At 45.4% G+C, this 72,089-nt stretch overlaps 1 protein-coding gene across 1 annotated transcript; it reads left to right on the top strand.

Moving 5' to 3' along the window:
* The first annotated feature begins 25,048 nt into the window (after positions 1–25,048).
* Positions 25,049–69,400, top strand: IL22RA1 (interleukin 22 receptor subunit alpha 1). The gene is made up of 7 exons (XM_088460572.1): positions 25,049–25,202; positions 32,400–32,529; positions 33,307–33,500; positions 36,233–36,414; positions 38,427–38,565; positions 43,316–43,437; positions 66,909–69,400. Exons 1-7 carry the CDS (start codon positions 25,160–25,162, stop codon positions 67,698–67,700), a joined length of 1,602 nt encoding a protein of 533 aa, XP_088316698.1. The 5' UTR covers positions 25,049–25,159; the 3' UTR covers positions 67,701–69,400.
* Positions 69,401–72,089: the final 2,689 nt, after the last annotated feature.

Genomic DNA, 72,089 nt, shown 5'->3' with positions numbered 1-72,089 from the left:
TGCGGGGGAGGCTTGCTGGGACTTGCAGTTCTACTGTAAAGATAATGTCTTTAATTTATTTTTTTACACTACACCTACACTATCAACCTACCGCCCAGGGGTGGTGGGGATAGCCACGGGCTATCAGCTTAGGCTAGGGGTGCCCTGGGAGGGGGATCCCTTTATTGGAGGGGTCCCTAACTCCCCAGGGATCCCTGGCCTGGGCTGACTAGCGGTCAGGGCTGATGCTGCGACGGGGAGGCTCGGTGATAGGGCTCCCCTGGCTGTGGCATCAGAAAGGGTCCGGTGCTGGTTCTGGAGATTACAGGGGGACCCTACGCAATTTTTGTCCCCTGTAATTCCAGAACCAGGACTGGATCAGAGCCCAGTGCTGGTTGTTCTAAGTACAGTGGAACCCTACGCAATTTTTCCCCTATACTTAGACAACCAGGACTGGCAATGAAAAGTCTGGGGCTGGTTCTGTTTTAAGGGGGTACCCCATGTCATTTTTTTATCTAAATTTAACTGTTTCGAAGCTTTTTATAGTTAGATACATGCAGGCATCTCACTGATGTATGTATGTATCTGTGTCAATCCAACCTGCTCATGCTCAAATCAAAAGCATGAAGCATGTCTATTCATTTGGGGATTTGAAGTTCGATTTGAAAGTCGATTTTGTGTTCAATTTCAAATTGAATAATAGTAAATAAGGGATTTGTGTGTTGGTCTATGTAAAAGTACCAATGCTTTTCCGATGTTCGATTTGAGTGCGATTTGAGTCAAATTTTAAGTTTGATTTTACATTCGATTTGGCCTTTAGTAAATACCCAAATGCAAAATTGAATGAAAATGGAATGCAAATCGAATGCCAAATCACTCAAAAATCTAATTTGAACTTTAGTAAATTTACCCCTATATGTATATTCATCTTTTTCGGCTTATTTGAATTGTTTGCTATCTGTAACTGAATAAATAAACACATCTTTTATTTATAAAAGCTTAATTAAATCTGGAAGTTATATATTGGTCCTAGCTGATAAATCTTCATAACTTTCTGTATGCCACTTAAATCTACTCCGCCAGCCGTGTCTGGCAAGCATTACGGAGGCTGCTGATCCCTGCTTTAAAGCCGCGTACACATTACACGATGTGTGTAACCAACCAAACCACAATGCGATGAACGACATATAGTGCAGTCTTTTGACACTGCACGATCTGGTCGTTCACCAGCTGCATCAACAAGCATGGGGTCGTTCGTCAAATTCACAGATTAAGCAGCATGTATGTCAATGCGATGAACGACCCGGCAGGAGTTGCTCATAGTGGGCAGAAACTTGCTGATGTGGATAATATGTCAGCCCAATCCACCGGATCGGACGACATATCGTCTAGTGTGTACCCACCATAAGGCATTCTTTCAGTGCTAGCCATACATTTCAAACAGATAATGATTCACAATTGACAGCCGTATATTGCACAGAGAATGCACATTGCCAGCCATATATTGCCCAGGGTACACTCATTGCCAGCAACAGACTGCACAGAGGTTCACATCACCAGCTATAGATTACACAGAACTACTACCATTGCTTACTGACAATAACAATCTAGTGTATTACCACATTCATCCACTAGAGGGCCTCAATTAAATTAAACATAAAAGACAGTCAGCTCACCTTATTGCAGTGTTTTTTCCATGCCCCTGGAGTATTATTTACTAGTTTCATAAAAATACAAGAAAAATTATATATAAAGGTGTTTCCTGAACTGAAGCACATAACTAAAGATTCATATACATCATACTTTACCTCAAAATAAAAGATTACAAACCTAAAACAGTTTGTGACGGACATTTGCAATGATTAGCCCATAGGCTACAGTGGCTACCGGAGCTAAGCTCCAGAATGATTTGCATTCTGGAGCTTGCTAAATTCATTACTGAAGTGGCTCCCGTAGAAATCTATGGGGGCTGCTTTTGCAAACAAAAATTAGGGATCGCAGCAGATAGCTATGATATCTGCTACAGTCCCTTGTAGATACATTCAGAAGATACTTATTACTTGCTGGTACCCACAGAAATGTTGTGTTTTTGGAGGACTTCCCACAAATATGATCTGACAAGTTGGCCCATTATGCTGTACAGACCTAACACAATCTCTACATTCTAATATAGCCAAATAGCACTTAATTGGCCTGTAACAGTAAATATAGAGAATTAATTTTGCCTCCAGTCCGGAGTGTGAGCGGCTGTGATGGAGGGGGCTGTAATGGAGGGGGATGTGATGGAGGGGGCTGTAATGGAGGGGGATGAAAATGGCTGTGAAGAGAGGGATAAGGGGGCTGTGATGAGGAGGGCTGTTATGAGGGGGATCAGGAGGGCTGTGATGAGAGGGATAAGAGGGGCTGTGATGAGAGGGATGAGAGGAGTTGTGGTAATGGGGATGAGAGTGGCTGTGATAAGAGGGACTGTAATGAGGGGGATCAGGAGGGCTGTGATGAGAGGGATGAGAGGGGCTGTGATAACGGGGATGAGAGTGGCTGTGATAAGAGGGACTGTAATGAGGGAGATCAGGAGGGCTGTGATGAGGGGGCTGTGATGAGAGGGATAAGAGGGTCTCTGATGAGAGGGTGAGGGGCCTGTGATGATGGGGACCAAAGGGCTGTGATAAGAGGGACTGTGATGGGGATGAGGGGGGCTGTGATGAGGGGGATGAGGGGGGCTGTGATGAGAGGGATGAGAGGGGTTGTGATGAGAGTGATGAGGGGGGCTGTGATGAGAGGGATGAGGGGGGCTGTGATGAGAGGGATGAGGGGGGCTGTGATGATGGAGATGAGAGGGGCTGTGATAAGAGGGACTGTGATGAGGGAGATGAGGAGGGCTGTGATGAGGGGGATGAGAGGGGCTGCGATGAGAGGGATGAGGGAGGCTGTGATGAGGGGGATGAAAGTGGCTGTGATGGGGAGATGAGAGAGGCTGTGATGAGGGGGATGAAAGGGGCTGTGATGGGGAGATGAGAGAGGCTGTGATGAGGGAGGCTGTGATGAGGGGGATGAAAGGGGCTGTGATAAGGGGGATGAGGGGGACTGTGATGGGGGAGATGAGAGGGGCTGTGATGAGGGAGGCTGTGATGAGGGGGATGAAAGGGGCTGTGATAAGGGGGATGAGGGGGACTGTGATGGGGGAGATGAGAGGGGCTGTGATGAGGGAGGCTGTGATGAGGGGGATGAAAGGGTCTGTGATAAGGGGGATGAGGGGGACTGTGATGGGGGAGATGAGAGGGGCTGTGATGAGAGGGGCTGTGATGAGAGGGATGAGGGGCTGTGATGCGGGGGATGAGAGGGGCTGTGATGAGAGGGATGAGGGGCTGTGATGAAGGGGATGAGGGGGACTGTGATGGGGAGATGAGAGGGGCTGTGATGAGGGAGGCTGTGATGAGAAGGATGAGAGGTGCTGTGATGGGATTGAGAGTGACTGTGATGAGTGGGATGAGAGGGGCTGTAATGAGGGGCTGTGATGAGGGGGGTGAGAGGGGCTGTGATCAGCAGGGGAAAGGGGCTGTGATGAGGGGGGTAAGAGGGGCTGTGATAAGGGGAATGAAAGAGCTTGTGATTAGGATGAGAGGGGCTGTGATGAGGAGAACTATGAGGGGTATGATGAGGTGGATGGGAGGGGCTGTGATGAGGGGGATGAGAGTGGCTGTGATGAGGGGTCTGTGATGAGGGGGATGAGAGTGGCTGTGATGAGGGGGGCTAGGCAGTGAGGGGCTTCATGGGGGGGAATGAGTGAGTTGAGAAGGAGGTCTACTAAGAGGAGCCAAAATCTATATCTGCTTACAAAAAAATTTGGCTCGGGCCGTGCATATATATATAGGATTTAGCTCTGATTCGTCGTCTGGCTGTGGATTTGGACTTCCCAAACCTGCCGTGACTGTTTTGGATTTGGATTTGGATTTTTTACAAAAATTGCCAAAAAAGCTAAAATAACATAATTTGGGAATTTTTTTGTTCCTAGAGTATTATTAACCTCAATAACATTACTTTCCAGTCATTTACAGTCAATTTAGACCACTTCACAGCTTACAATATTGTTTTCACCATTATTGGCCAAAGGCTGCAGTGAGCTGGCTGGTTACTAAGCGACAGAGCAACGGCACAGACACCACAGTTTAAAGCACATTTATGAAACATTGCCACACAGCAGTGGCAGAAATGAAAAGTAGTACAAGATGGAATTGTCCTTTTGCTCTCCCACCCATATGTTGGATATTTAAAAGGACATACACACTTTAACAAAGCATGCATTTCAGCGACAGGGACTTCCACTGTTGTGGCTAAAGTGCTTGGTTTGTTTGGGCACCCACAAAACAAGCTACCAATCGGCTTAAGGCAACAGCTCTACAGTGGAAAGATGTCACCGTCATTGCCATCCTCACCCTCATCAGTGTGTATATCATCCTCACACAATATTAATGCCTCCCTGCTGGAATCCATCTTAACAGAAGACTCTGTACTGTGACGTAGTTGCCAGGAAAGGTCTTCCTCATGGAATTTCCAGTTCATTTTGATGAACATCATCTTTTTCACATTTTGAGGAAGTAGCCTCCTATGCCATTTGCTCACAAGGTTCCCGGCATGCTGAAAATTCTCTACGAGTACACACTGGAGGGTGGGCAGCTTAAGTAATGCAAAGTCAGTTCATACACGGCCTCAAAATTGCCTTTTCTTCCTTCCAGTACTCGAAGGGACTCTGTGAAGGTGTCATGTAAATAATCCTCCACCATTCTTTGGATGGTGATCTATCAGATGGAGTTACGGTAGAGGTGTCATTAATGTTGGGCAATTCTTTTAGGTCAGACCAGATGTCAAAATGTTGGGTTGACTTATCTGCAAGCCCACTGGGTCTTTTGGGAAAGTCGTTCTTTTTTCTGGCTGCTGCTGAAGAAATTGAAGGAGGAGACATTGTAGTGCTTGTGATACTTGCCAACTTGCTCACCAGTAGCTCTTTGCATCTTTTAAGATCTGGGTCAGGTGGAAAGAAAGACACAGCATACAACTTAAACCTGGGATCAAGCATGGTTGCTAAAATGTAGTGAACAGATTTCAAAGATCATGGCCACCTGTGGATCCCAGCGAAGCGAATAAAGGACTTGATCTACAAGTCCAGCATACTTTGCAGATTTGTTTTGTTTAATCTCCTCCTTCAATTTCTCCAGCAGATTTTCTAAAAGCCTAATTAGGGGAATCACCTTAAGGCCCCCATACATCTGCAATCGATTGTGTATAAAAATCTTTTCCTTTCTCAATCGATTGTGGCATCTCTGCAATCTGCAATCGATTGAAAAAGGGAAAGATCTTTATACACAATCGATTGCAGATTGCATGATTGCTGCAATCAATTGCTGATGTATGGGGGCCTTTACTCAAGCTAGCAGTGTCAACACTCACTTCACATGTGGCTACATCAAATTGGTTTGAGCACCTTACACAAGACAGAAAGTACTCTCCACTGTGTTGGACTAAGGTACATTCCCCCTCCTCTCCCAATGTCATGGCTTGTTGTATAGCTATGGATGGCTTTTTGTTGTTCCTCCATATAAAGGGTGGAGTTCCACCTTGTTACCACCTCTTGCTTCAGTTGATGGCAGGGCAAATGAAACTGCTGTTGCAGGTGCTGCAATCTCCTGCACGCTGTTGCTAAATGTCGAAAATGTCCCAAAATTTTTCGGGCCACAGACGGCATCTCCTGCACACCCCTGTCATTTAAAATAAAAAATCCTGCACCACTATGTTGATCGCGTGAGCAAAACAGGGATTGTGTTGAAATTCACCCAGCTGTAATGCTTTTACAATATTTGTGGCGTTATCAGAAATCAAAAATCCTAAGGAGAGTCCAAGTGGGGTAAGCCATGTTTCTTTGACATCTCTTTTCTAAGAGGTTGTCAGCAGTATGCCTCTTATTAAATCCAGTAATACACAGAGTAGCCTGCCTCTGAATGAGCTGGCGTTGTTTATTAGATCCTGCTTCTGCTGCTGCTGAAGGCGATTCACCCACCCAGTGGCCTGTCACAGTCATGTAATCTTTAGTTTGCCCACTACCGCTTGTCCAAATATCTGTGGACATTTGTTACAATTGCATTTTGTAGGTCAATAAATAGGTTCTTTTTAATGTCCTGATACAGCCAAGGAATGGCTTTTTGAGTAAAATGAAACAGATGGAATTTGGCACCGGGGACACAGGACCTCAATTAACTTTGTAAAACCCACTGCATTAATTGCAGATATTGGACACAAATCTAATACCGGCATAGCTGTCATGGCATCAGTGATCCGCTGTGCGACTGAGTGAGAGCTGTCATACTTGCTTCCCCTTGCAAGAAATTCTTTAACAGTCAATTGTTTTGTTAAACTACTACTAGTAGTCTTCTTGATCCACATCTAGGATGTAGATCCACCCCCAGCAGCAGCAGGCCTAGCACTCAAGGATTCTTCTGAGGAATCCTGGAAAGGAGATGAGTCACCTAGCAAATTGGATGCCGGACTACCTCTGATCATTACTGAGGATATTGAGGATGAAGGTGTTGGCGGTGGAGATTGCAGATGCTGGGATTTAGTAGAGAGAAGGGAGCTAGCTGATGCTGGACTGCCTGTTGTTATTTTTTAAGCACCAGTTTCTGATGTTATAAAATACTTGTCATGAGTTTGCTGCAGATGACGTAATAGCGTGGAGGTTCCTAGATGCTTAAAGTCCCTTCCTCTAGTTACTGTAGTTCCACAACGGCTACATATGACTTGACAAATGTCAGGATTTGGGTAAAAATAATTCCAGACATAATGTCCTTCTTCTTATCATGGCCAAGAGCTGCTTCCACCAGTGCCTGACTTACATAAACAACATCCTCATCCTCAATATCCTCATTTTTTTACACTTCTTGTATAGTCTGAGTGAAAAGGTCTTTCAATGTCATGAGAGGCAGAAGATGCCTCACTGACAGCTGCAGAACCACAACTAATAAATAAAGACCAGGGCCAAAGCCTTTCCTTGCCACTGCGTGTGGTGAATGGTATGTTGCCAATATTAGGTTTTTCTGCACTAACCATTTGTCTTTAGCCCAGTGAAAAAAATCTCGATTATTTGAATTTAGATACCATAATTATTTAAAGCCTCTACGCCCTTGAACATCAGCTTTAGAGATAGTGAATGACTAGTATCGTCATCATGACTTGTTCCAGCAGTTGCACTGCTAGCATTTTCGTGCTGCTTCTGCTCTACACTCGGTTGGTTGTCATGATCCATATTGATGAAAAAACACTCAAGTTGTACAAAACTGCTAAGTTACTATGTATTTATGTACTAATCAACACGCACTGCGAGTCACAGTACTTGTGTGTTATGGAGTCACGGTGCTTATACACACAGATGGTTACTGCCCATGGAGTCATGGTGCTTGTATACACAGAGGGCTACTGCTCAAGGAATTACAGTGCTTGTATACACAGAGAGCTACTGCCGAAGGAGTCACAGTGCTTACACACAGAGCGGGCTATTGCCCAAGAAGTTACAGTGCTTGTATACACAGAGGGCTACTGCCCAAGGAGTCACATTGCTTGTATACACAAAGGGCTACTGCCCAAGGAGTCACAGTGCTTGTATACACAGAGGGCTACTGCCCAAGGAGTCACAGTGCTTGTATACAGAGAGGGCTACTGCCCAAGGAGTCACAGTGCTTGTATACACAGAGGGCTACTGCCCAAGGAGTCACAGTGCTTGTATACACAGAGGGCTAGTGCCCAAGGAGTCACGGTGCATACACAGAGGGCTATTTCCTAAGGAGTCACAGTGCTTGTATACACGGAGGGCTATTGCCCAAGGAGTCACAGTGCTTGTATACACAGATGGCTATTGCCCAAGGAGTCACAGTGCTTATATACACAGAGGGCTATTGCCCAAGGAGTCACAGTGCTTGTATACACGGAGGGCTATTGCTCAAGGAGTCACAGTGCTTGTATACATAGAGGGCTATTGCCCAAGGAGTCATGGTGTATACACAGACGGCTATTGCCTAAGAAGTCACAGTGCTTGTATACACGGAGGGCTTTTGCTCAAGGAGTCACAGTGCTTGTATACACAGATGGCTATTGCCCAAGGAGTCACAGTGTTTATATACACAGATGGCTACTGCCCAAGGAGTCACAGTGCTTGAGTTCACAGAGGGCTATTGCCCAAGGAGTCACAGTGCTTGTATACACAGAGGGCTATTGCCCAAGGAGTCACAGTGCTTGTATACACAGAGGGTTATTGCCCAAGGAGTCACAGTGCTTGTATACACAGAGGGCTATTGCCCAAGGAGTAACAGTGCTTGTATACACAGAGGGCTATTGCCCAAGGAGTTACAGTGCTTGTATACACAAAGGGCTACTGCCCAAGGAGTCACAGTGCTTGTATAAACAGAGGGCTATTGCCCAAGGAGTCACAGTGCCTGTATACACAAAGGGATACTGCCCAAGGAGTCACAGTGCCTGTATACACAGAGGGCTATAGCCCAAGGAGTCACAGTGCTTTTGTACACAGAGGGCTACTGCCCAAGGAACACAGTGCTTGTATACACAGAGGGCTATTGCCCAAGGAGTCACAGTGCTTGTATACACAGAGGGCTAGTGCCCATGGAGTCACGGTGTATACATAGAGGGCTATTGCCTAAGGAGTCACAGTGCTTGTATACACAGAGGGCTATTGCCCAAGGAGTCACAGTGCTTGTATACACAGATGGCTATTGCCCATGGAGTCACAGTGCTTATATACACAGATGACTACTGCCCAAGGAGTCACAGTGCTTGTATTCACAGAGGGCTATTGCCGAAGGAGTCACAGTGCTTGAATACACAGAGGGCTATTGCCCAAGGAGTCACAGTGCTTGTATACACAGATGGCTACTGCTGAAGGAGTCTCAGTGCTTGTATACACAGACGGCTACTGCCCAAGGAGTCACAGTGCTTGTATACACAGAGGGTTATTGCCCAAGGAGTCTCAGTGCTTGTATACACAGAGGGCTATTGCCCAAGGAGTCATGGTGTATACACAGAGGGCTATTGCCTAAGGAGTCACAGTGCTTGTATACACGGAGGGCTATTGCTCAAGGAGTCACAGTGCTTGTATACACAGATGGCTATTGCCCAAGGAGTCACAGTGCTTATATACACAGATGGCTACTGCCCAAGGAGTCACAGTGCTAGTATTCACAGAGGGCTATTGCCCAAGTAGTCACAGTGCTTGTATACACAGAGGGCTATTGCCCAAGGAGTCACAGTGCTTGTATACACAAAGGACTACTGCCCAAGGAGTCACAGTGCTTGTATACACAGAGGGCTATTGCCCAAGGAGTCACAGTGCCTGTATACACAAATGGCTACTGCCCAAGGAGTCACAGTGCCTGTATACAGAGAGGGATATTGCCCAAGGAGTCACGGTGCTTGTATACACAGAGGGCTATTGCCCAAAGAGTCACAGTGCTTTTGTACACAGAGTGCTATGGCCCAAGGAATAACAGTGTTTGTATACACAGAGGGCTATTGCCCAAGGAGTCACATTGCTTTTGTACACAGAGGGCTATTACCCAAGGTGTCACATTGCTTGTATACACAGAGGGCTATTGCCCAAGGAGTCACAGTGCTTGTATACACAGGGGGCTACTGCCCAAGGAGTCACAGTGCTTGTAAACACAGTTGGCTACTGCCCATGGAGTCACAGTGCTTGTATACACAGAGGGCTATTGCCCAAGGAGTCACAGTGCTTGTATACACAGAGGGTTATTGCCCAAGGAGTCACAGTGCTTGTATACACAGAGGGCTATTGACCAAGGAGTTACAATGCTTGTATACACAGATGGCTATTGCCCAAGGAGTCACAGTGCTTGTATAAACAGAGGGTTATTGCCCAAGGAGTCACAGTGCTTGTATACACAGGGGGCTATTGCCCAAGGAGTCACAGTGCTTGTATACACAGTTGGCTACTGCCCATGGAGTCACAGTGCTTGTATACACAGAGGGCTATTGCCCAAGGAGTCACAGTGCCTGTATACACAAATGGCTACTGCCCAAGGAGTCACAGTGCCTGTATACAGAGAGGGCTATTGCCCAAGGAGTCACAGTGCTTGTATACACAGAGGGCTATTGCCCAAAGAGTCACAGTGCTTTTGTACACAGAGTGCTATGGCCCAAGGAATAACAGTGTTTGTATACACAGAGGGCTATTGCCCAAGGAGTCACATTGCTTTTGTACACAGAGGGCTATTGCCCAATGAGTCACAGTGCTTGTATACACAACGGGCTATTGCCCAAGGAGTCACAGTGCTTGTATACACAGTTGGCTACTGCCCAAGGAGTCACATTGCTTGTATACACAGAGGGCTATTGCCCAAGGAGTCACAGTGCTTGTATACACAGAGGGCTATTGCCCAAGGAGTCACAGTGCTTGTATACACAGATGGCTACTGCCCAAGGAGTCACAATGCTTGTATACACAGAGGGCTATTGCCCAAGGAGTCACAGTGCTTCTATACACAGATGGCTACTACCCAAGGAGTCACAGTGCTTGTATACACAGACGGCTATTGCCCAAGGAGTCACAGTGCTTGTATACACAGAGGGTTATTGCCCAAGCAGTCACAGTGCTTGTATACACAGAGGGTTATTGCCCAATGAGTCACATTGCTTGGATACACAGAGGGCTATTGCCCAAGGAGTCACAGTGCTTGTATAAACAGAGGGCTATTGCCCAAGGAGTCACAGTGCCTGTATACACAAAGGGCTACTGCCCAAGGAGTCACAGTGCCTGTATACACAGAGGGCTATTGCCCAAGGAGTCACAGTGCTTTTGTACACAGAGGGCTACTGCCCAAGGAACACAGTGCTTGTATACACAGAGGGCTATTGCCCAAGGAGTCACAGTGCTTGTATACACAGAGGGCTAGTGCCCAAGGAGTCACGGTGTATACACAGAGGGCTATTGCCTAAGGAGTCACAGTGCTTGTATACACAGAGGGCTATTGCCCAAGGAGTCACAGTGCTTGTATACACAGATGGCTATTGCCCAAGGAGTCACAGTGCTTATATACACAGATGACTACTGCCCAAGGAGTCACAGTGCTTGTATTCACAGAGGGCTATTGCCCAAGGAGTCACAGTGCTTGAATACACAGAGGGCTATTGCCCAAGGAGTCACAGTGCTTGTATACACAGATGGCTACTGCCGAAGGAGTCTCAGTGCTTGTATACACAGACGGCTACTGCCCGAGGAGTCACAGTGCTTGTATACACAGAGGGTTATTGCCCAAGGAGTCTCAGTGCTTGTATACACAGAGGGCTATTGCCCAAGGAGTCATGGTGTATACACAGAGGGCTATTGCCTAAGGAGTCACAGTGCTTGTATACACGGAGGGCTATTGCTCAAGGAGTCACAGTGCTTGTATACACAGATGGCTATTGCCCAAGGAGTCACAGTGCTTATATACACAGATGGCTACTGCCCAAGGAGTCACAGTGCTTGTATTCACAGAGGGCTATTGCCCAAGTAGTCACAGTGCTTGTATACACAGAGGGCTATTGCCCAAGGAGTCACAGTGCTTGTATACACAAAGGACTACTGCCCAAGGAGTCACAGTGCTTGTATACACAGAGGGCTATTGCCCAAGGAGTCACAGTGCCTGTATACACAAATGGCTACTGCCCAAGGAGTCACAGTGCCTGTATACAGAGAGGGCTATTGCCCAAGGAGTCACAGTGCTTGTATACACAGAGGGCTATTGCCCAAAGAGTCACAGTGCTTTTGTACACAGAGTGCTATGGCCCAAGGAATAACAGTGTTTGTATACACAGAGGGCTATTGCCCAAGGAGTCACATTGCTTTTGTACACAGAGGGCTATTGCCCAATGAGTCACAGTGCTTGTATACACAACGGGCTATTGCCCAAGGAGTCACAGTGCTTGTATACACAGTTGGCTACTGCCCATGGAGTCACAGTGCTTATATACACAGAGGGCTATTGCCCAAGGAGTCACAGTGCTTGTATACACAGAGGGTTATTGCCCAAGGAGTCACAGTGCTTGTATACACAGAGGGCTATTGACCAAGGAGTTACAATGCTTGTATACACAGATGGCTATTGCCCAAGGAGTCACAGTGCTTGTATAAACAGAGGGTTATTGCCCAAGGAGTCACAGTGCTTGTATACACAGAGGGCTATTGACCAAGGAGTCACAGTGCTTGTATACACAGAGGGCTATTGCCCAAGGAGTCACAGTGCTTGTATACACAGATGGCTACTGCCCAAGGAGTCACAGTGCTTGTATACACAGACGGCTATTGCCCAAGGAGTCACAGTGCTTGTATACACAGAGGGTTATTGCCCAAGCAGTCACAGTGCTTGTATACACAGAGGGTTATTGCCCAAGGAGTCACATTGCTTGTATACACAGAGGGCTATTGCCCAAGGAGTCACAGTGCTTGTATACACAGAGGGCTATTGCCCAAGGAGTCACAGTGCTTGTATACACAGATGGCTACTGCCCAAGGAGTCACAATGCTTGTATACACAGAGGGCTATTGCCCAAGGAGTCACAGTGCTTCTATACACAGATGGCTACTACCCAAGGAGTCACAGTGCTTGTATACACAGACGTCTATTGCCCAAGGAGTCACAGTGCTTGTATACACAGAGGGTTATTGCCCAAGGAGTCACAGTGCTTGTATACCCAGAGAGCTATTGACCAAGGAGTTACAGTGCTTGTATACACAGAGGGCTATTGCCCAAGGAGTCACATTGCTTGTATACACAGAGGGCTATTGCCCAAGGAGTCACAGTGCTTGTATACACAGAGGGCTAGCGCCCAAGGAGTCACAGTGCTTGTATACACAGAGGGCTATTGCCCAAGGAGTCACAGTGCTTGTATTCACAGAGGGCTATTGCCCAAGTAGTCACAGTGCTTGTATACACAGAGGGCTATTGCCCAAGGAGTCACAGTGCTTGTATACACAAAGGACTACTGCCCAAGGAGTCACAGTGCTTGTATACACAGAGGGCTATTGCCCAAGGAGTCACAGTGCCTGTATACACAAATGGCTACTGCCCAAGGAGTCACAGTGCCTGTATACAGAGAGGGCTATTGCCCAAGGAGTCACAGTGCTTGTATACACAGAGGGCTATTGCCCAAAGAGTCACAGTGCTTTTGTACACAGAGTGCTATGGCCCAAGGAATAACAGTGTTTGTATACACAGAGGGCTATTGCCCAAGGAGTCACATTGCTTTTGTACACAGAGGGCTATTGCCCATTGCCCAAGGAGTCACAGTGCTTGTATACACAGTTGGCTACTGCCCATGGAGTCACAGTGCTTATATACACAGAGGGCTATTGCCCAAGGAGTCACAGTGCTTGTATACACAGAGGGTTATTGCCCAAGGAGTCACAGTGCTTGTATACACAGAGGGCTATTGACCAAGGAGTTACAATGCTTGTATACACAGATGGCTATTGCCCAAGGAGTCACAGTGCTTGTATAAACAGAGGGTTATTGCCCAAGGAGTCACAGTGCTTGTATACACAGAGGGCTATTGACCAAGGAGTCACAGTGCTTGTATACACAGAGGGCTATTGCCCAAGGAGTCACAGTGCTTGTATACACAGATGGCTACTGCCCAAGGAGTCACAGTGCTTGTATACACAGACGGCTATTGCCCAAGGAGTCACAGTGCTTGTATACACAGAGGGTTATTGCCCAAGCAGTCACAGTGCTTGTATACACAGAGGGTTATTGCCCAAGGAGTCACATTGCTTGTATACACAGAGGGCTATTGCCCAAGGAGTCACAGTGCTTGTATACACAGAGGGCTATTGCCCAAGGAGTCACAGTGCTTGTATACACAGATGGCTACTGCCCAAGGAGTCACAATGCTTGTATACACAGAGGGCTATTGCCCAAGGATTCACAGTGCTTCTATACACAGATGGCTACTGCCCAAGGAGTCACAGTGCTTGTATACACAGACGTCTATTGCCCAAGGAGTCACAGTGCTTGTATACACAGAGGGTTATTGCCCAAGGAGTCACAGTGCTTGTATACCCAGAGAGCTATTGACCAAGGAGTTACAGTGCTTGTATACACAGAGGGCTATTGCCCAAGGAGTCACATTGCTTGTATACACAGAGGGCTATTGCCCAAGGAGTCACAGTGCTTGTATACACAGAGGGCTAGCGCCCAAGGAGTCACAGTGCTTGTATACACAGAGGGCTATTGCCCAAGGAGTCACAGTGCTGGTATACACAGATGGCTATTGCCCAAGGAGTCACAGTGCTTATATACACAGACGGCTACTGCCCAAGGAGTCACAGTACCTGTATACACAGAGGGTTATAGCCCAAGGAGTCACAGTACTTGTATACACAGAGGGCTATTGCCCAAGGAGTGACAGTGCTTATATACACCGATGGCTATTGCCGAAGGAGTCACAGTGCTTGTATACACAGACGGCTACTGCCCAAGGAATCACAGTGCTTGTATACACAGAGGGTTATTGCCCAAGGAGTCACAGTGCTTGTATACACAGAGGGCTATTGCCCAAGGAGTCACGGTGTATACACACAGGGCTATTGCCTAAGGAGTCACAGTGCTTGTATACACGGAGGGCTATTGCTCAAGGAGTCACATTGCTTGTATACACAGACGGCTATTACCCAAGGAGTCACAGTGCTTACATACACAGATGGGTACTGCCGAAGGAGTCACAGTGCTTGTATTCACAGAGGGCTATTGCCCAAGGAGTCACAGTGCTTGTATACACAGAGGCTTATTGCCCAAGGAGTCACAGTGCTTGTATACACCGAGGGCTACTGCCCAAGGAGTCACAGTGCTTGTATACACAGAGGGCTATTGCCCAAGGAGTTACAGTGCTTGTATACACAAAGGGCTACTGCCCAAGGAGTCACAGTGCTTGTATACACAGAGGGCTATTGCCCAAGGAGTCACAGTGCCTGTATACACAAAGGGCTACTGCCCAAGGAGTCACAGTGCCTGTATACACAGAGGGCTATTGCCCAAGGAATCACAGTGCTTGTATACACAGAGGGCTATTGCCCAAGGAGTCACAGTGCTTTTGTACACAGAGGGCTATTGCCCAAGGAATAACAGTGCTTGTATACACAGAGGGCTATTGCCCAAGGAGTCACATTGCTTGTATACACAGAGGGCTATTGCCCAAGGAGTCACATTGCTTGTATACACAGAGGGCTATTGCCCAAGGAGTCACAGTGCTTGTATACCCAGAGGGCTAGTGCCCAAAGAGTCACTGTGTATACACAGAGGGCTATTGCCTAAGGAGTCACAGTGCTTGTATACACAGAGGGCTATTGCCCAAGGAGTCACAGTGCTTGTATACACAGATGGCTATTGCCCAAGGAGTCACAGTGCTTATATACACAGATGTCTACTGCCCAAGGAGTCACAGTGCTTGTATTCACAGAAGTCTATTGCCGAAGGAGTCACAGTGCTTGTGTACACAGAGGGCTATTGCCCAAGGAGTCACAGTACTTGTATACACAGATGGCTACTGCCCAAGGAGTCACAGTGCTTGTACACACAAAGGGCTACTGCCCAAGGACTCACAGTACCTGTATACACAGAGGGTTATAGCCCAAGGAGTCACAGTGCTTGTATACACAGAGGGCTATTGCCCAAGGAGTCATAGTGCTTTTGTACACAGAGGGCTATTGCCCAAGGAATAACAGTGCTTGTGTACACAGAAGGCTATTGCCCAAGGAGCCACATTGCTTGTATACACAGAGATCTATTGCCCAAGGAGTCACAGTGCTTGTATACACAGAGGGCTAGTGCCCAAGGAGTCACGGTGTATACACTGAGGACTATTGCCCAAGGAGTCACAGAGCTTGTATACACAGAGGGCTACTGCATTACTTATGGAGTCACTTTAATTAGCAGAGTAGCGCAGCAACAGCGTGCAGTATGCCCCCCCTACAGTCACTTAACAGCACAGCCAGTAGCCACTAGTCTGGAGTCTGGACACAGCCAATTTTCTTGCAGAGCCTTGCGCAACATGTGTGCGGAGTGAGTCTGACTAACAAATGCGGCAGAGTCCTGGCCATGCGGCACCTTATATAGAGGTCGAACGTCATCCAAGTCTTGCGAGAATCTGACGTCGAGAGGATGACATTCGGCCTTGAATTGGGATCCGAGTCAGACGGGAACACCCTGCTTGAGTAGACTCGGATCCCCGGCGTTCAGAGCGGTTCGTATTCCACAGAACCGCTCATCTCTAATTAATATATATATATATATATTTAAATTAGACAATCCTTACCTAAAGTGCACAACGCACGCCCCGTCTCTTACTGTGCATTATTACTGTGGGGAGTCTTTTAGGTGGCAATGCCACCTAAAAGACCACCACTCCTTGGCTTCTCACCACATCCACCTCCTAAACGCCCATTGCTAGGTGAAAAACCTGGTTTTCTCCCAACCCCGGCTCTTTCTACAAACGCGACTTCACACCTCTGGTTGGCTAAACCAAAACCTTTGCTGAAATAAGGACAGGAGTGCCCCTACTGCCAGTGTCTATTGTATACCCAATCGTACTGGTATTTCAGTATTAGAGCAGTGCCACAGAGTCGTGATATTTGTAAAGTCCCCCACATACCAACAGGATCTGCTCCACGTGAGGTTTCTGTCCTCCCTGAGCTCGCCTTAGGACACCTCCGTTTCGGTTTGACAGGTGTACAGCCCCAGTCAAACTATTACTATTACTGTGGGGAGTTTGACTGGGGCGGTACACCTTTCTTCATGTGCTGTGCACATGAAGAAGTTTAGAGAGCTGCTCAGCAGAGAGCGGATAAAGAGCAGGCGGGGAAGGGGCGGCTAAGGTTGACCCAGCAGATGACAGATGTATTTTTAAATATATATATATATATATATATATATATATATATATATATTTATTACACACATGTATGTATGCTACATTCACCAAATATTATAATAGACAACTAGCTTAAAAAACATAAAAAATGGCATAATATACACAACCAAAACCAACAGTGGCTGCAATATGGCACTTAAAGTCTGCAGGGTATATTTACTAAGTGACAGTTTTGTGATGGGTTTGCTTGTGTCTAAAAAAATGTGTATTTGCTCTCCGTCGGTTTTCAGTGTCAATTGAAATCAGATGGATATGTCGATCGGTTTTGTTGTTGGATTTGACATTTCTAAGGAAAATAGAAGACAAAACCGACTGAAAATAGACCACCGACTGAAAATAGACCACAAATAGTCCAACACTTCCTGGAGGTTTTCTATAGGGTAAAACCAGGCCCGGCTCATGACACGTTCTGCCAGTGCGACCGCACAGGGGCACCTGGTCTGTCGGAAGAAAATCCCCGTCCCTAAACCACCCACCTGCTGCAGGTAAAATTATATGGTCAGGGGGAAAGTGCAGGGAAGGAGAGGGTGAAGGGCAGGGCTGTCTTAACAGCAGTGTGGGCCCTGGGCAAAGCAATGCACTGGGGCCCCTATCCACCCATTGTGCCCCCAGTAGTAAGTCCCTTATATAGTGCCCCAGTAGTAGTCCCCCCTATGCAGTGCCCCCAGTAGTGGTACCCCCTATGCAGTGCCCCTTATATAGTGCCCCCAGTAGCTCTCCCATTCAGTGTCCCCAATAGTGGTACCCTTGATGCAGTACCCTTTAAATAATGGCCCCAGTTGTAGTCCCCCCCCCTATACAGTACACCCAGTATTGCCCTTTATATAGAGCTCACAGTAGTGGTCCCCCAGTGGTAGTCCCCCCATGCAGTGCCCCTAGTAGTAGTCCCCTCCCCTTGTAGTTCCCCTAGTAGTAGTCCCCCCCTTTCAGTGCCCCTAGTAGTAGTCTTCCCTTGTAGTGCCCCCAGTAGTAGTCCCCCCCTTGTAGTGCCCCTAGTAATAGTCCCCCTTGTAGTGCCCCCAGTAGTGGTCCCCCGATGCAGTGCCCCCAGTGGTAGTCCCCCCATATGCAGTGCCCCTAGTACTAGTCCCCTCCCCTTGTAGTGCCCCCTACTAGTAGTCTCCCCCTTGTAGTGCCCCTAGTAGTAGTTCCCCCTTGTAGTGCTCCCAGTAGTAGTTCCCCCCTCGTAGTGCCCCCAGTAGTAGTCCACCCCCAGTAGACACACACGTAATAAAAAAACCCCGAAAAACACTTACCTGAATCCCCGCTCCGGCTTCTGCTCCCGTCGCCATCCGCTCCTCCGTCCATCCTCCCGGGCTGGCCTGCTCTGCATTATGGGAGAGACATCATGACGTCTCTCCCATTACCCACTGCGGGAGTCGGAAATGGAGCTCATGAGTGAGTTCCAGCCCGGCTATGGCTGTGGGGCCCAGCAGCAGCCAATGAGAGTCTGACAGGCTCTCATTGGCTGCTAATTAAAACAAACACACTCCTGCCGATGCCGGCGGCTGTGTGTTTGTCACTGTGTAATGCTGACCGAACTCAGCCCAGTCAGCACTACACGCGCAGCCCGCATGGTCGAAGCTGAGGTTCCCTCCACTATGTGGCGCCCTACTCGGCTGCATACCAGGGGAAGGGGGGGGGGGCTGGCGGATCAGACACAGTGCTTTACAAATATATATATATATATATATACACTAACTGGCCGCGACTGCAGGGGGCTGGAGGGCCCCTTGAAGCTTCGGGCCCTTGGGCAACTGCCCTAAAAGCCCAATGGAAGAGATGGCGCTGGCGGAGAGGAAGCACGGGATGGTGCTGGGTGCAGAGACACCTAGCGCCGGCCCTAGGTAGAACATACCACATGAAGAGAAGTTTGGGGAGTTTTACTGTGATTTCTGAAAGTTCTGTAGTTATTTTCTGTGTAGTCTTGTCTGAGTTTAAAGTTTTTTGTAATTTTTATTTTCCATCTTGTCAGTGTTAGTTTGTGTGTGACTGTGGTGTGTTTGTGAGGATTGTAGTGTTCATGTAGGTTTTATTTTCCTGTGTTTGTTTATCTTCTCTGTCTTCTTTGTGTTGTTTCTTATTCGTTAAGATGGAGTTCGAGCAGATAAGACCCTCACACACAACCCTAAAGACCTATCTCCAGCCATTTTGGGTACGGGATGCCGGCACTCAGGATCCCGGCACTGAGAATCTCAACACCGGCATCCCGACTGAATTAAAGTACACCTGCCGGTAAGTGCCCTAACCCTACCCCTACCCCTAAACCTCCCTCCCAGCAGCTTAAACCTAACCCCTCCCCCCAGCAACCTAAACCTAGCCCTCCTCCTGCAGCCTAAACCTAACCATCCTTGCCGCAGCCTAAACCTAGCCCTCCCTCCTGTAGTATAACCCTAACCCCAATTCTTACCATCAGGATCCCAGTGGTCGGGATGCTGGCGCCGGGATTCTGACTGGTGTCGGGATTCTGGTGCTGGCATTCTGAGCACCGGCATCCTGTCCACTGGGATGCCAACTACATCCCCTCCAGCCTCACTTTCTAAAAGGAAATGATAATATCCAATTATTTGCTGACATTAAGTTTACATTTCAGCATACTTACCGTGCCATTAAAATATTTATTTGTTTATTTATTTATTGGTTCTGGGAAAAAATTGGTATACCAAATATGGTATACTGGTTTTGTGCAATGTTGCACATAATGTTTTAATAGGCAGAGTTTTGACAAAGCATTCAATTGTATCTTTTTAAAAAAAAATTGCCGGTGTACAGTATATATCCAGCAAAGACCTATCCTATATGAGGTAACATTACTGTATTTTTAGTTTTACAATAACAAAACACAAAAGAAACTCAAGATGCCTGTCAGTTGGTAGTCTATTATTTGGGTGGGTTGACCATCGGTTTGTAGTTCATTTTGCTTGGTTCACAATAAATCTGTGGTTTGTATACTTGTCTATGTAAAAAATTCAATAGTTGGTCCGATGTTCTAAAGTGTTCTAAATTTGGTCATTTGGACTGTTTTCTATCGGTTTTGCCTTTAGTGAATGGGCTGATCGCAAAACCCATGGAAAATCACCTAAAAAACCAAAACCGATGATTAGTAAATTTACCCTTGAATAACTAATAAAGTCCATGGATTGCCTGAGAGTAATGGTATTCTTATTACCTAAGGTTTTTTCTTATACAAACCTGTAAATATAATGAAATCGGTATGTAATTCCGGTGGCTGAATAGCCGCTGGATCAAATACCGACAGCGAAAGTCAGACGGTTTGAAATCCCGACGGGGGGTGGTAAGTGCCCTAACCCTCCCCTCTCCCTACCCTAACCCTCCTTTAGTGGTGCCTAACCCTAACCTTCCCCCTTAGTGCCTAAACCTAGCCTCCCCCCATTTTGTGCCTAAACCTAACCCCCCATTCCTGCACCCTAACCCTAACGTTCCCGTGGGGGTGTCTAACTCTAACCTCCCCCCCTGGGTGTGCCTAACCCTAACCCCCCCTTCCCATAGCCTATTCATAACCCTCCCAGGGGGGTACCTAACCCTAAGTTACCCCAGTGGTTCCTAAAGCTAACCCTCCCCCCCCTCCCCCGCTGCTAGAACATAAGACACCCGGTTTAACTTCGTTCGTCGTGGGGCTAATGATGGGCGTCGGGATTTCGAAGCCTATTTTTAGTCCCATGTCGGGCTTTTCGTGTCAGGATTTCGGCTGCTGGGATAGCGGCCGCCGGTATCCTGACTACATACCAAATATAATATCTTTCCTGCAAAAGTGATTTTAGGAAATATTACACTAAGCAAAGTCTCTACCCATCCAAGAATACTGTACTTCCCAATCCTGGAACAAATTTTGAATACAGATGATTCCAAAATGTCTTTATTGACATCATAACATCCAGACTCACAACTTTGGAAGCAAATAGAGAGAAAACCAAGATCCTGCATTATAATCTCCAAGAAACTGTAAAAACCAAGACACGTTAGTATTAAAATGCATCCAGTTCTGGATGGATCACTTGGATAAGAGAGATAGGGGAAACAACTTATGGATTGGAGTACTACCTAAGGACATACAACATCAAACATTATTGACATCCACAACAAAACATTACAGCATGACTATGATAGGTAAATTATACTGTACATTATAGAGAACAGAGTCCTGCACCTCGAAGTTCCATACCTGATAATGCCTGAGATTTCATTTGCAGGTTACATTGGGGGAGACGTATCAAACCTTTTAGAGAGCGGAGAAGTTGTCCATAGCAAATAGTCAGCCTCTACCTATCATTTTAAGGAATGTACTTGATACTGTAAATGCTAGCTAGCTTTTGGTTGCTATGGGTAACTTCTCTTTAGAAAAGTTGATACACTTCCCTTATTGATAGAAGTTGTCCATAGCAACCAATCAGCCTCTACCTACCATTTTAAGGGATGTACTTGATAAATGCTAGCTAGCTTTTGGTTGCTATGGGTAACTTCTCCACTCTTTTGAAAAGTTGATACATTTACCTTATTATTGGAAGTTGTCCTTAGCAACCAATTAGCCTCTACCTATCATTTTAAGGAATGTACTTGATAAATGCTAGCTAACTTTTGGTTGCTATGGGTACTTCTCCACTCTTTAGAAAAGTTGATACATTTCCCTTATTATTAGAAGTTGTCAATAGCAACCAATCAGCCTCCACCTATCATTTTAAGGAAAGTACTTGATAAATGCTAGCTAGGTTTTGGTTGCTATGGGTAACTTCTCCACTCTTTAGAAAAGTTGATACATTTCCCTTATTATTAGAAGTTGTCTATAGCAATCAATTAGCCTTTACCTATCATTTTAAGGAAAGTACTTGATAAATCTAGCTAGATTTTGGTTGCTATGGGTAACTTCTCCACTCTTTAGAAAAGTTGATACATTTACCTTATTATTACTCAGTTAATGAAAAAAAAGTCCCCAAAAGTAAGGCATTTACATTATAATGTTTCAACTTTAATGGCCACAAAGTACAGTTCGTAAAGCACTTACATACATATTAAACCTGTGGTTGAATAACCAAAAAAGAAAACAATACATACTAGCTGGGATACCCAGTGTTCCAGTGTTGCCCGGGTTGAAGACTGGACCCTGAAGTACACCTGCAGCCTTTATTTGTTTACATTTTCCTCATCTACAACCCCATTCCATTGATCCTGAAAAGGACCCCACTGTTTGCTAACATCCATGCAAACAGTGGAGTAAATACCGTGGGTGCAATTGGTGCGGCTGCTATGGTTTCCGAGCTGCCCCTGTGGCCCTGCCGCTCCTCTTACACCCAATCATGCGCACAAGGTGGGCCATTTCAGTCAGGGGCGCCAAGGGTGGCCCAGGTGTCAGCGATGTTGATTTGGTGCAAGCCCGCAGCTAATTGCAGCTGGTGCACCGGTAGGCGGGCATGGAAAGACAGTACGCCAGACACAAGGCAATCAGAGATCGCGGACCAGCAGCCAATCAGCAATAGCGGCTCCTGATTGGCTGCCAGTCTGCGAGCTCCAATAGGCTCACGACCAGGGCCAGATTTAAATTTCACCGGCGCCATCTGTCCATGTCTGCCACTGCCTGTCAGTGTGCCAGTTGTAATTAGCTGGTGGCCTGGTACCAAATCCACACCTGCTAGCTGTTGATGACACACATGGGAGGCGAGAGGCTGAAGAAGTGAGACATGCTGGGGTGCATAATGTGTAAGGGGCATTACTGTGTTGCATAATGTTATAAGGGGCATTACTGTGTGGCATAATGTGTAAGGGGCACAATGCGTTATATGGGGCACTACTACTATTTGGCATGATCTTTAATAGGCATTACTGTGTGGTATAATGTGTAAGGGGCATTACAGTGTAGTGTAAGGAGTATTATTGTGTGGCATAATGTATAAGGGGCACTACTACTGTGTGGTATAATGTGTCTAAGAGGTACTAATGTGTGGCATAAGCTGAATGGGCTCTGTGTGGCATTACATAAATGGGCTCTGTTTGGGTGCATATTTATCTGGGTTCTTTTCACCTCTGGGGGGGCCTTTTAAGATCTTGTTATGTGGCCCACAAAGTTCAAGTTACGCATGCGAACAGTGGGCTGACTAATATATATGGTTACTTTACAAAGGACTAATGCTGGCCAAATACCTTCACGATTTTGGCCCGTTTGCCCGTTTTTCGACGCGTTGTACAGTGAATCGTGTAAAAATTGTGTATTTTTTAAGTAGGATACGATCCATTGCACACTCCCGTAGCTCCTAAAATGGATTGTATGATCAGATGTGGAACCCATATGGTTCATCGTATCATGTGCAGATCGTACCGTGTATTTTGTGCATGCGATGCATCGTGCGTACATTCATGTCATTTCAACCACTTTTTCCTGATGACCACATGAGGCACACAATCGATCATATGACAGATCGTGTGCAAAGAAAAACAACAAATCGTGCAGTCGAGACTGCCAGGGAGCTTCGGGGAGTAGTGAGGGGAATCTTGTCTATTGCTGATCGTGCAGGTGTATGGCCAGCATAACTGTGGATTTAATATGAACTTGCATGAGTCATAAAGTTAGATACTTTTGTAGCTTTCACACAGGTTTTTGGCAGACTGCCAATTTCCACTGGAGCCAGCCACGGAACCTGTGTAATTTAAGAGTGTCCCCATTTTTAGGGATTGTGTGACAGTGTGTGGCCCTGACGAAGTTCAAATCTCGTCAAAAACCTAATCCTGGTCAAACTAAACCAAAATGCCAAATTTGGTGGAGCTAGATCCAAAACTTTGGACGTGCATAAAGGACAAACAGACAGACATTATTATATAGATAGATGGGGATTTTTGGTCAGCCTCTAGGAATTATACAACTTGACTTAAGCTGGGTACACAGTAGACAATTTTTTAAATGATTTGCTGATTTTCGACGGATCGGAACATCAAATCTTTCAAATCGTCCCGTGTGTTCACAATATGCACACTCCCACGGGGTTGGCCGTCGCATCATCAGATCTGCTGTACATGCTGCTCAATTTGAAGAAATCATCAACAATTTTCTGCAAAACGTGCTGGCGGGGAGTTTGACTGGGGCGGTACACCTGTCAAAACATAACGTAGGTGTCCTAAGGCGAGCTTAGAGAGTACAGAAACCTCCCGTGGAGCAGAAGGGCATAACTAGACAACCAGGCGATATGTTAACATATCTTAATGATCTAATGACCAAATGACGCACGATATATCGTTTGGTTATTTGGAAAATTGCACAGTGTGTATTCACTATATCATTTGTCCGGGAGTTCAAGGGAAATCGGGATGACCATCTAGTCATTTGTACATCGTCTAATGTGTACCCAGCTTTGGGCCATTTTTGTGAAACCCTTAATATCTAAAAATGTAGCAAAGCCAGAATGGGTCCAATCTCACTCCAGATATGACTCACAGCTCCGATGATACACAGGGAACAATCAAGGTTTTCCAATGCAGTTAATGCAAAAAACGGAAAACAAGTAGCGTTCTAAAACCCATGACTGCAATCAGGGCTGTAACTAGGTGTGGGAGAGTTGGCGCTGACCGCAATTAATTGCAAACAAACAAAACAATCATTCTATTGCCAATTCCATTTGCATGCGTTAAAAATGGATTTTAAAAACACCAGTGGTTATGTCCCTTTAGGATGGATACCTACAGATTGAAAGAAAATAATAAATGCAAATGTTATACTATTTAAAATGAATGTTTCAAAAATGTTTTACTGGAGCAATTGTTTTTTTGTTTTTTTTAACTTACTTTGCAATTAAAAATTGTACTGATTTATATCTTATGATGAACTAATTTTAAATATGTTCATAAATACTGTATGTTGACTATATACACAATAACACACAGACATAGACATAAAACTAACTACTGTACACACCTTGTATCCTGCAGGCAGGTGACAATTGCACAATTATATCACACACAAGACTTGCCAGTCAGCTTGTAGGTATAACTTCGTCTTGAGTCATCAAGAAACCTTGAAACAGAAACCTCCCTTCTGAGGAAGAATGATCTTTGACACCATAATTGTGTTACCACATTTGTGGCAGAGAGTACAGGACACATTACGGTGTAAAGGCCTCTAAAGACTGGTCTAAGTAACTAAAATCTATACCCTGGATACCTTAATATGTTTGGCTGGTGTATGGGTTTCTTGCAGTAGATGAAGAGCACATTATATTACCTGATTTTCAGATTGCTATCTGGTAAGTTCTCAAGCAAATATGTCTTCTCAGAGGTGTAGAGAAGCTGTATTAGAGTTACAAATATTCAGGAAGTTTCAGAAATATTCAATATAAATATAGTCTTTGTTTTAATGTAAGTGGTGCTGTGCAGACATATCTATTACTGCTGTAGGAGTGAATGGGAGGTTATAAAACCCCAAATGTTCTAACCTTGCTTATATAAATACAGTAACACAAGAGATTTACTGGCATAGTGCTGAAACCTAACATTTACTCTTTTATTTGAAAACAAATTAAACGCGTATGTTCAAATATGGAACAGGCTGGGAAAGTACTGTATGGCACTTATGTTTTTCTGTACAATGTGGAATAATGAGTTGCTGTAGGTTTTTTTTTACTTCATGAAACACATCTGATACAGTCAGTGAGATTATATTAATGTATGGCTTAGTGTTCCGTGCTGTACCAATAACTTCTGTCATATGCTGCATTAATATATAAATTGTGGTTTAATAGACGATACACAAACATTTTCAATGTAGAAAAATATATTGCTACACATAAATGCTACTTTTTTTTTAAGAAACCATGTACATCAGGCCTGGACAACCTGTAGCTCTACAGGTGTTGTAAAACTACAAAGCCCAGCATGCCAGGAATCTGAGAGCTGGCAAAGTATTTCAGAACACCAGAAGAGCCATATGTTGTCCTCGCCTGGTGTACATTGAACCAACAGTCCATTGTGACGTTCCCATATTTTTTAATTGTTTATTACTTATTATATTCTGTCGCTACAAAATTTGTACTGTTTTTAGAATGTATTAAGAAACATAGACCGTCTCATGCTGAGCTGGAGGCGTTTTGCATATATTACATAGCTGGACGCTTCGCTCAGTTTACCCCGGAGAGAATAGTAGCATATGAGCCTGGTGTATGTCTGGAGATGTGGCTTGGCAGTGGAAGAAATAAGTGCTACAGTTCCAGTACACAATTTGTACACAGTATAGTACATTAATGAAGTGTCATCTACATACAGTAAGACTGCCTGTGTCTTGGCAGCTTTATAACAAACAAATATTAGTTTGGATTCAACATGTAAAATACAATTCAAATTAGAAATATGCGCCAACCCCCGTATTTTGGTTTTGGATTCGGATTCACCTTCGTGCTTTGGTTTTGGTTTTGCAAAACCACCCTCACGTGTTTTGGTTTTTGATTTGTCTTTAAAAAAAAAAAAAAACTAAAATGATCTAATTTTGACCTGTTAGCATGCAATCCAAACCTCTATCTCTATCCATTCCAGAGGACAAGGCGATGAAGGAATACATTGAGGATGCATTGGCGAAGGGATTTATCCGCCCCACTAAGTCACCAGTTGGCGCTGGTTTTTTCTTCGTCTGTCCTTCTGACCTTGCATTGACTAAAGAGGTCTGAATAACATCACCGTGAAAAACTTCTACCCGCTAACCCTCATCTCAGTACATTTCGATCAGCTGCGCCAAGCCAACATCTTCTCTAAGATCGACCTTCAAGCAGCGTACAATTTGATCCGTATTCAGAGTGGGGATGAATGGAAGACGGCCTTCAGTACCCACTCAGGACTTTATGAGTATCTGGTCATTCTGTTCGGCCTATCCAACGCTCTGGCGGTCTTCCAGGATCTCATTAATCTCCTTTGAGAATTCCTAGGAATATCTTGATGACATTCTCATTTCCTCCTAGTCAGTGGATCAACATCATCAGCATGTACGCCTAATTCTGCAGAAATTACGAGAGAATCATCTTTACTCTAAACTGGGGAAATGTGATTTTGATGTCACCCAAATCTCTTTCCTAGGCTATATCATTTCCTCTCAGGGATTCTCCATGGACCCTAGTAAAGTTGAGGCCATACTGAATTGGGTACAACCTACTACCCTCAAAGCAGTTCAGTGCTTTCTCGGCTTTTCAAATTAATACCGTATGTTTATTAGGTCTTTCTCTACCATCGTGGCACCCATTGTGTGATTAACCAAGAAAGGAGCTGACACCTCAAATTGGTCATCTAAAGCGGTTCAGGCATTCAAAGCTCTTAAGATCGCTTTCACTCAAGCTCCAGTGCTTCGGCATCCCAATCCAGATCTCCCATTTATTTTGGAAGTGGATGCCTACGAAGTAGGGGCTAGAGCCATTCTGTCCCAGAAGGATCTGGTTGATAATAAATTGCACCCCTGTACGTTTTTCTCTTGTAAGTTCACCTCGGCAGAACAAAACTATGACGTGGGAAATAAGGAGTTGCTCGCGATTACGTGGGCCTTTGAGGACTGGAGGCACTGGCTAGAAGGGCCAAACACTGTATCACAGTTCTTACTGACCATTTATCTTACATTCAGTCTGCTAAATGGTTAAACTACCGACAGGCACGCTGGGCATTGTTTTTCACCCTGTTCAACTTCCTCATTTCCTTTCGTCCTGGTTCGAAAAACATCAAGGCTGATGCTCTCTCCAGGAGCTTTGTTCCAGTGCATAAGACCTCCAGTTTGGATGAGCCTATTATACCAGACTCTTTCTTCCACTGTGCTATCACCAGGAATTGGCAGAGCTCATTCAGTCCCATTAGTCGGAATCACCTCCAGAGTGATTCCGGTCTTTTATTTGTTCCAGAAAAAATCAGGAATTCAATCTTACTGGAATTTCACGCTCATCGAGCTTTTGGTCACCCGGGCATCAGTAAGACCTTAGAGTTACTCTCCCGCTCATTCTGGTGGCCTTCCTTAACCAAGGATGTTCGTGAATCTGTCCTGGCATGTGAGGTCTGTGCCCGAAATAAGACACCTCGGGCAGCTCCTTCAGGTCTATTACTTCCTCTCTCCATCCTTAATAGACCCTGGACTCACATCGCCATGGATTTTATTGTCGATCTCCCAGTATCTGCTTGATGCTCTGTGGTCTGGACTGTGGTGGACGGATTTAACAAATTGGCACACTTTATACCTTTGCCAAAGCTACCCTCTGTCAACAAACTCTCCGGCTTGTTCCTCCAACATATCTTCTGCATGCATGGCTTTCTGATGGATATTGTGTCGGATTGAGGAACGCAATTTGTGGAACAGTTCTGGAGAGCATTCTGTTCTTCCTTGGGCACTGGCCTCAGCTTTTCTTCAGGGTACCATCCACAATCTAATGGGCAAACTGAAATCTCTGGAGCAATATTTACGCTGTTATGTCTGCGAGTGTCATAAAGACTGGGTGTCCCATCTACCGCTTGCTGAATTCGCTTTTAACAGCTCATGCCAATCAGCATCTTCAGTGTCTCCTTTCTTTTGTGTCACTGGTCAGCATCCCAGAGCAAATTAATTTGATTCCAGTTTACATGGTTCGCCCTCTGTCTCTCGCCTCTGTCATATTTTATCAAGGTTCATAAAGGTCTTCGGAAGGTTTCTCTCTGCTCCAAGGAGTCTGCTGATAGACATTGGAGGCCGTGTAAATTTAAGAAGGGCGATCTGGTGTTGCTCTCCATGAAGAACATAAAGCTTCGCCAACCTACTCAGAAGTTGAGTCCAAGGTTCATTGGCCTGTTTCGCATAATTTCTCAGGTGAATTCAGTAGCTTTCAAGCTTCAATTACCCAAGTCTCTTCGTATAAACAACACCTTCCACTGTTACTTGCTCAAAGCAGTCTTCAGTTCACTCAAGTTTAAGCCCAAGTTTCCATCCAGGCCTGCGTCGATTGTGGTCCATGATCAACGCACATTTGTGGTTGAGAAAACCTTGGAATCTAAAATTTCCAGGAGTCTCTTACATTTCTTGGTCCATTGGAAGGGCTATGGTCCAGAGGAGCGCTCCTGGGTTCCTGAAAGTGCTCTACATGCTCCCAGGCTGAAGAGACTTTTCTTCTGGGATTTTCCTGACAAACCGGGTTCTGGGGAATCTTCAACCCTGTGTCAAGGGGGGGCACTGTTACAAGTCACGTTCATGACTTGTCTCCCACTAGCAGTTTACCTTCTCCTGATGCTGCTGTTCCGGTTCCCTCAGTTGCTAGATGATCTGCATGACACAGGAGGTCACATGTTATCCACAGCACTGCATGATTGGTTCCTTCTCCTATTTGTGCACGCTGGCCTTTTGCCGCCTCGCCGACTATAGCGTGCCTTTTGCTTCTCTCGGCTCTGCTGCATGGTCAGCATTTTGTGCCTTCTTGCTATACCGTATCCTAATTCTCCAGCTGTATTACCTAGCCGCCGGTTATCAGCTTCTCAGACACACCAGCAGCTTCCATGCTGCCACCGGCTGCCAAGCCACTCCGTCGGCTTCCCAGCTGCACCAGCATCTTCCGGGCTGCCACCGGCTCCCAAGCCACTCCATCAGCTTCTCATCTGCAACAGCAGCTTTCGTGCTGCCACCGGCTCTCAAAGCCGCTCCAGCAGCTCATCAACTTCTGTTACCGGCTCTAAGCCACACCATCAGCTCTCAAAGCCGCATCTTCAGTTCATCAACTCTTAAGCCACACCATCAGCTCCCAAAGTTCATCGGCTCTTAAGCCACACCATCAGCTCCCAAAGCCGCTCCAGCAGTTCATCAACTTCTGCTACCAGTTCAAAGCCACACCATCAGCTCTAAAAGCCGCATCACCAGTTCACCAACTTCTGCTACTGGCTCTAAGCCACACCATCAGCCCTCAAAGCCACATCTTCAGTACACCAACTTGTGTACCAGCTCTCAAGCCGCACCATCGGCTCTTAAGCCGCATCATCGTCTCTCATAGCTACTCCAGCAGCTCATCAACTTCTGCCACCAGGTCTAAGCTGCACCATCAGGTCTCAAAGCCGCATCTTCAGTTCACCAACTTGTGTCCCGGCTCTCAAGCCACACCATCGGCTCTTAAGCTGCGCCGTCAGCTCTCAAAGCAGTATCGCCAGTTCACCAACTTCTACTACTGGCCTAAGCTGCACCATCCGCTCTCAAAGCCGCATCTTCACTACACCAACTTGTGTACCAGCTCTCAAGCCGCACCATAAGCTCTTAAGCCGCACCATTGGCTCTCAAAGCCGCTCCAGCAGCTCATCAACTTCTGTTACCGGCTCTAATCCACACCATCAGCTCTAAAAGCCGCATCACCAGTTCACCAACTTGTGTACCGGCTCTCAAGCCGCACCATCGGCTCCTAAGCCATGCCATCAGCTCTCAAAGCCTCATCGCCAGTTCACCAACTTCTGCTACCAGCCTAAGCTGCACCATCAGCTCTCAAAGCCGCATCTTCAGTTCACCAACTTGTGTACCAGCTCTCAAGCCACACCATCGGCACTTAAGCCACACCATCAGCTCCCAAAGCTGCTCCAGCAATTCATCAACTTCTGCTACTGACTCTAAGCCAAACCATCAGCTCTAAAAGCCGCATCACCAGTTCATCAACTTCTGCTACCGGCTCTAAGCCACACCATCGGCCCTCAAAGCCAAATCTCCAGTTCACCAAGTTGTCTACCAACTCTCAAGCCGCATCATCGGCTCTTAAGCAGCATCATAGTCTCTCAAAGCCACTCCAGCAGCTCATCAACTTCTGCCACCAGCTCTAAGCTGCACCATTGGCTCTCAAAGCTGCATCTTCAGTTCACCAAGGAGTCTCAAGCCACACCATCGACTCCTTTGCCGTGCCATTTACTTTTTGCTTCCTGTTCCTCACATCACCACTGGATCCCGTTGGGTATTCGTGCAAACCGCTACTACCAGACGGCCATCTAAGTACTGGTGAACGTGCCTAGTTCTAAGGGAACAACGGGTGGCTGTAATTGGCGGAAGACCTCACTAGCCTGTGTACTAGGGGGTTTGCATGGAGCAGCCTTTGGAACTCATAAAAAGCATGCAATCTGCACAAAAAACATGTTAAATGTTAAACCACAGTGTTGGGCAATATCCTACATTGGGGCCCAACTTTACCAAAACACCACACAGTCTTTCTATCGATGTGTTCACTGGTGTTAAAATGATACATTTAACATGTGTTTTTAACGCAAATGCATGTAAATGGTTGTAAATATTAACAAAACATTGTGTGTTTTTTTACATGCATTTTGAATGTGTACAGTGCAATGCATTATTATGTATGTTTGTTCACATGGTTTACACATTTAAACTCAGTTGAAAACTTATATTTACTGTACAGTACATATCTGAATGTATATGTAACAGGCAAATAAATGTAACATGGTTTTATGCAATTTTACCAGTGCTTTAACATCCATTAACAAACATATTTTTCAAACACCAGTGACGCACAGTCTTACTTACTAATCCTGCAGCTCGACCTGCGAGTCTACCAATAGGATGATTGTCCTGGTTGAACACACAGAGCTGTCCAACCGGGACGTAGTCAATATACCAATGCAGGAATCTCATCGCCCAGCAAAATGCTGACGCCGCTATCCCAAATGGGATCAGGATACCGGCGTCAGCATCGCCACTACCAGAATCCCAAACGAAGATGCGGGTAAGTATGTGCGGATAGCCCGGGGGAAGGGGTGGTTAGGTTTAGGGACCCCAGGGGGAAATTAGGGTTAGGCACCCCCCTGGGTGGGTTCGGTTTAGAGTGCGGGTAGGGGGGTTAGCATTAGGCACCACTGAAGGCATGTTAGGGTTAGGCATCCCCCTGGGAGGTTAGGGATAGGCACCACTAAGGGAGGGTTAGGGTTAGGAGGGGAAAGGGGTAGGGATAGTATACTTGCCGCTGCTGTCGGAATTCTGCATGTTCGAGCTTGCAGCGTCGGGATTTGTCAGCTAGTCAGCTGCTGGTACTTCATACCCAAAACGCCCAACCAAACTAAATTTTCTATTTAGTCAAATGATCCCTTTCCAGCCTTACTGTGGCCTATTAGTGCAATCATTAATTTATTATATCAGTCTGACAGTATTTTCCACAATGCCTGATAATAATCCTTTCCATTTCTAGAGGCTCATTATCTGGCATCGCTGTCACGTTGGGCACACATATATTACAGTATGATGCTAACTCACTGGTATTAAGGAGCTTTTTTTTGTATGTATGGATAGATAGATAGATAGATAGACAGACAGACAGACAGACAGACAGACAGACAGACAGACAGACAGACAGACAGATAGATAGATAGATAGATAGATAGATAGATAGATAGATAGATAGATAGATAGATCAAAAAGCGTCAAGAAGAAAACTAATTTCTGTATGTCACTAAACATCTACATTTTATTCTGATTATTATTTCAGTGCACATCTGTCATGGCTGCCAAAACTTCACTAAGCACGTGATATTTAATGCAACAAACTTTGAATACATGCTGCAATGGAGCAAAGCGAATTTGGCACCAGATGTATCGTTCAATGTCCAATACAAGAGGTTAGTTGGATAGCTTCCACAAATAAATACAGTGGCTGCAAGAACTGAGATATATGCAGATTTCTGCAATTATCAGTTTACTAACAAATTACAGTATTGTTCTATGTCGGGTGTGGATTAACAGATAGACAGTAAAAAGGTTGACAGTGTCTAGATAGACATCAGATGTTAGATAATCAATAGGTCGACTGTTTTTTAGCCCTAATCTTCACCCTAACCCTCCCCTTGGTGCCTAACCCTAACTCTCCCTCCTGGTGCCTAACCCTAACCGTCGGGGTAGGTGCCTGACCCTAACCGTCCCTTCTAGTGCCTAACCCTAACCCTCTGGTATGTGCCAAACCCTAACCTTCCCTCCTGGTGCCTAAACTTAACCGTCGGGGTAAGTGCTTAATCCTAACCATCGGGGTAAGTGCCTAACCCTAACCCTCTGGTAAGCGCCTAACCATCCCTAAACAACAAAAAAAATAATTTGTTGACCATTTTTGTGTCGACCCTTTGACCAAGTCGACCATTTGTACCTGTCAAAATTCTTACATGTCGACCTTTAGTGTGTCAACCTTTTTTACCTGTCGCCCTTTTGTCCCAGTCGACCTATTGACTGTCTAACATCTGGTGTCTATCTAGACATTGACAACCTTTTTACTGTCTATCTATAATACGGAACCCATTCTATGTCACGTTAGTCATCAGTAGTGTCCTGACTTGAGATGGTGCATATTACAAACTAATTAGATTGTCCATGTTTCTAAATACTAACATTGACCTACTTCTTAATAGATATGGTGAGCCGGAGTGGCTGCTATTTAAAGAATGTCAAAATATCAGTAGGAACTACTGTAATTTGACAAATGCAATATTGAGTGATGTAGAGGACTTCATGGTTAATGAATATTTTGGGCGAGTCATCGCATTGTCAACTAACTGTTCCTCTAAATGGGTCGTATCAAAGAGGCTGAACCCAAGAGATGACAGTAAGTATATCTATCTTAGTGCGTAGCTATCAGTATAATTTATATGATGGTATAGGTGTGTACCCATCTTAACTGCTTGTATCATGGATTAAAAAAAATATTAGTCCTTACAATAAATACAATGTAAAAAAGAAGAAAAAGTATGCACTGTAACTAACAATGTATACACTGTAATTAACAATGTATGCACTGTAACTAACAGGATCGGTATGAATTACCGCCGGACCTATGTCCGGCGGTTCAAGTCCCGATGCCGAAAGACCGGCACCACTGAAAATCCTGATCGGTAAGTACACTAACTTTCCCTAACCCTCTCCCCCCCTAACCCTAACCCTCCCTTAGGGGTGCCTAACCCTAACCTCCCAACCTAGTGCCTAACCCTAACCCCTCCATAAGTGTCTAAACCTAACCCCCTGTCCCCGCAGCCTAAACCTAACCGGGGGGGGGCTGTAACACTAACCTCCCCCCGGGGGTGCCTAACCCTGACTCCCCCTTCCCCTAGTCTAACCCTAATTCCCCCCGGGAGCCCCTAACATAACCCTCCCCCCCCCCAAAGCTGTCCGTGCCCGCTGCCAGGCTTACCTTAGTTCGGTATGCCGGGCGTCGGACACCTGGCATAGGGATAATGATAGGAGTCGGGATTTTGACGCCTATCATTTGTCCCCTGTCGGGATTGCACAGTCGGGAAGCCGGTTGTCGGCATTTCTACCGTCGGCTTCCTGACTGCATACCGTAACCAACAATGTATGCACTGTAACCAACAATGTATACACTGTAACCAACAATGTATGCACTGTAACCAACAATGTATGCACTGTAACTAACAATGTATACACTGTAACCAACAATGTATGCACTGTAACTAACAATATATGCACTGTAACCAACAATGTATGCACTGTAACCAACAATGTATGCACTGTAACTAACAATGTATACACTGTAACCAACAATGTATGCACTGTAACTAACAATGTATACACTGTAACTAACAATGTATGCACTGTAACTAACAATGTATGCACTGTAACAAACAATGTATGCACTGTAACTAACAATGTATGCACTGTAACCAACAATGTATGCACTGTAACTAACAATGTATGCACTGTAACAAACAATGTATGCACTGTAACCAACAATGTATGCACTGTAACTAACAATGTATGCACTGTAACCAACAATGTATGCACTGTAACTAACAATGTATACACTGTAACTAACAATATATACACTGTAACCAACAATGTATGCACTGTTACTAACAATATATACACTGTAACTAACAATGTATGCACTGTAACTAACAATATATACACTGTAACCAACAATGTATGCACTGTAACTAACAATGTATACACTGTAACCAACAATGTATGCACTGTAACTAACAATGTATACACTGTAACTAACAATGTATGCACTGTAACTAACAATGTATGCACTGTAACAAACAATGTATGCACTGTAACTAACAATGTATACACTGTAACCAACAATGTATGCACTGTAACTAACAATATATACACTGTAACTAACAATGTATGCGCTGTAACTAACAATGTATACACTGTAACTAACTATGTATGCACTGTAACCAACAATGTATGCACTGTAACTAACAATATATACACTGTAACCAACAATGTATGCACTGTAACTAACAATGTATGCACTGTAACCAACAATGTATGCACTGTAACTAACAATGTATGCACTGTAACCAACAATGTATGCACTGTAACTAACAATATATACACTGTAACTAACAATGTATGCACTGTAACTAACAATATATACACTGTAACCAACAATGTATGCACTGTAACTAACAATATATACACTGTAACCAACAATGTATGCACTGTAACTAACAATGTATACACTGTAACTAACTATGTATGCACTGTAACCAACAATGTATGCACTGTAACTAACAATATATACACTGTAACCAACAATGTATGCACTGTAACTAACAATATATACACTGTAACTAACAATGTATGCACTGTAACTAACAATATATACACTGTAACCAACAATGTATGCACTGTAACAAACAATGTATGCACTGTAACTAACAATGGCCAACATGTCATTTGATTATTCCTTTACTATGCACTATGGGCCCAATTCAGAGATGGGCGCCGTGTACATTCTGAGTGATGTTTTTTGCAACTGCGCATGTGCGAAAAGTCCGGGAATCCCTTACTGCGCATGTGCGAAATCAAGTGACCTATGTCATTCACAATTGTGTACAGCATCACCAACACTTGAGAAGAGCTTTGCAATCTCTGGGCATTACAGGGTGGAGACTGGGAGGTGACATAAAGTGATCGCAAAAAGGGGCCCGTTCATGGACATATTATGGGAGGGTCATGGGCGTGTCTGGGAATGCTGCTGCATTACATTTCGCAAAGCCACAGCTTTGTTTAATTGGATTTGAGGAGAGTAACTAGAGTAGACCTAGGTTACCGCAAATGTTGATAGTGTGATCGATGTTACGTTGATGTTGGAGTGTTTACAATCTCCATAACAATTGCACATACCACGCCATCGCACCGTGGAGAACAAAGGCTGAGATTAGCATTTGCATATTCCCACAACTGCTATTGCGAGAGCGGCTTCCAGCGTGTTCACATTACCAACCATCTCTGATTCAGGTTCTATGTTAATATACAGCTATAGGTTAATTTTGGAATTTATACTTTTTATCCTACCTTCTACAGCTTATCTAATTTTGCCAAAACTGAACTATATTCAACATGTCAATGCCATAACTATAGTCATTCCAACTCTGTCTGTGCCAATGAGAAGTAAGGACGGTCAGCCGATGACTGTAGAAGAGATGTACAAAGATGACCTTTTGACATATTACCTTTGCCTTTTGAACCCAGAGAAATCCGAAATAGTAAGTTTTATTTCATTGTACATTTTTCACTACTGATTTATTTTAAAAATGAAGTGAATTAAATGTTTATGAAAAGATAAATGTTTATGAATGTGAGGAAGATTGGAAAAGGAAAGAACACGGAGGACATTTAATATGACAGCGTCATAAACCTCCAGGCCTGTGCATTGGCTCTCCTCACAGACAACCAGGGGTTACGTTTTTATGGGGAGGAACTTTGTAGGCAGATCCAATAATAGATTGTGTTATAGCAGAAGGGAGGAGTTATATGGTTTTTCAGGGGTGGGCGGCCAAGTCACCCTGTTTGCACCGTCTAATCTGATGGCGCCCACCCATTCTTGCCCACCGGCATATTACAAGCTGCGGCGCCATATTTACAAAAATCACTGCTGCTCTCTCCCACTGGGAGTCCCAGTCCCCAGAATTCTGATGCCAGGTGTGACGTTGACGAGCATGGAATTCTGGAAGCGGCCATGGGATAGAGAAGATGGAGGAAAAGCAGCAAGGAGGAGCGACCCACCTACAGGGACATTTCAAGAGAGGAGGGGGCTCGTGTGCAGTCTCCGTCACGGGCCCCCTCATCTCAGTCCGGTGGTCGGCAGCACACTGATAGACTCTGGGCACTAGAGTTTGCCCAGAGTCTATAGCGCATGTGCAGGTCACCCGGAAAATGGCCATGGTAGCCATTTTCCCTGTACTGCGTATGCGCAAAACGACAAGAAAATGGCGTTTTTACAGTGCTGACACCGGCGCCAATGTGGGTCTCCGGAGAGGTAAGTATAATATGGGTGCAAGGTGTGCGGTGCGGGCCCCCCCTGGACCCAGAGGCCCATGTACAACACACACACTGCAGCCATTATAAATATGCCCCTACCCACCTACCATCACAAGGTAAGAATGAGGCAAACTGCTCCCTCGTGGCTAATGGTACCCACCCCAGTACACGGCCTCCCCCCTTGTGCAGCCTTGCACCCCGTAATTACTATTTTCTTTATGTCTTTGTTTTGGCAACCATGGCCACGCCCCTAATCAGGCCATGCCATTTGAGCTCGGGGTGCCAAAGGAAGCTCTCGTCCTGAGCTCCGCAAAGTCTAGAACCGGCCCTGCATCCACCAGTGTGATTGCAGATGCCGGATAGGATCCATTTAGGTGCAATCATGCTGATTTCCTCACACAGCTTGAGCATGGAATGAATATATACACGTTAAAAACGACAATAACAATCACTTGCCTGTCATGACACTTCGCTTTGTACCTGCACTATTCAGCTGGACCAGAGTGTATGTGTTTGTGTGTGTGTGTGTTGGGGGTGCCGCGAGTGTGGGGGTTCGGAGGTTCCGCGAGAGAGGCGGTCAGGGGGAGCCGCTACAGAGAAGTTGAAGGAAGCCGATGGGAAAGGAGAAGATCAGGAAGGAAGCAGGAGGGGTGAGGTGCCGGAGCTGGGTGCAGGGGGATGTAAGGCCCAGGAGGAGGAGCACCAGCCCCTGCGTGACCCGGATTTGACTGGGGAAGGATGTCAGTGGGCGGGGCTTCGGCTGGACGGCTGCTGTCACAGTACAGCAGCTGTTTAAAAGGTGCTGCTGCCTGTTTTTTTCTCTCCCTTATCCCTGGGGCCCTTCTGATCCTCGGGGCCCGGTATGGTTGTCCCCTTTGCCCCCGCCTGTTGCCGGGCCTGTATCCAACCACAGTCCAGTTGATCAGACATTGGTTGAATATATATTACTAAACAGCAAAATAGATAAACACAATCTGATGCAAAAACCATGCAGTTTTCCACAGGCTTTCTGTAATGGCTGCTATCTGATGGTTGCTAAAGTATTTCCCCTTTGCACATGAAACTTCCTGTTTTATAGAAATTTGCTAGTATAAATAAGCACTTTTGTATTGGAGCTCTACAGTTGGCAATCTATAAAATATTGATATAACCATTTCTATTTAGGGAAAGTTTTAATCCAATTATAGCTTAAATATTTCTTAAATCTGTACCATGAAATATTTTCATTTTATTCTAGTGGCAAAAAATCCAGAGCGAAAAAAAATTTGACGTTTCCGGTTTGAGTCCTAACACTGAATATAATGGAAGTGTGTACATCTTGATCGGAAACCAGAAGAAAAGTGCCATTCAGAATTTTGTGGTGAAAACACTTCCAGGTAATCAAACATACCCCTCGGGTTATATTTACTAAAGTGCAGGTTTTTAGAAGTTTAGATGCTGCCCATAACAACCAATCAGATTCTACTTCACATTTATCTAGCACCTTCTAAAAGATAATAGCTAGAATCTGAATGGTTGCTATGGGCAACATCTCCACTTCTAAAAACCAGCACTTTAGTAAATATACCCCCTAATTTCCTATTTATTCAGTAGCAGTATCCCAACTAGTGTCTATAAGTCAAGGTAAATCTGACAACACAGGATTACTACTTTTTCCTCTACCTTTACATCAATATGCAATTAAAACACAAATTTACAGTCTGATATTTAATTTGATAATTTAAAAAAAATGTTTGCTAGGACATGGATGATTGCTTAACACACATTTATTTAGCCTAGCCATCTATGGGAGGAATTCATACTGTGCGAAGGACAAGATGTGCCATTTCGGAACGGCACATAACGTATGCTGGCATTAAATTTGCAATGTCTGCACTATACTCTGATGTGTCAAGAGTCATGGGATAGCAGTATGTAAAGGTAATGGATGGTAGCGTCACCATACTGTGATGTCTTGGAAATGCCCAGACCTGCATCAGTTGTAATCTGACATCTCATAAGTCAGTTTGAACACCGGGTAGGCTGCTCATGGTAAGGATATTTGAATTTCGGAGTACGAATGGAGCCCGACGGATGGGACACTTCATTTCCGAAGTTGTGTGGATATTCAACATTACTCGATCTACGGTGTCAAGTGTGTACCGGGAATACGTCATGGAAGGCATTACCATCCACCATTTACTTCTCAGTGGCCGACCACAGGTGCTTAATGATTGTGACCAGTGGCATCTGACCATGGTAACAGACAAGCAGGAGGTACCAGACGCATTTCCAGCAAGTCAGTGCAGCATACTTTATCTTCCTTGGGATATGGGAGCAGAAGACCCACCAGAGTGCCCCTATTAACTCTATGACAACAGACACAATGCCTCACCCAAGCTTGTGACATCACTAATTGGACCCTGGAGGACTAGCAACATGTGGTATGGTCCGATGAGTTATGGTTCCAGTTGCTTCAAGCTGATAGTAGGGTTTGGGTGTGGCACACATCCCATGAGGCCATGGACCCCAATTGTCAACAAAGCACCGTGCAGGCGGGTGGTGGTTCCATAATGGCAAGGATTGTGCTCACATGGCATGGGTTGGATCCGCTGGTCCACCTGAAAAGGTCATTGCTGGTAACCGCTACATTGTATTGCTTGATGACCATTTGTAGCCCTTCAAGGATTTCATGTACCCCCACAACGATGGAATATTCCACCAGGATAATGCACATGTCATTGGTCCCAAGTTGTCTAGATTTGGTTCGAGGAGCATTTTATAGAGTTCTGACGAATAGTGTGGCCACAATGTTCGCCTGACATAAACCCAGTCAAGCATTTATGGGACGAGGTGGAGAGGTCCATTCGCAGCCAAGATCCTGCATCTACAAATATCAGGGAGCTGTGAGAAGCTATCCAGATGGCATGGCTCAGCATCTCTCCAGAGGTCTTCCATTCACTTGTGAAATCAATGCCACGTGGGGTTACTGCACTATCCGGGCTGGTTGGAGTCCTACAAGTTAATAGCCATCTACGCCATGACTTTTGGCACTTCAGTGTAAATGGCCAATATGTGCATGGCTCTGCATTGTCACGAGCACAGCTTTGAATTGAATGCCCACCAAAGAATGGATTGTCAGCACCACACATGTTGATCCTTTAATAATTCAATGGGGAATAATTGGTTGTAATATGTGTAACCAGCTCTAAGGGGAATTCATCATAAAATACTATTGTCTAGGTAAATTTATTTCAGTTGCTTCTAGAAATTACAAAATCTAGGAGCAACAATTTACATAAATTAAACTATTTGTTACTGTATCAGTGTTCTATGTTCTACAGCAAACTACAGATTGGTCCTCAAACACCCAGCGTCTAAACACAATACAGAATGAGACGCCGGGCACGACTGAGACACATACTATATTTTTCTTTAAATTTTGCCGTCTTATTCAAAGTCGCAGCAAAAAAAACACTAACAGTATACTTAGATACTGGGCTGCGACTTTAACTGTACAGGAAGTTTTAAAGTCATAAAAAAATCACAGATGAAGCACAACGTAATTTGGCATGAGAAAAAGTAGCTCCCACTCACATCAGAGCCCTTCTTACACAGATTCAGACTCCGTCGCACACAGATGTACAAATGTCGCACACTCCACCTATCAGTGTACGTCGGTGACGTGCGGTGAGGTAAATGGCCTGGAAGGCACTGGCTAGTATCAGAGTCAGATTTACACATACATATATGAACCCGAGGGTTCATGTGGGCATTATACAAAGGTGCAGCAGTATATAGTGCTGGAAATTTGGTGTGTTTTGATCAGGGATGTGCAGAAAAGTGCCTCACCTGCCATACACTTTGTACTCCAGAGTTTTGACTATAAAAATGATTAGAATAATACAAAGACGATATTTATAATATTTTCTTTACATTTTTCTTATAAGGCTCTGCTAACCTGTCTCACCTGACCACACATCACTGGTGTACGCTAGCAATCAGTGGCATATCTAGGGGGGGTTGAGCAGGGCAAGTGCCTTGGACGCCGTTGAAACAGCGGCGTGCAGGTTTTTTTTGTGGGCACCGCCGGCTGTGTTCCAGGACACTGGTTTAAAGTCAGTGTAGTGTGTGCCGCACAGGACCGGCAGGAGCGGGGTAAGCTTTGTGTGTGTATTTTTTCTGTGTGTGTCCTACAGGTATATATGTAAGGGGCACTGCATAGGGGGGCCACTACTGAGACACTATATAAGGGGCACTACTGGGGGCACTGCATAGCGGGGACCACTACTGGGGACACAATATAAGGGGCACTACTGGGGGCACTGCATAGGGGGAACCACTACTGGGGACACTATATAAGGGGCACTACTGGGGGCACTGCACAGGGGGGACTACTACTGGGGACACTGAATAGGGGGGACTACTACTGGGGGCACTGCATAGGGGTGACTACTACTGGGGGCACTATGTAAGGGGCACTACTGGGGGCAATGCATAGAGGGGACCACTACTGGGGATACTATATAAGAGGCACTACTGGGGGCACTGCATAGAGGGGACTACTATTGGGTGCACTGCATAGGGGTACCACTACTGGGGGCACTATAGAAGCAGAACTACTAGGGGAACCACTACTGGGGGCACTATATAAGGGGCACTACATTTGGGGGACTACTACTGGGGGCACGGCATAGGGGGGACTACTACCGGGGGCACTATATAAGGGGCTCTTTTGTGGGCACTACATATGGGGACTACTACTGTGGGCACGGCATAGGGGGGGCTACTACCAGGGGCTCTATTGTGGGCACTGCATAGGGGGGACTACTACTGGTGGCACCACGGTCCAGGACACTGGTTTGAAATCAGTGTAGTGCAGACCGCACGGGAGTGGCAGGATCGGGGATTCAGGTAAGTGTTGTTTGTGGGGGTTTTTTTGTGTGTCCCCTATATATGTAAGGAGGACTGCAAAGGGGGGGCACTGCATAGGGGGGACCACTACTGGGGGCACTGTATAAGGGGCACTACTGGGGGCACTGCATAGGTGGGACTACTACTGGGGCACTATATAAGAGGCACTGCATTGGGGGGACTACTACTGGGGGCACTATATAAGGGGCACTACTGGGGGCACTGCACATGGGGGACCACTACTGGGGGCAAGGCATAAGGGGGACTACTACTGGGGCAAGGCATAAGGGGCACTATTGGGGGCACTATATATGGGGCACTAAATAGGGGGGACCACTACTGGGGGGCATGACATAGGGGGATTACTACTGGGGGCACTATATAAGGGGCACCACTAAGGGCACTGCATAGGGGGGACCACTACTGGGAGCACTGCAAAGGGGGGACTACTACTGGGGCACTGCAAAGGGGGACCACTACTGAGGGCACTGTATAAGGGGCACTATATAAGGGGTACTACTGGGGGCACTGTATAAGGGTCACTACTGGGGGCACTTTATAACGGTGCATTACTGAGGGCACTGTATAAGGGTGCACTCCTGGGGGCACTGTATAAGGGGCACTACTGGGGGCACTGTATAAGAGGCACTGCATAAGGGTCACTGCTACTGGGGACATTGCATAAGGGGCACTACTACAGTGGGCATTGCAAAAGGGGCACTACTACTTTGGGCATTAAGGTGCATATGGAATGGAAAGGAATGTTCCTAGAATGGTGAGAAACTATGGTGTGTCATGTTGACACGCCCCCATTTTCCAGTGGCCACATGCCTTTTGGCATGTGACCATGCCCATACTTGGCGGGGCTCCTTTTTTTACTTTCCCTGGGCTCCAAATACCCTAGTTACGCCACTGCTAGCAATGTAGTTTTGTTGCTCCCAGTTGTATTATTTATGCGAATAAGATACACAATTTAAGTGAGACCTGGTGTAAAGAGAGAGGCTATTTGGCGCAACTTGAACAACAGTGAGAAGAGAACACATAAATATATAAAAACTTTAGACTAGTACAAGCTTTGTCAGGATGGAGATAAATTCATACATGGAAATGTGCTGCTCAGTGTTCCGGATAATGCTTCCAATTACATTTAACAATTGTAAAGATGGAGCTGAATGGACACTGCAATGGTGTATAATGTTTTGGCATTTTTTTAATTCATGTTTCTACTTACAGATCATTCATTATTCATATTGATTGCCTGTCTAATTATCATATTTGCTATTGCCTTGGTTGGAGCAATACTTTACATGAGCTGTAAATATGTTAAACGTGAAGTGGAAAAGCCAAACTCTCTTGTAAGTATAGACTATAGCAATATAGTCATGTATGTAGTATGCGTCTATTGTATTTGTGTCATTGTCTGTATACTCACATAAACATGCCAATGTAGAACTGTGCATAAATACTGGAGGAATTACTGTATGTATATCCTGTCAAATATGAGTTTATTTAACCACAGTAGTGGTCAAAATGGAACATGTCTGATTGTGGTGAGAAAGATTTATAGGTCTATTTTACATACAGAGGGGTAGATGTATTAAGTTTTGGATAGAGAGAGAGTGAAGAAAGATAAAGTACCAACCAATCAGATCCTAAATGTCCCTTTACAGGCTGTAGGGCCCAATTATCAACAAGTTTTATCATACGCAACAAAGTTTAAAACTTGTTGCGTATGATGATTATGGTGATTCAGCCAATCAGCCAATCTGTTTGCAAAATGACAGTTGGGTGCTGATTGGCTAGAGCACCATTTATCATATGCAACGAGTTTTGAAACTTGTTGTATATGATAAAACTCATTGATAAATGGGCCCCTGTGTTTGAAAAGTGAAAGGAGCTGATTGGTTGGTACTTTATCTCTCTCCACTTTATCTCTCTCCAAGGCTTAGCATAGACCCCAGAAATAGATGTGTAAGAACTCATTTTCAAGTTTAAAATATGAACTTTTCTGGTTTGAAACTATGTGGATAACTCTTATCCATGCATACCTACTCTTTTGCCAGGAATCGGTATGATATACCGCTGGACGGGATGCCGGTGGCCAGAAGACCAACAGCGGCATCCCGATCTTCAATATTCCGACAGGGGCTGTTTCGTATCCTGCTGGTTCACGTTGCTCTCAAATTTGTAGTGGGTTGGGTAGAATCAGGTGTAGCCATTCAGACAGGGGCGTTTCTAGAGAGGAGGGTGCCCGTGTGCAGTCTCCAACACGGGCCCCCTCCTCTCTGCCCGGCAGCCGGCAGCGCACTGAGCTGTGCGCGGCCAGCGCTGGAGTTATACACTCTGGGCACTAGAGTGCGACCAGAGTCTACAGACTATGCGCAGGTCACCGGGAAAATTGAGCATGGTGGCCATTTTTCCTGTACTGCACATACGCAAACGACGGGAAAATGGCCGCAGCGGACATTTTCCAGTAGTTTTTTCAGCGCCGGACCCCCACGCCAATGTGGGACTCCGAAGAGGTATGTAACCGTATGGGTGCAGGGTGTGCGGTGCGGGGCCCCCATTATAGATACGCCCCTGCATTCAGATCATCACAATGTTCACACCAGCAGGATAGGAGTGTGCTGATTTGTCTTATTCAGAGACCTGTCCACTTTGTGTGATTATGTTAGGACAGGGAGCTTTGATATTGGGCGATGTCATTGTATGAATAAGGTGACTAAGAAAAGCTGGAGGCCATGGACGGAATGTTAAATAGTGAAAGGAGCAGGCAATTATTTTTTTGAGGATAAACCAAGATAAACTGTAATGTCAAACGCACGATATGAGGTAGTGTTCATAATTTACATATTACTAGCTTATGCTCTTACCCAGGGCTGGACTGACCATTGGGCACTTCTGGCAAATGGGCTGGTGCGCTCTGCTCGACCAAGAAAAGACGGGGCGTGCCGCAAGGCCAGGCCACCAAGACTCGTGACACACCCCCTTGAAACTTAAATACGCCCCCCTTCGCGAGTGCCCGCACCTAAGACGTGTGCACAGGGCGGACTGTCAGGGCTGATCCACAGCCCCAGTCCGCCCCTGCCATTACCAGAATCTTGCATTGAGAAACAACATATCTGATGGTGCCATACCATAGAATGCCAGCATATTATGTCATAATAACAGAGATGAGGGGGTTACACACAATCACAGATGTCAGGTATAGAAAGGAGACCAGGAAACACTTCACACAGTATCAGGCATCCCAGTCTTACACACAGTATTCAAAATGTAATTGTGTTTGTACAACGCAATAGCACTGGAGATAGAGAATCCCTGCTAATTCATTTTGGTCATCACTTAGCAGTACATCTGTGCTTACATGCACCTATCAATAACTGCAAATTCTTTTAGTGATAAAAAAGACACCTATTGAAATTAAAGTATGCCCACAAAATAAAGTATATACCTATGTCTGTATGCAGATACACTTAGCTATGCAGAACGGGAAGGGAATGGGTGGTCAAACGCAGCCTGAGTTCAGTAACGGTGCGTACAAGAAATTGATTATGAGACAGACTCACATGGAGACGCAGATACTCCAGTCTGTGATGGTGATGACGGCTGTCAGGACTAGCTCGCCACTTCTGATAGGCCGATTAAAGATTCAACTCCGCAGCTGATTGTGATTTCTTCATGATTATACCGATGCCGTGTTCTTGGGGGCATATTTTAGATAAAAAAATTTTCTGCTTAATTTGTACAAAAATTTAGAATGATTATACCTGCTGTATTATAGAGGGATTTTTACCCAATCCAACCTAATAGCTATTGCATTTTTATCTATCAATCTTTTAAAAAAAACAAAAAACTTTTCTTGTGCTTATGACCTGGTTGGGTGTAAATGCATCTGATATACACATAACATAAACCTATTGCATATGTTAGTGGCAGGACCAGCGCTTTATTAGGTAGCTGCCTTGGGTGTCTCTGGTCTGACCCTCAACCCCTCTTTCACTCCCCATTGTCAACAAGTGGAATATCGCACTGCCATTCTAGTGTAAAGCTGGGTACACACCATACATGCCGACATTTCACTCCCTCCTTCCGAGAGGGAGCTGTCGGGCCCGGGAGGCTTGTCTGCCTTTCCGGGGGGCCAGGAGTGGCACCCGATTTTCGGGAGGCTTCTGGACGAATCGGGAGGGTAGGCAAGTATGGTACACACTTGTCCAATCCACAGCAGATGAGCAGCAGATCAGACTGTTTATACAATCCTACTGCAGACCTGCTCACAGATTGTACTTCCAATCCTCGCTACTCACTTGTCCAAATTTTCAGCCGACCTCCAATCAGTGTCTGCTGAAGCAGTCTGTTGAAAAAATACATTCGGCTGTGCAGGAAAGGAGATTTATTAATGAGGAATTTAATTAATTATAATGGTGACGATGGGGAGGTTGATAATGAATAACCTGATTATTGGATGGGGACAGGATTCCAAAAAAAACAAAATACAATGGCGTGGGGCTCCCCCGACAGAGGCATAACCAGCTCTGGGCTCTTTGAGCTGGCCCTCGTTCAAAAAATACAGGGAACAAAATGTGAAAGGGTCCTCCATATTTGTTGAACCAGCATCAGGCTCTTGGAGCTGGCACTGGTACTTAAAATATAAGGAACAAAACCAGTGGCGTAACTAGGGCAGGGCGAGCAGGGTGCATGCCCTGGGCGCCGTGGGACCGGCGGCGCGGGGGGGGCGTCGCCGGCCACGTTCCAGCCCGCCCTAGTTAGCCACCAGTGTAGCGCCGACCACAATGAGTGCGGTCATAGCTACACATTTACACAGGACCGGCGCTAGGCTTCCAGCACCGGTCCTGTGCTGCACTCCTGAGCCCGTTCCCTCCCCCTGAGCGCTTGCCCAATAGTGCCAGGAGGCGGGCTCAGGCTGTGCATAACACACGCATCGCCGCCAGTGCTGGCGGCGATGCGTGTGTTGAACAGCAGCCAATGAGAGTCAGATAGACTCTCATTGACTGCTGCAGCACCCACTGCAAGAGCCGGACTTCCGTCCGGCTCCTGCAGTGGGTAATGGGACAGACATCATGACATCATGACGTCTCTCCCATTATGCTGAGCGTGCCAGCCCGGGAGGACTGGCGGGCGGCGGCTGGAGCGGTGTCGCGGTCCGGAGCAGCAGCGTGGATTCAGGTAAGTATGTTTTTATATATTTTTTTTAAAAAAAAACCTGTCAGCACTACTGGAGGCACAACGGGGGGGTGGCTACTACTGGGGGCACCATTATTGGGAGGACCTCTACTGGGGGGGGGCTATTACTGGGGGCACCATTATTGGGAGGACCTCTACTGGGGGGGGCTATTACAGGGGGCACTTAATCAGGAGGGGGACCCTCAACTGGGGACAACAACTTGGGGGGGGAACTGCTACTGGGGGCATTATAAAAGGGGCCTACTACTAGGGGCACTGCACTGGGGGGACCACAACTGGGGGCAATAACAGGAAGGACCACTACAGGGACCACTGGATAGGGGGGTCACAACTGGGGGCCTGCATCAGGGGGACCACTACTGGGGGCACTGCATGGGAGGGGGGGGACTACTGCTGGGGGCACTATATAAGGGGCTTACTGCTAGGGGCACTGCGGGGACCACTACAGAGGGCACTAGATAGGGGGGGATCACTACTGGGTGCCTGCATAAGGGGGACCACTACTGGGAAAGCTGCATGGGGGGGACTACTGCTGGGGGCACTATATAAAGGGCACTGCATAGGGGGGACTACTACTGGGGGCACTATATAAAGGGCACTGCATAAGGGGATACCACTACTGGGTGCACTGCATTGTGGAGACTGCTACTGGGGGCACTGCATAAGGGGGAACACTACATAGGGCACTGCATTGTGGGGACTGCTACTGGAGGCACTGCATAAGGGGGAACACTACATAGGGCACTGCATTTGGGGGGACCACTACTGGGGGCACTGAGTAAGGGGAACTAATTGGGGGCTGTATAAGGGGGACCACTACTGGGGATACTGTATAAGGGGCACTACTATGGGCCTGCATAAGAGGGACCACAACTGCATACTGGGGGTACTGTATAAGGGGTACTACTGGGGTTAAGGTGCATATGGATAGGAATGTTCAGCGTGAAAATAAAGGGGTGTGTCATGTTGACACGCCCCATTTTTAAGTGACCATGCCCATTTTTTTTCCGCACATATCGGGTTGTTGGGGGGGCTCCCTTTTCAAATTTGCCCTGGGCTCCAAATACCCTAGTTACGCCACTGAACAAAACAAGTAGGGGTCCCCCATATTTTCAGAACCAGCACCGGGCTCCACTAGCAGGGGGGCTAATGCCACAGCCAGGGAACACACTTGACGGGGTCCCCTGGCTAAAGCATTCATCCCCCCTAACTAGTCAGCCCAGGCCAGGGATTCCTGGGGAAGTGAGGACCCCCCAACAAAGAGGTTCCCCTCTCCAGGGCACCCAAGGCCAGGGCTGAAGCCCAGGGCTATCCCCGCCATCCCTAGGCTGTGGATGCCGAGTTGATAGTCCATTAGTAAAAGTTTATTGTCTTTTACAGGTGGAACTACAGGTCCCAGCAAGCCTCTCCCGCATGCTGGTACTTGGAGAACCACAAGTACCAGCAGGCTGTGGCATTAAGGGCCCGCTGGTACCTATACTACCCCTGTAAAAGAAATATTAAAATAAGAACTATACACAGAATGTTTTAATAATTTATTTTGCTGCACCGTCATCTGGGGGGGGCAGCAACCTTTAAGCTCTTCTACATGGATGCCGCCTCCCCCAGGACTTCCACGGCATCTTCACCTGGAGGATGGAGGTTTTTAAGCTCTTTTGCATGGCCGCCGCCCATCCAGGATTTTCCTGGCATCTTCTATCTTCAGGAGCTCTTCATCACATCTCCTCCGTTGTCGAACTGACACCCGCAGCCTTGCGCTAGCTTATATAAGCCCGCATAAAGGGGGCTGGGTGAAGACACAGCGAGTCGTGACTCGCTTGCCGCAGCCATCTTGAATTTCAAAAATGGCGCCACTATGCCATTTTTGAAATGGGAAGCCGCGCCTTCTCCCACTGACGAACTCTGCATGGTAATTACCTAGCCATCTCCTGCATCATTCTGCCACTGCCATGCCCACTGCCACCAATGTCATGCCCGCCGCCGCCACCACCATGCCTGCCACATCCGCCATCACCACCCCCATGCCCGCTGCATCCCACAGCAGTGACGGACAGTGGTGGATCCCACCGCCACGCTGATGGTGTGTTGGGCTGCCGGGACAGGATATCGATCACCAGCTCCTGTCTCCACAGCCTACACACTACAAACTCGGTCACCTGGTCGTCAGTCTGGTCTCCTAGTTGTTAAGCATGATTAAAAACCAGGAGATCCGACAGGCGACCAGGATCGGGTGTGCGGGTCGGTCGGTGGAGGGTATACACCTGTCCAAAGCCGGTTGGGAGTCAGATCTCCCGAAGATTGGGTAAGTGTGTACCCAGCATAAGAGTTAATGTAGATTGCTGTCCTGATAGGTACAGTGATTGCAGACTAGCAGGGACAGTCCTTTCTGATGCTGTCTTTCAATCTTGTGGCTAAAGCAGTACACAGTGCAATCAGTTAATGAGCAGGTATGGCAGAGATTGAAGTAAGTAGAAAGGGAGATGTACACCGATGGGCAGGGGGTAGCATGTGACTGAAAAGCAGGTGGGCAGAGGGCCATGTAAGAAAAAAGCAGAGGAACATATGAGAAAAGCTGTTGGACAGAGTGATATGTGAGGAAAAGCTTTAGGACAAAAAGACATGTAAGAAAAGAGCTGGTAGGCAGGGGGCCATGTCAGTAAAAACCTATCGGGCAGATGGGCATGTTAGAAAGAGTTGGTGGATAGAGGTGCATGACAAGGAACAGCTTGTGGGCAGAATGGTATATGAGGGAAAAGCGGGTTGAAAGTGGTTCAAATATGAGAGAATAGCTGGAGGCGGCAATGGGCATGTGAGAGAAAAGCTAGTGGGAAGATGGGACAGAGGGAAAGACTAGTGGATAGCAAGGGGCTTTTTAGAGAAAAGCTGGTATAGATTTTCATGCTCTCCTTAATTTTTTTCTGAAAAATTGGAACCTAGTGCGCTAATTCAACACATTATTTGGGCAGTAAAACCAGCCTCCAACACATCTTGTAGTACAACACCTACCAACTCCCACTATGAATCGTGACCAGTGGCGTAACTAGGGAGGGCGAGCAGGGTGCGTGCCCTGGGCGCCGTGGGACTGGCGGTGCGGGGGGGCACCGCCGGCCACGTTCCGGCCCGCCCTAGTTAGCCACCAGTGTAGCGCCGACCGCAGTGAGTGCGGTCATCGCTACACATTTACACAGGACCGGCGCTAGGCTTCCAGCACCGGTCCTGTGCTGCACACCTGAGCCCGTTCCCTCCCCCTGAGCGCTTGCCCAATAGCGCCAGGAGGCGGGCTCAGGCTGTGCATAACACACGCATCGCCGCCAGTGCTGGCGGTGATGCGTGTGTTGAACAGCAGCCAATGAGAGTCAGATAGACTCTCATTGACTGCTGTAGCACCCACTGCAAGAGCCGGACTTCCGGGGGAGGGGGAGGGGGTGGCTACTACTGGGGGGACCTCTACTGGGGTGGGGGCACAATGGGGGGTGGCTACTACTGGGGGCACCATTATTGGGAGGACCTCTACTGGGGGGGCTATTACAGGGGGCACTTAATCAGGAGGGGGACCCTCAACTGGGGACCACAACTTGGGGGGGGAACTGCTACTGGGGGCATTATAAAAGGGGCCTACTACTAGGGGCACTGCACTGGGGGGACCACAACTGGGGGCAATAACAGGAAGGACCACTACAGGGACCACTGGATAGGGGGGTCACAACTGGGGGCCTGCATCAGGGGGACCACTACTGGGGGCACTGCATGGGAGGGGGGGGACTACTGCTGGGGGCACTATATAAGGGGCTTACTGCTAGGGGCACTGCGGGGACCACTACAGAGGGCACTAGATAGGGGGAGATCACTACTGGGTGCCTGCATAAGGGGGACCACTACTGGGAAAGCTGCATGGGGGGGACTACTGCTGGGGGCACTATATAAAGGGCACTGCATAGGGGGGGGTCTACTACTGGGGGCATTATATAAAGGGCACTGCATAAGGGGATACCACTACTGGGTGCACTGAATTGTGTAGACTGCTACTGGGGGCACTGCATATGGGGGAACACTACATAGGGCACTGCATTGTGGGGTCTGCTACTGGGGGCACTGCATAAGGGGGAACACTAGATAGGGCACTGCATTTGGGGGGACCACTACTGGGAGCACTGAGTAAGGGGAACTAATTGGGGGCTGTATAAGGGGGACCACTACTGGGGATACTGTATAAGGGGCACTACTATGGGCCTGCATAAGAGGGACCACAACTGCATACTGGGGGTACTGTATAAGGGGTACTACTGGGGTTAAGGTGCATATGGATAGGAATGTTCAGTGTGAAAATAAAGGGGTGTGTCATGTTGACGCGCCCCATTTTTAAGTGACCATGCCCATTTTTTTTCCGCACATATCTCCCTTTTCAAATTTGCCCTGGGCTCCAAATACCCTAGTTACGCCACTGATTGGGACGAATGTCTATCAAAATTGGGACTGTCCCTCTGTTTGGAAATTAACTGTCTGAAGTTCATCTCATAAAGTGAAATTTGATGCCACAGTTTTTATACACCAGTTTGACCAGAGAGGAGCCTTCCATCACTATTTTGTGAAGTTGGTTAATCTCGGCTACTTCTAGTATATAACATATCAAATTCAACAAGTGGCAATTTTGTAAAAACCACAGAAAAAAATCCAGAAAAAAATAAAGAGGTTGTTGTGACAGGCTAGGTAGCTCACACTGCAAGCAGTTTGAGCAGTACGTAGTCAGAATATCGACATCAGAATGTTGACATGGTCTGAATGTCAATATTCAGAATATATTGACTGGTAGAGAAGGTTGACATTCAAGATGTCAATATTCACAATATTGACATAATATTGTTACTATTAGAATATAGACATTGTGAATGTTGACAGACAGTGACTCTGATGTTGACACCCTGTTTTAGGATTAGGCTGCAAGTAGGGTTAGTTTTAGGGTGCGAGTGGGGTTAGGGTTAGCGTTACATAAAAAGTGTATTGGAAATCGAATTGTCGCCATACCGATTGTTGACATTCTGGTAATGTTGACAGTATGTCAGTGGCAACATTGTGAATGTCAACTTAATATACCACACCCGTTTGAGCTATCTTGCTTGTCGGCATGTGTTAAAGAAATATGTCACAGAAAATCCCTTCTTCACTAATGGGTCATTCTCCTGAGCATAAACAAAGGAGCAGTAATATTTACCATAATATATTAATATTAATATAAGTAAATAAAAAAATACATAAATAAGTAAGGGGGCACAATAATGTATTATAATAACTAAGGGGACACTAATATTTTATATAAAAATAAGGAAGCACAATAATAATAATAATTATAAATAAGGAGACAATATTATTATAAGTAAGGGGCCACTACTAGTTACACAAATGAATAAGGGAGAACAATTTTTTTTAGGGATGAGCGGTTTTGACTCGGTTCTTTTTGAGTTGTTCTGATTTATCTTATAGGTTATCCAAAACATGTGAGAGCCAGATAGCCAATATGATGCCATTTTTGAGATCTGAGCATAACCGAGTAAAACCGAACTGCTCATCTCCAATTTTTATCTATCACGTTTGCAACTTGGTATTGAGTCTTATGTCAGGCAACAAGGGATGCCTGATGTAACTATTGACTTTTAAAAATATTAAAAACATACCATATAACATAATCACTCATACATTTAAGCTATAGATGTGTGCCGGACCATTTTTGCTGGTTTTGGTTCCAATTAGTGATCCAGTTTTGGTTTTGCAAAAATGCCGTGACTGGTTTTGGTTTTGGATTTTTTTCCAAAAATTGTCAAAAAATGCTAAGATCACATAATTTGGGCCTTTTTTTGGTTCCTAGAGTATTATTAACCTCAATAACATTAATTTCCAGTAATTTCCTTTCAATTTTGACAACCTCACAGCTCACAATATTGTTCACCAACTTTGGCCAATGGCTGACTTGCTAAACTAAGCAACAGAGTAGCGACACAAATACACGGCAATTATTTCTGTTTAAAAAAGTTTTGCAAAGTAGTAATGTATTAGCAATAACCAATCAAACCAACTCACAAGTACTTTCAATAGAAAACAATCCAACACAGAAATTTACTAAGAATTGTGTGTGGAATATCATTGCTCTAAACTAAAGTAGTAGTAGTTAACAAACAGCAAGGAAAAAAAAACATAAACCATGTGTAAAGTAGCAACAGCAGACGTGGATGCCCCCTACACAAGTTGCACATGCTCCCAGCACATGCCTATTCTTAGTGCCCAATCTGTACCTCCCTCCTGGAGGCCCTGGGCCACTGATGACTGGCACCCTGTGCCCAGGGAAAGCCCCGATCAATCAGCCATTTTGTTGAGCAGACCCCAAAAATCTCCCCAATCATAAAAATAGCGTCCATACCTGCATGTGGGTCGTATACATTGCGGGTCAGATACAGTGCGGGTCACATACAGTGCGGATTGCATACAGGGCCTGATTCAGCAAGGAACGCAGTTGCTTATACGCACGCAATTGGTCGATTATTTCACACTGTGCATGCATACGCATCGCAGTGCGCGAACCAGACGCTGCGTTCGGGACTGCAATCGCAGAGGATATGCAGACCCATGGCAGAGTGATTCACAAGAAGTGCATTTGTGGGCGGTGACGAGGGGTGGTTGGGTGAATGTAGGCGTGCCAGTGCGTTTCGACTTCGATACCAGACGCGCCTGAGGTCTCATAGCATGCGCAGAAGTAAGCCATTCCTGAGTAAGGTCTGGGCTTCATTAACTGTGCGTCTGGGTCCGATGTTACCGATTGTTTTTCTATGTTGGCCAAGTATACGGATGTGAGTAAGGGGAAGTGGGTGTCCTAATGTCAGGCTGCGATTGCAATGTGAATGCAAACATTTAAATATCACCAGCGGGATCTCATGGTTTTGACTCAGATAGAGATCCGAGGCAAACAGAGAGATCCGAGCTGAGGCTCAGATCGCCTCAGATCTTGGAAGTTCAGAGTGGCTTAGGTTTCAAGGAATCCGAACTGCTCATCTCTACTTAAAGCATAGGTAAGAAGCTAATGACTCTTTTTTTATCCTGCTGTAATATTCTAGGTTACGTAAATCAGTTAAAGGTCATAATAAATTATTTACCCCGCAGATACCCAGGTATAAATAAATAAAAGTGGCTACAGTGCAAAAAGTATAATTCAAAGTATTAAACAAAAAAGTTAAATGATACAAAAAATTTAACTCAACAAATTAAATAAAAAAGAGTTGGTTTAAAATAGCCTTCAGCATTTTTCAAAATTTAGGGAGAAATGTATCAAGCAGTGTAAAGAGTGGCGAAGTGGACAAGTGGATCTGTTACCCATATCAACCAATCAGCTTCGAGGTAGCATTTATCAAGTACATTCTGTAAAATGATAGGTAGAAGCTGATTGGTTGCTATGGACAACTTCCCCGCTCTTTACTTCTTATATTATTTTATTAAAATAAATTCAGGAATTTCTATCAATGATCTACACTAATTACTCTGTAATGTAAAAAACAAACACACCAATACTTATTCTTAATTAATATAAATAAAAACAAACAGTAGTTTATAACATCAGTATGTATTTGCTCCTTTTGTCATACTTCCCAACTGTCACACATTCAGCGGGACAGTCCCGTTTTTCTGGACTATCCTGCTGTCCCACCCGCGGGCCGCAGTGTCCCACGGTGGGGGGGGGGGAGTTGAGGGGAGCACATGATAGCAGAGCAGCGGGTAAGGAGAGATAGAACAGGTGTCGTGCACATGTGCACAGCGTAGGGAGGTCCTGAGGGCTGCCCAGCATCTCGGAGAGTGCTGGGCACGCCCCCACAGTGACGTAAACGGGGGGGGACAGTTTTCCTGAGGCCCCACCTCTTTCCCACAGAGCCCCACCCGCTTTTTGGATGCGCGTGTGAACTGTCCCTCTTCATGGAACCTAAAAGTTGGGAGGTATGCTTTTGTTACGTTACAACTTTTGATCCTTTTTTTACATTACACCTAAATAAACCCTGATGCAATCAGTTGTCTTCAAAGGTCATATAATTAATTGATTGACTTTGATATGTGTCCTGCTAGAACCCAAACTAGGTTACTGCATTTTCAAACGAGCTTCCTTATAAGTAAATCTGAAAAAATGTATGGCTATAAGAAGATTTCAAAATCTTTTAATATCCCAGCGGCATTGTCACATCAATCACAAAGAAATAGAGACAGCATAGTACAACTGTAAGTCTGTGTAGAACAGGCTGACCTCTAAAGTTGACCATCTGTGCGAGTTGACCACTTGTTATTGATGCTCTCAAGAGGCCTCTGGCAACTCTCACAGTTATTCTTTCCTGGCAGAATTGAAAGATACTATCCATAGGACAATTTCTGGCCACTTCCAAAATCTACACTAGGGAGTGTTGCAATAAGAAAACTATTGATAAAAAAAAAAAAAATCACAGAAAATCTTCCTAGAAAGTATGTGAGACCTTATGAGACTGAACCTCTGGACCTTAATGCTTAGCAATATGTTTGATGCACGTTTAACATTGTTCATCATCCCAAGCTCTGCTGTAAAACATGGTAGTCAGGTAGTGGAAACTATGGTGGTACTAAACTGAGGGCTAAATGCAGGGGTGTATCTATAATGGGTGCAGGGTGTGCTAGGCACAAGGGCCCCTGGGTCCAGGGGGGCAACGCACCACACACCCTGCACCCATTGAATTACTTACCTCTCCGGAATCCACGTCGTCGCATGGGTCCGGAGCTGTAAAAACGACTGAAAAATAGCCACCGTGGCCATTTTCCCATAGTTTGCGCATGCGCAGTACAGGGAACATGGCCGCTGCTGCCATTTTCCCGGTGACCTGCACATACTCTATAGACTCAGAGTGCACTCTAGTGCCCAGAGTCTATAACTCCGGTGCTGGCCGCGCACAGCTCAGTGCGCTGCCGGCTGCCGGACAGAGAGGAGGGGGTCTGTGTCGGAGACTGCACACGGGTCCCCTCCTCTCTAGAAACGCCCCTGGCTAAATGTATGAAAGCTCTGGGAGAAAACCCTGTTACAGTGATAGTGATCAAGAACCTATGAGAACACATATTACAGCAGTAGAATAACCCAAATCTTACAGCAAAAGTCAGGTTGAAGTGGCTTAAATAAAATAAAAAATCAGGTCCTTTGGTGCACTAATCAACGCCCAGAACTTACGGTGCATACACATGGTCAGATTTGTCAGATGAACGATTGAACGATTTGAAGAACGATTTGACCAATGATTTGAACGATTTGAACTGCGAACAATTTTTGACTGCATTAAAATGAATGGAATCGTCCAAATCTGACTGCAAACACATCAGATGTCAGATATCGTTATCTGACCATCGGGAACGCGCATCGTTCATCGTTCATCTGACAAACATGTCAGACATGTCAGATTTTCCTTCAGATATGAACGATTGAACAATTTTTAAAATCGTTATCGTTCAGATTTAAAGAAAAATCTGACCATGAGTATGCACCATTAGTCATGTTAAGAATGAATGACTTGAAAATTATTGTTCACTGGCAGTCCATGTCCATATTAAGCGAAGAATAATGAGTAACAATTGCAGCTATGCAAAGCTGGCGGAGACTTACCCAGATATACTCACAGCTGTACATGTAAATGTAAAGCACTTGGAGTCCTTTAGGAGAAAAGCGCTAAATAAAATAATTATTATTATTATTATTATTACATGTACATTTACCAAGAGGGGAGAGAATACCTATGTCATCCTTTATTGCCTGCTTTTTATTTGTACTTATGTTAGGATTTTAATTTCTAGAAAAATTGATAATGTTTTTTATGCAGTTTGGAATGACATATTATTTTATTTTAATCAGAGGTAAAAAATCCCTTATTTAATCGATTTTGCTTCCATGATGTAAGACATTAAAATGACCACTGTATATTAGTCATTAATATCTAAGAACTTCTCGTTGTATCAACCTATAAATAGCCCGTCATTGTGGAACAGTAAGGTATTAGACATTGTGACTGAAAAATATAATAAGCTCGTTGATTTAAATGTACTTTTTTTATTTGAAATCATTGCACAGTAGTCTATTTTGATTCTATTTGACACATAGGTGTTATCAGGGAAAATGGTTCTTCATTACCAATATCTGAATCAGTTGTGTAATTACTTATTCCTTCACGTAGTTTTATTAAAGAGTCGCTGTATATTTATTATGAATGGCATCTTCTTTATGTTTAAATATCATCCATGTGTTTTATACATATTATGTTTTGGAGCACTCCAATTTCCAACATGCCAAGTTTACAAAGTTTTTGCTTGTTCATTTTTCTTCTCCCATAAATATTACCATATAAAACGACTAATGATAGATTACATTTGACATTTGACATACAGAAAAAAAGACATTGTAAATGGGTAGTTAGTAGGGGTGAGCGGGTTCGGATTTCTGAAATCCGAACCCCCCCGAGCCCCCCCGATCCGAGTCTGATCCGAGTCAGGCTCGACTTTTCCCGCCTGACTCGGATCTGAAATCGAGGCAAAACGTCATCATCCCGCCTTCCGAGTCTCGCGGGTTTTGGATCCTATATAAGGTACCCGCGTCGGCGCCATTTTCTCACTCGGCTGTGGACAGTGAAGAGGGAGGGTGGGAGTTAGGGCTGTGTAGTGTAGTGTAGTGTAGTGCTGCTGTTGTCCACTACTTCAAAGTCCATAGGGGCTGGCTGTGTTGTGCTGTGCTGCTGTTGTTAATAGGGGCTGTGTCCACTACTTCAAAGTCCATAGGGGCTGGCTGGACTGTGTTGTGCAGTCAGTTCTCCATAGGGGCTGTGTCCACTCCAAAGTCCTGTGCAGTGTCCCAGTCCTAAAGGAGTGCTGTAGTGTTGTCCAGGGGGTGCTCTGTCCATCAGGGGTGCTCCCCCCAAGTGCTAAAAAAATAATATATTTTCTGTGTTTGTGAATTGTGTGCGCAGTAGCCGCACGTGCATCAACAAAGTAGTGCCAAGCGTGCGCCTGTGTCATAAGTAAAGGGCCGGCTGGCTTGACCGTTAAAGGGTGCTGTAACCCCCGAAAGTACACTCCAGTCCAAACCAAAAAAAAAATATTTTCTGTGTTTGTGAATTGTGTGCGCAGTAGCCGCACGTGCATCAACAAAGTAGTGCCAAGCGTGCGGCTGTGTCATAAGTAAAGGGCCGGCTGGCTTGACCGTTAAGGGTGCTGTAACCCCCGAAAGTACACTCCAGTCCAAACCAAAAAAAAAATTATTTTCTGTGTTTGTGAATTGTGTGCGCAGTAGCCGCACGTGCATCAACAAAGTAGTGCCAAGCGAGCGCCTGTGTCATAAGTAAAGGGCCGGCTGGCTTGACCGTTAAGGGTGCTGTAACCTCCGAAAGTACACTCCAGTCCAAACCAAAAAAAAAATAATTTTCTGTGTTTGTGAATTGTGTGCGCAGTAGCCGCACGTGCATCAACAAAGTAGTGCCAAGCGTGCGCCTGTGTCATAAGTAAAGGGCCAGCTGGCTTGACCGTTAAGGGTGCTGTAACCCCCGAAAGTACACTCCAGTCCAAACCAAAAAAAAAATTATTTTCTGTGTTTGTGAATTGTGTGCGCAGTAGCCGCACGTGCATCAACAAAGTAGTGCCAAGCGTGCGCCTGTGTCATAAGTAAAGGGCCGGCTGGCTTGACCGTTAAAGGGTGCTGTAACCCCCAAAGTACACTCCAGTCCAAACCAAAAAAAAAATTATTTTCTGTGTTTGTGAATTGTGTGCGCAGTAGCCGCACGTGCATCAACAAAGTAGTGCCAAGCGTGCGCCTGTGTCATAAGTAAAGGGCCGGCTGGCTTGACCGTTAAGGGTGCTGTAACCCCCGAAAGTACACTCCAGTCCAAACCAAAAAAAAAAATATTTTCTGTGTTTGTGAATTGTGTGCGCAGTAGCCGCACGTGCATCAACAAAGTAGTGCCAAGCGTGCGCCTGTGTCATAAGTAAAGGGCCGGCTGGCTTGACCGTTAAGGGTGCTGTAACCCCCGAAAGTACACTCCAGTCCAAACCAAAAAAAAAATTATTTTCTGTGTTTGTGAATTGTGTGCGCAGTAGCCGCACGTGCATCAACAAAGTAGTGCCAAGCGTGCGCCTGTGTCATAAGTAAAGGGCCGGCTGGCTTGACCGTTAAAGGGTGCTGTAACCCCCAAAGTACACTCCAGTCCAAACCAAAAAAAAATTATTTTCTGTGTTTGTGAATTGTGTGCGCAGTAGCCGCACGTGCATCAACAAAGTAGTGCCAAGCGTGCGCCTGTGTCATAAGTAAAGGGCCGGCTGGCTTGACCGTTAAAGGGTGCTGTAACCCCCGAAAGTACACTCCAGTCCAAACCAAAAAAAAATTATTTTCTGTGTTTGTGAATTGTGTGCGCAGTAGCCGCACGTGCATCAACAAAGTAGTGCCAAGCGTGCGCCTGTGTCATAAGTAAAGGGCCGGCTGGCTTGACCGTTAAAGGGTGCTGTAACCCCCAAAGTACACTCCAGTCCAAACCAAAAAAAAAATTATTTTCTGTGTTTGTGAATTGTGTGCGCAGTAGCCGCACGTGCATCAACAAAGTAGTGCCAAGCGTGCGCCTGTGTCATAAGTAAAGGGCCGGCTGGCTTGACCGTTAAAGGGTGCTGTAACCCCCGAAAGTACACTCCAGTCCAAACCAAAAAAAAATTATTTTCTGTGTTTGTGAATTGTGTGCGCAGTAGCCGCACGTGCATCAACAAAGTAGTGCCAAGCGTGCGCCTGTGTCATAAGTAAAGGGCCGGCTGGCTTGACCGTTAAAGGGTGCTGTAACCCCCGAAAGTACACTCCAGTCCAAACCAAAAAAAAATTATTTTCTGTGTTTGTGAATTGTGTGCGCAGTAGCCGCACGTGCATCAACAAAGTAGTGCCAAGCGTGCGCCTGTGTCATAAGTAAAGGGCCGGCTGGCTTGACCGTTAAAGGGTGCTGTAACCCCCGAAAGTACACTCCAGTCCAAACCAAAAAAAAATTATTTTCTGTGTTTGTGAATTGTGTGCGCAGTAGCCGCACGTGCATCAACAAAGTAGTGCCAAGCGTGCGCCTGTGTCATAAGTAAAGGGCCGGCTGGCTTGAACGTTAAAGGGTGCTGTAACCCCCAAAGTACACTCCAGTCCAAACCAAAAAAAAAATTATTTTCTGTGTTTGTGAATTGTGTGCGCAGTAGCCGCACGTGCATCAACAAAGTAGTGCCAAGCGTGCGCCTGTGTCATAAGTAAAGGGCCGGCTGGCTTGACCGTTAAAGGGTGCTGTAACCCCCAAAGTACACTCCAGTCCAAACCAAAAAAAAAAATATTTTCTGTGTTTGTGAATTGTGTGCGCAGTAGCCGCACGTGCATCAACAAAGTAGTGCCAAGCGTGCGCCTGTGTCATAAGTAAAGGGCCGGCTGGCTTGACCGTTAAAGGGTGCTGTAACCCCTGAAAGTACACTCCAGTCCAAACCAAAAAAAAATTATTTTCTGTGTTTGTGAATTGTGTGCGCAGTAGCCGCACGTGCATCAACAAAGTAGTGCCAAGCGTGCGCCTGTGTCATAAGTAAGGGGCCGGCTGGCTTGACCGTTAAAGGGTGCTGTAACCCCCAAAGTACACTCCAGTCTAAACCAAAAAAAAAATTATTTTCTGTGTTTAGCCGCACGTATATATCAAATCGATATAACATAAATGGAGGACCAAACTTTCTCCGATAAAAATAAAATAGAGAAAGATCAAGAACCACTTCCTCCTAGTGCTGAAGCTGCTGCCACTAGTCATGACATAGACGATAACATGCCATCAACGTCGTCTGCCAAGGCCGATGCCCAATGTCATAGTAGAGGGCACATACAATCTCAAATGGCAAAGTTCAGGAAAATGACCTTGAAAAAGACATTTAAATCAGCTGAAGAAAAACGTAAACTTGCCAATATGCCATTTACGACACGGAGTGGCAAGGAACGGCTAAGGTCGATCCCTAGTATGTTCATGACTAGTGGTTCAGCTTCACATGACGATGGAAGCCCTCCTCCCACTAAAAAAATCAAAAGAGTTAAGCTGGCAAAAGCACAGCGAAGAACTGTGCTTTCTAAGAAGATATCACAAATCCCCAAGGAGAGTCCAAGTGTGGTGGTGGTTGCGATGCCTGACCTTCCCAGCACTGGACGGGAAGAGGTGGCTCTTTCCAGCATTTGCACGCCCCCTGCAAGTGCTGAAAGGAGCACCCACAGTCCACTTGCTGATATGCAAATTGAAGATGTCACTGTTGAAGTACAACAGGATGAGGATACTGGTGTAGCTGGCGCTGAGGAGGAAGTTGGCGAGGAGGATTCTGATGGTGATGTGGTTTGTTTAAATCAGGCTCCGGGGGAGACAGTTGTTGTCCGTGGGATGAAAAAGCCCATCACGGTCATGCCTGGGCAGAAGACCAAACATTCCACCTCTTTGGTCTGGCAATATTTCTATCCAAATCCGGACAACAACTGTCTTGCCATATGTACCATATGTAAAGGTGAAATAAGTAGGGGTAGGGACGTCAACCACCTAGGAACATCCTCCCTTATACGGCACCTGCAGCGCGTTCATAAAAAGTTACTGTCAAGTTCAGAAACTTTGGCTAAGACCGTAAGCAGTCCAGGGACACCTAAATCCCATTGTCCTGTTGTATCCAAGCGCCTGCAAACCACACCGTCAACTCCCTCCTCGTCAATTTCCTCCTTAGTCAGGATCGGAAGTAGTCCTGCAGGCCATGTCACTGGCATGACTGCCTCTCCTATCCGGGATTCCTCTGGAGGATCCTGCATTGCTACGCCTACTGCTGCCGCTGCTGCTGTTGCTGCTGCTGCTGGGAGTCGTTCATCATCCCAGAGAGGAAGTAGGAACACCACTACTTTTACTAAACAATTGACCCTCCAACAGTCCTTAGCGAGGAGGATGAAGTACGACAGCAGTCATCCTGAAGCAAAACGTATAACTGAGGCCTTGACTGCTATGTTGGTGTTAGACGTGCGTCCGGTATCCGCCATTAGTGCAGTGGGATTTAGACAATTGATGGAGGTAGTGTGTCCCCGGTTCCAAATCCCGTCTAGATTCCACTTCACTAGGCAGGCGATACCGAGACTGTACAGAAACGTCAGAAAAAGTGTCCTCAGTGTCCTGAAAAATGCCGTTGTACACAATGTCCACTTAACCACGGACATGTGGACAAGTGGAACAGGGCAGACTAAGGACTATATGACTGTGACAGCCCACTGGGTAGATGTATCACCTTACGCAGCAACAGCAGCAGCGTCACCAGTAGCAGCATCTCAGAAACGCCAGCTCGTTACAAGGCAGGCTACGCTGTGTATCACCGGTTTCAGTAAGAGTCACACCGCCGACAACCTCTTAGAGAAACTGAGGGAAATCATCGCCCAGTGGCTTACCCCACTTAGACTCTCCTGGGGATTTGTGATATCTGACAACGCCACCAATATTGTGCGGGCATTACATCTGGGCAAATTCCAGCACGTCCCATGTTTTGCTCACACAATAAACTTGGTGGTGCAGAATTTTCTGAAAAGCGACAGGGGCGTGCAGGAGACGCTTTGGGTGGCCCGAAAAATTTCTGGCCACTTTCGCCATTCAGCGACTGCGTGCCGAAGACTGGAGCGCCAGCAAACACTCTTGAACCTGCCCCGCCATCACCTGAAGCAAGAGGTTGTGACGCAGTGGAACTCAACCCTCTATATGCTTCAGAGGATGGAGGAGCAGCAAAAGGCCATACAAGCCTATACATCCACCTATGACATAGGCAAAGGAGGGGGTATGCACCTGACTCAAGCGCAGTGGAGAATGATTTCCATGTTGTGCAAGGTTCTCCAGCCCTTCGAACTTGCCACACGTGAAGTCAGTTCAGACACAGCCAGCTTGAGTCAGGTCATTCCCCTCATCAGGCTTTTGCAGAAGCAGCTGGAGAAAGTGAAGGAGGAGCTAAGACGGAGCGATTCCGCTCGGCATGTGGGACTTGTGGATGAAGCCCTTCATTCGCTTTGCCAGGATTCCAGGGTGGTCAATCTGTTGAAATCAGACCACTACATTTTGGCCACCGTGCTTGATCCTAGGTTTAAAGCCTATGTGGTGTCTCTCTTTCCGGCCGACACAAGCCTGCAGAGGTGCAAAGACCTGCTGGTGAACACACTGTCAGCTGAAGCGGAACGTGACACATCAACGGCTCCTTCTTCATTTTCTCCCGCAACTGGGGCTGCCAGGAAAAAACTTAGGTATCCAAAGCAACCCGCTGGCGGTGATGCAGGGCAGGCAGGACCAAGTTTGGACATCTGGTCCGGACTGAAGGACCTGGCAACAATTTCTGACATGTCTACTGTCACTGCATATGATACTGTCACCATTGACAGAATGGTGGAGGATTACATCGGTGACAGCATCCAAGTAGGCATGTCAGACAGTCCATACCTGTACTGGCAGGAAAAAGAGGCAATTTGGAGGCCCCTGTACAAGCTGGCTCTATTTTACCTGAGTTGTCCCCCCTCCAGTGTGTACTCCGAAAGAGTGTTTAGTGCAGCCGGGAACCTTGTCAGCGAAAGGCGTAGGAGGTTGCTTCCACAGAATGTGGAGAAGATGATGTTCATCAAAATGAATTATCAGCTCTTCCAGGGAGACCAGCCTCCAGAAGGTACAGAGGGACCTGTGGTGGTGGATTCAAGTGGGGACGAGTTAATACTTTGTGAGGATGAGGATGTACACACTGAAGAGGGTGAGGAATCGGTGGATGAGGAGGATGAGGATGACATCTTGCCTCCGTAGAGCCAGTTTGTGCAGGGACACATTAATTGCCAGCTTGTTTTGTGGGGGCCCAAACGAACCAATCATTTCAGCCACAGTTGTGTGGCAGACCCTGGCGCTGAAATGATTGATTTGTTAAAGTGTGCATGTCCTGTTTATACAACATAAGGGTGGGTGGGAGGGCCCAAGGACAATTCCATCTTGCACTTCTTTTTTTTCTTTGCATTATGTACAGTTTGGGGCCTAGTTTTTCTAACTGCCATCCTGTCTGCCACTGCAGTGTCACTCCTAGATGGGTCACGTGTTTGTGCCGCCCACTCGTGTCGCTTAGCATAGTCATCCAGCTACCTCGGTGCAACCTTTTGGACATGAAAACACTATTGTGAGGTGTGAGGTGTTCAGAATAGACTGGAAATGAGTGGAAATTACGATTATTGAGGTTAATAATAGCATAGGAGCAGAGAAACCAACAAATTCTGTGATTTTAGCTGTTTTTATGCTTTTTTAAAAAAAAATACAGATCCAAAACACAAAACCCAGAACCCAAAACACGGAAGGGTGGTTTTGGCAAAACCAATCCAGATCCAAAACACGAAGAAAGATCCAGATCCAAAACCAAAGCACAAAACACGAAAAGTGGCCGGTGCACACCCCTAGTAGTTAGTAAACATTAAAACAAATAGGGACATTTCTAGGGACAAATCTTAAAAATCTATCCTGACAATTAGGTACTGTTGGCAATTCTGTGTGTTGATTGTATAAATGGTTTCTCAAAGGTAAACTGAAGCAACAAAATACAGCTTGAAACCAGTGTTTCTTTAGTTAGCTACAACACCCCAATGCCTTGTGACTTGCAAAAATCTGCTATCTGTCTTCTTCAACACAATTACATATGCTGCCATTCTGGTTCTTCAGCATGTATGTGAACTGCTCTGTAGGTCAAACATAATTTATATTAAATGCAGAGCACTGGTAAAACTGGTCTTTTTGCATGCATGCATTCCTTTTGCACTTGTTTAGTTAGTTATAGAAGAAATTAACCCAAACATCCTGAACATTACAATACAGATTTGTTACTAAAATGTATATCGGTGAAACATCTTTGTTCCAAACAAAACCAGAAAAAAATATTTCCACAGAAAGCGCTGCAATACTGTTATTATATTTTAGTAATAACTGTATCCCACAATAGTTATAGCTTCCAATTGACTTATGTATGTAAACATGTAGTATGCCACTTTTGTGAAAAAGAAAATACTGTGGGCGGGATGCAGCAAGGTGAGAAATGCAGTCAAACCCCGAAAATGTGGGTTTGACTGCATTTCTCATATACACCAAGCCCCGGGATGCAACGTTATAGAAAAAAAGTAAGCAATGTCCAATGCAGTTAATGTGCAATGTAAGACATCTCATATAATTCTAGTACCGCTTATAAAACAAGAGTCATTGGGACAGTGGATTCGAGTTTTAGGTGGATAGAGAGGGTTTGGGTGGCTTGTGAGCCACACTTGCTGACGTCACATAATCCGCATCTGGTGGAGCCCCTAGAAGCCAGGTAGGGCTGATGAAATAGCAGGGGAGTGGCTTTCCACTGGAAGTGCTCTCTGGGCCTGATTCAGCAGTGCACTACAGGGAAACTGCGGCGTACTTGCCTACACTCCTGGAAGTTGTGGGAGGCTCCCGATTTTTCAGTTCTTTAGCTCCATCCCCTCTTCGTGGACCCACAAATCGCTGACTTTTCCGGGGAAAGGGACGGGGGACCAGGGGGAGACCACACCACACACCCTGAGCCCATATTATCTAAAACTTACTTCTCCGAGGTCCTGTGTTGGGTGACTCGGCACTGCACAAAACGTGGGAAAATAGCCGCCGTGGCCATTTTTCCTGCGTTTTGCGCATGCGCAGCGAGAAAATCGCTGGGAAAGTGGCTGCTACGCCATTTCCCCGGCAATCTGCGCATGCACAGTAGACTCTGGGCACACTCTAGTGCCCAGAGTCTACTGATCATACGGTGGCCGGCCATCCACTTTAGTCGGCTGCCGGCCGCCGGGAGGAGAGAGGAGGGGACCCCGGATGGGGAATGCACACAGGCTTCCTCCTCTCTTAAGATGCCCCTGATGAGTTCATGTACAGTACTGGCACATCTGCTTTATCTGCTATGCTTTTTAGAGAAGAGCTTATCCTGACTGTATAGGGAACTCTGGTACAAACACCAGTGTCATTTTTTCTATGTACGCAGAACAGAATTATGGTTAACTTATAGTATAGGTAAGAATGGCATTTTAAAAAGGATTGTCAGTTTATTCTTTAATTACAAATGGTGCATACACACGGTCCAGCTTTGCAGGACGATATGAACGATAACGAAAAAAATCATTCAACGATATTGATGATCGAGCAAGTTGGACCGTGTGTATGCACCATAACACATATCGATGAGCCTTGTTTTGCTCCCCTGACCCTATGTAATTCATATATGTCAGTAATTAAAAGGACAACTTAGCAACCTCGGGGTCTATTTACTAAGCTTTGTTAGGAAACAAAGTGAACGGTGATTAGGTACCAGCGTCACAGGCTATGTTTGAAAGATGTCAGTTAGGAGCTGATTGTACCTTATCACCGTTCACTTAATCTCCTAACAAAGCTTAGTAAATAGACCCCCTAGCCTCTTAAACATGCCCTTATCTTATATGAGGGCCCAAGTAAAATGTTTACTTTTATTAACTACTTTTGCTAAGTATACATTGTATGTAACTGATAATTAATCTACAGTATTTTATTTATTCTTTATACAGGACTTTAGAAAAATGACAAACTTTCCGTTAATAAATCCAGCAAAAGATAAGGTGATTATCAGTTCCTGTCCTGTGGGTGTTTCTCCAGAAATGTTTATACAAAATAACAAGCCAAGACAGAAAATACATCAGGAGCTGTCTAAGAGCTCTGAATTGGTAAATTACGCAAGTCAGTTCTGCAATTCTACTAATACTACCTCCCAAAAGGATGCTACACTGAACATGCAGTCCATATATTGCCCTCAGAAAAATAACAGCCAAACAGACACATCGGAAACTTATGGCAGAGTTTTCAAGGATCAGCCAAATAATAACGGGAAATATTTTCACAATCCTACCACAAATCATTGCAACATGACTTCTTATTGTCCCCAAGCAGCTTTCCAAAATAATGTTAATAATCCATTCCTGGACTTTGACAGTAGGACATGCAAGGAGTTAGAAAATAATCTTTGCAATTTTAATTTGTTGTTGCCTCTCGATAGTCAGGAGCCAAATACTGTTCTCGATACAAACCCATCTCTCCCATTAATGTCAAGTGTTATTGTGAGCAATGGTATTGGTTTTATAGGACAGGTGGGACAAGAAGATGAGCATGCACCAATTTTAGACCTACATCTTGATGGATTTATAAACAAGCAACAAGAAAATGACTTTGAACATAGCTTATTGGGGCACGTAGGTAGCCCATACAGCTTACAGTGTCCTATAGAAAATTCACAAGTAGATATTTTGGATAGGACTTCTATCTGTGAAACACCATACAAGGTGCAAAATCCCTTTGGAACCTAAACAGTCAATGTCTGGACTCTGGATTATACCTCAGGTATTATGGATATTCAGTTATGGTCTACATTAGACACATTTTGAGTGCATACTGGGAGTAGCAGCTTAGTATCCCTGATAATTATATGCAGGGCCGTAACTAGCTATGGGCGACTGGTGCCGCTACACAGAGCACATAGGCTCTGTGGGTAGCACCCTTGTGGCCCTTGCTCCTGGCTAGCAGGGTGCCTGGAATGGCACCCTGCAGCCAGGATTGCTGCTGCAGCACCTGTGGAGTCTCCTGTGGAACAGTATATGCAGCCGATCGAGTGCACTGAGGATGCCCAGTCAGTGCTGCACTTACCAGAGCTGCCGGTCACACCCTCTCCGCACAGAATCATGACGACTCTGAAGGCCATGTGAGAGAGGTTAGTAGAACAACTGCAGAGACCACTATCAAATAGGCAGCTATAGAGACTAGTGCTAAGGAGAGAACCATTTGAGAGACGACAACTATAGAGAGATACAGCTGGAACAAAGTGTAACATGAGAATGATTCAGTACCTATAGCAGAAAAATCATTTATATATCCCCTAAGCTTTAAGTGACAGAAAGTCTTGTACTTGACACTAACCAAAGATCATAAATTGTACATATAAGCCATGGCCAGGTAAAAATATTGTCAGAGTACACACAGTAACCGAAAGGGGACTATCCTTATTAGCAAAGCTACACCACATGAAGAGACTGAATTCAAAAGTGATGTCCATACCATCAAAGTCCAGTTAATTTAATAACAGAACTGTCCACCTCTGAATGAGGCCCTATGCTACTCAACACACAACTGTGAGCTACTAGAGGACCTACGGTTCAGAATACATACTGTGAAGATTCAGGCTGGTGAAACAGTGATAATACCATTAGAAAAGTACCTAATGTCAATGATCATCTTAAAAACCTACTTATTTGTCATTATTTATAGAATTGTATTGACTGCTGATTAACTACTTAATGTTAAAGAGAATGGTCCAAACCACTGTATTCTGTTAATTTCTGTCATAACCCCAAATCCTTCACCAACCACAGCCTTTTATGAACCCTGGATCCATCACCACATAACTAACTTTCTGCAAATACTAATAGGTACAAGAGTGTAGCAGTTATATAAAGAACAAACAGAAAACTCATCTTAAAAGAGGTATTGAATCAGAGGACTCTGTGTCCATCACATAGATAAAATATCAGGGCATTCTGTACAGATCATGAACTCTTTTATCAAATGTCATTAAATATGATATGGACAGACTTAACAAAAGGATCACTTTTTTTTTTTTTATATGTGAACGTCAGTAGCTTTTTCCCCCAGAGAACTGATTTGTTACATGTGGATATAGAGATCATACACTAAAACACACTCCCAAATACAACGTTGAAAAATAAATATGTATCAGTATGTTTGGGCAGCACAGACAGTGTAATGGTTAGCGTTACTGCCTCACAGCACTAAGGTCATGGGTTCAATTCCCTTCATGGCCCTAACTGTGTGGAGTTTGTATATTCTCCCTGTGCTTGCGTGGGTTTCCTCCGGGTACTCCGGTTTCCTCCCACACTCCAAAAGTATACTATTAGGATAATTGGTTCCAAAAAAAAAATTAACTCGTGTGTGTATGTGTGTGGGCATGTGGTAGGGAATATAGAGTGTAAGCTCTACTGGGGCAGGGACTGATGTGAATGGCCGAATATTCTCTCTGTAAAGTGCTGCGGAATATGTGTGCGCTATATAAATAACTGGTAATAATAATAATAATAATAATAATAATAATAATATCAGGTATATTAAATTGCTTAAGCTTTGTGCATACCTATACAATCATTTGGTAGCTCTTTCGATTTTGAGCTGTTCTTTCAAAATCAAATGAGTGTGTACGCACCTTCCATCACTCAGCAGTGCTGCCTCTGTGTGCGTGCATAATTAAACCAGGTCAGGTGACTTGCTATGTACTCTATACAGCAGGGAATGTACTAATGCACTGCAAGTGGCCGAATGCATACACCCTGTACGATACACCGTCCTCCAGGACCTATATGCAGTATAAATACGCTGGTATCACAACCTGATACCAGTACCCTAAACACTGGTGCTGGTACTGGTATCAGGTTGCGTAGGTTTTCTCCACATATATTTATTTAATATAATTCCAAAAGGAGTTTATGTAGTAAAGTGGAGGTGCACCCTTGAGACTGGGGAACTACTAAAATTAGGAAACAAAGAGAAAATAACTCTTTTTGGGGGCACTTAAACCTACTAAATTATTATTAATTCATTGGTAGTAATTCAAATTTTAAAAAGTAAAATACTGCATGTGTCCAGAAGAGACCTAACACAGTAAATCACACAAAAACAAACAGCAAAATAACCACATGTCAAAACTTGTGTGGAGTAATGGTGAGCACTTGTGCTAGAAACGTCTGATAAAATGATAATTGGTCACACATAGGCAAACCAGGAAATATTTACACATATGTGGTGAAATAACACCCAAACCATGGCCCCCATTTACTAACGAGTTTTATCACCAAAACGAGTGATAAATTTCACTGTGTATGATAATTAGAGGTAACTTACTATCCAGAGATTAGGATTCAAAGGTAATATTACTAGGGTGTAAATCTGTTATGATCCAGAAATAATTAAATATAGAACACTTCTGTGTCCTGTATAATACCCCCTTTATTATATATAGAACAACCTTTTTTAGAATATATGGTAATATCAACAATATTGTGGACAAAGCTAACAGAAAGCATATAGGACCTTATTCAGAGTCGGTCGCGAGCGCTGAGCTTCCTGCTCAAACAGAGCTGGAAGCTCCCTGGGGCTTAAGGTTGACGAGACCCTACCCTAGGGTCTCGTCATAAACCCCGATGGTCGCGATGGTCTTGACCTTAGCGGTCGTTAGAGCTGTGGGTGTTAACCCACAGCCTAACGACCGACATGGAGGCGGCCGTTCAGGATGCAAGCGGCCGCCCTGTTTCTGAGCGACCGCTTGCATCCTACGACCGTCTCTGAATGAGGCTTATAGTGTAATTGCCAGACATGCTGTGTATATGTGCATTCTGTTGGCTTTGGGCCTGATTCAGCAAGGATCGCAATTGCAAAGCTGCACACAGGCGATCCTTGCAATGCAATCCTTGCAATCATGCAAATGCAGCAGGAGGTGTATGACACTGCGACGGATCACCATCGCGACCATCTGTGTCGACATTCAGAATGTCAATAATGACACAATGTTGAAATTGTACTTCAAATATTTATTGATAGTTAGTTTTTCTGATGTATGGTGAACATTTTCAATTCCTACATTGTAAGTACAAAACTGTATATGTATGATCTGCTTATTAAATTTACAGTAGTAGGTTTTAGACTGTAATAGAGAAAGTGGCTACCTGCCATGCTTATTAGCAAACCGAGCCAATATATTATAAACACAACAAATTATGAAATTTGAAGAATTGAGAAGAAGCTTACACATATTATCTCTGGTAACAAAGTTATGTGCCCATTAATACTCAATTTTCTCAAAGTTCAAGGGGATGAAATAACATTGCATGGTCATATGGCTCTTAAGGGGCTTTGCTGTGATTATATTACCATGCAGCCTGCTATTGAGTCTGATGATGTGAGACACTTTCTGTGTAATATAATTGGTCATTCATTACTGACTGCTGTGTTCTGGTGTCAGTCACACACCCTTCTTCAGAAAAGACACAGTTTAATGTGACATGCTGTAGGGCCTGATTCAGCAAGGATCGCAATTGCAAAGCTGCACGCAGGCAGTTTTGCAATTGCAATCCTTGCTATTATGCAAAGGCAGCAAGAGGTGTATGATACCCCCTGCTGGATTTGCAATCCCATCACTGCGACAGAAGCCGCTCTGGGACTGATTCAGTACGGATCGCTATTCTGCTTATACGCACGCAATGCAGTTGCTAATATCAGCGATGATTATGCACACAGTCTCACTGCAAAGGTATGCTAATCTCCGCGATAACAATGCAGGCTTAGCAAAACATAAGGATGCCCACCTTATCTTACACACATCCGTAATACTTAGCAAGACTGTGAAACCATCGGTAACATCGAGTACAATCACAGCCTCACGCACACTTGCACAAACTCTGATTTTAATCAGAAATTGCTAACTTCATCACACGTCATGAGTACTCAAGCTGTGTACGGCATCGCAGTGGATAATTTATGCACACCCATGTAACGGCGTTCAAACTCACTGGCACGCATGCGGTTTGCCGACCACCCCCCCGTCACCTCCCACAAATGCCACTTCCTGTCAATCACTCTGCGATGGGTTTGCATAGTCACTGGGATCGCAGTCCTGATCGCAGTGGCTAGTTTGC

Source organism: Taudactylus pleione, unplaced genomic scaffold, assembly GCF_031769625.1.
Source record: "Taudactylus pleione unplaced genomic scaffold, aTauple2 ptg000007l, whole genome shotgun sequence".
NCBI lineage: Eukaryota > Metazoa > Chordata > Amphibia > Anura > Myobatrachidae > Taudactylus > Taudactylus pleione.
Note: the sequence above shows the minus strand (reverse complement) of the source record. Positions and strands in the feature narration are given on the sequence as shown.

Coding starts and splice junctions, on each gene's coding strand:
- IL22RA1 (XM_088460572.1), top strand. CDS start 25,160: ATGAAGAGCACATTATATTACCTGATTTTCAGATTGCTATCTG. Junction 32,530..33,306: donor TTCAATGTCCAATACAAGAG/GTTAGTTGGATA, acceptor ACTTCTTAATAG/ATATGGTGAGCCGGAGTGGC. Junction 36,415..38,426: donor ACCCAGAGAAATCCGAAATA/GTAAGTTTTATT, acceptor ATTTTATTCTAG/TGGCAAAAAATCCAGAGCGA.